General features: G+C 42.9%; 1 protein-coding gene across 1 annotated transcript; it reads right to left on the bottom strand.

Moving 5' to 3' along the window:
- Positions 1-5,011: 5,011 nt before the first annotated feature.
- On the bottom strand, positions 5,012-53,519 carry Stxbp3 (syntaxin binding protein 3). The gene is made up of 19 exons (XM_021157487.3): positions 53,394-53,519; positions 40,874-40,923; positions 39,252-39,333; positions 38,294-38,370; positions 34,641-34,719; positions 33,914-34,014; positions 28,256-28,410; positions 24,698-24,788; positions 21,725-21,849; positions 17,813-17,908; positions 17,633-17,690; positions 15,718-15,783; positions 14,309-14,389; positions 12,958-13,096; positions 12,093-12,199; positions 11,241-11,333; positions 9,199-9,284; positions 6,598-6,749; positions 5,012-5,702 (listed from the first exon to the last, which is right to left on the bottom strand). Exons 1-19 carry the CDS (start codon positions 53,440-53,442, stop codon positions 5,611-5,613), a joined length of 1,779 nt encoding a protein of 592 aa, XP_021013146.1. The 5' UTR covers positions 53,443-53,519; the 3' UTR covers positions 5,012-5,610.
- Positions 53,520-60,498: the final 6,979 nt, after the last annotated feature.

The following is a 60,498-nucleotide window of genomic DNA, read 5'->3' as shown; positions in this document are numbered from 1 at the left end:
GGTGTACCTGTGCCCCCGAGGAACACACGTAAAGGTCAGAGGACAACGCTGTGGCTTTGCCTTTCTCCCTCCACCATTACATGGGTTCTGGGAATTGAACTCAGGTCACCAGGCTTGCAAGGCAAGTGTCTCTTGCTGTCAGTCTCTTGCCATCTTGCTGGCCCCTGAGCTCCTTCCTTATAATCACAGAGTGGCAGGTTATTGACCTCTCCCCCTCCTGCAGCCTCCAGCTCCATCATCTAAACACCCAACTAGAATTCTCCTGACCCCTAGTTTGGCTCAGCATCTCTGAGACGGCACAAACACCTCACTTGAGGTTTTCAGACCAACCAAGGCAGCTGCTATTTGTCTAACTCAGAGCAGTTATTTCTAGCTTTTGGAGTTGGGAATTGGTTCAGGGTACTTAGAGATAACGCAGAGGCTGGCCTGAAGATAAGTCTGTTTGTGGCTAAGCTTCGTTCAGGCTGAGGCACTGCAAGAAGAGAGCAAAGACCCATGGTGGTAGCCCGAGAGAGGAAAGCGAGCATAAACTGTGTGCTGTCAGAACTGATGGGAAGTAAGTAGGTGTGACCAGGTCACACCAGTCATCCCAGCACTCAGGAGGCAGGGGCAGGCAGAGTGAACTGCTGCATGTTCGAGGCCAGCCTGGTGCACATAGTAAGCTTCAGGCTAGCCTGGACTCTATAATGAGACTTGCTGAAAACAGCAATGCGAGGGTGGGGGAGGGGGTCATTTATTTTCCCAAGCTCCTATATTGGGCTTCAACAGAGCAAACCAGAACAAAGCCACTCATGCTAGGGGCTAAGCACTCACCTGGGTGTAAAACTGGGCCACTAAGTTCATTTTTAAACCAGGAGATTCAGTCACCACTCAGACAAGGGCTAGCCAATCTGCGGTAGCATGCTAAAGAAATCTCTGCTTTGCCCTACACCAGGGACAGGACTGACAGCACCAACTGGCTTTTTTGGTCCTGGCTTTCTGTCCGTAGGCTCTCTTGATGCACTCTATGCTTTTAATGCTCCCCAATTCACGACTGCGCCAAAAGCCAATCAGATCATCCAACTCAATGTACTGGAAGACTATTCTGATAAAATGTTTTGTGTTAGTTACGTTTTGCGGTGCTATGACCTGCCACTGATAACGTAGATATACATCTATGTTGTGCTAGAAACAACTCAAGGGAGGGAAGGTGTATTTTGGCTCATGGTTTTGGAGGCTTTCAGAGCATCCCAGCTGGTATGGCAGATCAGCTCATGATGACAGAGTGTGGCAGAGACTGTTCTCATCATGGTGGCCCAGGAAGCAGAAGAGCATGGCAGGGACCTCTCAGGCCATGGCTCACCTTCCAAGGCTCACTGCTCTCAGTAGCAGGTTGGTCGTCTTCTGTCAGGTTGGCTATACCTCTTACAGGTTCTTCAGTTTCCCAAAATGGCACCAGCAACTAGGGAGTGACTATCAATGAAGACATGGCCTATGGGAGCACTTCATGGTGAGACTGTAACACAGGCAATGGCCTGTAAAAGCCCTGGGACTTACAAGGGTACCTGTAGACTCTGTAACCTGGGCTGTCTCTCCTCAGAGCATGACTGCATTAACTAGGACTTGACAATACCTGACAAGTGTCATTACCCCACCCTCAAATTTAGAATCGCACACTGCTGGGCTGCTGAAATGGCTAAGAAAAGGCACCTTCGGCCAAGCCTGACAACCCCAGCTGCAATCCATATGGCACAGACAGCTGATTCCCACAAGCGGTACTCTGACCTTTCCCAACACCAGCCCCCCAGCCCCAATAAAAAATAATTAGCTGAAAATGTAAAACTGTACACTTTGTGCTGTGCTGGAAAGATGGCTCAGCAGTTAAAGACTGCTTTTCCAGAGGACCTGGGTTCAATTTCCAACACACACATGGGAGCCCACAACTGTCTGTAAGTCCTGTTCCAGGGAAGCCAACTCTCGCTGGCCTCTGTGGGCATAAGGCATGCATGTGATAAGCAACCATACACGCACACAAAAGCTAAATGGCTGTAATGAAATGCTTTAACGCACACTTCTCTGGCTCGGTTTAAACTTTCTTGTGTAACTCATCCGTCCCTAATGTGTTTGGCGTTCTGCCTCTGAGACCCTGGTAAAGCTACCAAGCCTTTCTTCCCTTAGGGATAACTGCATTTACACAATTTTGCACATTTTTCGATAAGCGTTCAGGGATATGGGCTGGAGAGATGGCTCAGCAGTTAAGAGAGCTGACTGCTTCTCCAGACGGTTCAGGTTTGATTGCTAGGACCCACATGGAGGCTCACAGAAGCTTGTTATTCCTGTTCCGGGGGATCTGACACCCTCTTCTGGTCTCCACAGGCACTGCACTCACGTGGTACACAGGCACCCATATAGGCAAAATAACTAAAATATAAATCAATCAATCATGGATTCCTCGAGACAAGTCCAGGCAATCCTAGATCCTGCAAACTCATTTTCTTTTTTTGATCATTATGCTGACTTACTGAAACGTACTTAACTCAAGAAATAAAGGAATGGGGCAATGCCATGAAAGACAGTCAAGGCTACAGAGTAAGATCTGGGTCTTTTTTTCTGGGAGAACACCCACCAAGTTCTGACTTGCTCAATCTGTAACCTGTGCTCTCCTGTCTTCCAGCTCAGGGCTGTCCTTTCTTGTAGTTCTGTCCCATTAGCAAACCAGAAAAACCAGCTAGTTATGTAAAACTGTATCGCTGATACTGAGTCCAGGGGCTCATCCCTGCCTGAGGTCAGGGCTCCTGTGAACAGTCAGTTTCCTTACAAGAGGGAAGCCACACCATGGAATTCTTTAGGAAACAAAGTTCTGTAGGCATCTTTTTTTTTTTTTTTTCTTTAAAGATTTTCTGATTAACTTTGAGTGTTCTGCACCCTTGTATATACATGTGACGGCCACTTACGTGGTTGCTGCGAATTGAACCCAAGTCCTCTGGAAGAGCAGTCCATGCTCTTAAGCTCTGAGCCACCTCTCCAGCCCCATCCTCTATGTTAAAGGCATTTCAGAGAAAGTACTATACAGGCTAACCAGGTTATATTTAGGATCATGTATTTATATACATTTATATACATATAAGCATGCAGTAACAGAAAATAGAAACTAGGTCACTGTCACCATCTATGAGCAAGAGGACAGGGAGTGAGCGCTGTGTCACAGGTAGGAGGCAGGTAGCAGGGCTTTAGCATTGGGTGGAGCTGCTACAACTGGCTTCACTAGTGCAGCTGGAGAGGTGCTCCACCTCCCTCCTGCCTTCCAAACACCGACAAAAGAAATGCCTATGAATGGCAGACCTCTGCTTCAGAGTCTATAAAGCTTCCCTTCCAAGCTTTTCCTCTCAGTGCTATGGTGGGAAGGAAGCAAGGCACAACAACGCCAACTGCCGGGAGACAATATTAAACATACACATTCCTACAGCAACATCAATTCCAGATGGTTGAAAGGAACTGCAAAAAGTCAAAACCGTATCAAAGGAACTGTGTGAATTTATAATCTTAAGAGTGCAATTCTGAAGCCCAAAATGGAAAAGCTATGTTTGCATAACCACCGTGATGGCTATTCCTGGCTGTCAACTTGACAACATCTGGAATCAGCTAAAACCCAGAAATGGCTGGACACACCTGCAAGGGATTTGTGCTTACTTAAGTCATTTGAATGGAAAGACCCACTGCTAAGCTGGACCTCTGAGTCCAGAGGACACACTTTCAATCCAGACCATTTGACCTGGGAAGGCCCACCCTTGATCTGGGCCCGACCTTCTGCTGGAGGCCTATATAAAGATCATGAAAGAAGGACACCTTGCTTTTTGCCTGCTTGCTTTTGCCCTTCCTAGCAAGTCAATTCCTTTACTGGCATTAGAGCCTACTTCTTCAGGACTCTGGCACATACTGAAGACCAGCTGAACAACTACTGGATAGTTAGACTTCTGTGTACAGCCAGTCATTGTTGGGTTTGCTGGACCACAGCCTATAAGCCATTCCAATAAATCTCTCTGATCTCTCTCTTCCTCTAATACTTCACTCAATCTATCTATCTATCTATCTATTGAGAGCTAACACAGTCTGTAAGTTGTGTTCGCTAGAGAACCCTGACTAATACAGTTGTGAAGCAGTGCTGGGACATGGCTCAGTGGTAGAGCACTTGAACACTGTGAGGCCCTGTGTTCAATCCCTAGCATTGGAAGAAACAACAACAGTGATGCCATCCACTAACAGTGCAAGCACACACATGCTGTGCCACTGGTAGCAATTTGCATTATGGAATATTTATGTAAGTTGGCAGACGTTCACAACCACAGAGTGCAGCATTCCCTGTAAAAATAAAAGTCTGCAGGAGCAATTCAAAGTTAGAATGCTCTGAGGTCAGGCAGAGATCTGAAATAAAGACCCCCTGTGGTGGTCTGAATAGGTATGGCCCTCATAGAGCCATGTGTTTGAATGCTTGGCCCACAGGGAATGGCACTCACTATTAAGAGACATGGCCTTGTTGGAGTAGGTGTGGCCTTGATGGAGGAAGTGTGTCACTGTAGGGGTGAACTTTAGGGTCTCCTATGCTTAAGCATCATCCAGTGTGGAATTACAGTCTATTGCTGGCTGCCTTCAGGTCAAGATGTAGAACTCTCAGCTCCTCCAGCACCATGCCTGCTTGCATGATGCCATGCTTCCTGCTGTGACAATAATGGATTGAACCTCTGAACTGTAAGCCAGCCCCAATTAAATGTCCTTTGTAAGAGTTACCTGGTCATGGGGTCTGTTCACAGCAATAGAAACCCTAACTAGAACACTCTCTTCTGTAATGCACATACCTATGGGCCTATGTATATTACCCAACCTCACAGATAATACATTGTTTTTGAAAACCATCAGGTATTGTATTCATGGGAATATTGCAGGATCTTCTTTTGCTTCTTTCTAGCTCCAATTCAGAGTCAAAAAAAAAAAAAAAAAAAAAAGAAAGAAAGAAAAACTCAGAAAAATTTGACAATAATGTAATAATGTATTTATTTTCTCTTAGAATGTTCATGATTATTTTTGGTGTCTAACTTAAGCAGACATGATCTCAAACATATAAAATTGTGTTCTTTAGAATTATTTTGCAGATAATATACACAGTGTAATCATATTAAACACTGGAATTATTTTACACATAAAAAATTATGAATCTCAGTTTTAAGAAACTGCACTTATAAGAAATAATTCTATCATACATACATTTACAGTTTTTACTTTTATAATCTCTTCATTCAAAATCATTTTGCCCCCAACACTGTATTTCAGCGTAAGTATACAGTGAGTAACTAGTATGTATACAGCTGGCTGTAAAAACTACCCATCCCTCCTAACAGATCTGTCCCTAGGGTGAAAACATCCTGATTAGAAAGCCCTGTAGTGTCAGATCTTGTACAAAGCAGCAACAGTATTTAAATTATTAGAAATGGCAAATCCTTAACACATAAACTTCTGTAAGATGTGCACTTGAAAACCACATCACTCCATACACTATTTACACCGCTTAAGTTACAACAGCAACATTTGCTTTAGCCGATCGTATTAACAAAACCTCTAAACGACAACCATAAAAAGTTACTCATCCTTAAAGGAAACTTTATCCTTTGATTTATTCAGCATTTTTATATCATCCAGGAGCTTTCTGGGCGTTAAAATATGTGTGGAACCTGGTGGAAGAGATTGCAAATTGTCAGAATAAAATCATTTTCTTTGGCTTAAGATCTCGTCCCTTTCATATACAAATGTTTGGTACATTTGAACAATACTTCCAACAGCAGGTCTCCAAAATTCACATCAACCCTTGTCACTGAGCGTGCTCAGTAACTCTTCAGAAATTTTGCCCATCACAAGTGTTTTGTCTGATTTGTACTTTATTGGTGTCTAGTAAAGAGAAAAATGGATTTTTCTAGCCTCGTAACAGAACTGCAGTAGTTGTCATTTTCACACAGAGACTGTAAGCAGGCCATACAACTCCTGCAGCTGTCTGGGCTAGGAGGCTATCTATCTGCAGCGGCTTCACTGGAAAACATTCTAATTTACTTTACTAGGACCGTGTGTGCACATGCATGTACACGTGTGTGCACGTGCACGTCGTGGCTCTCGCGTGGAGGCCAGAGGCTGCCTTTCAGGAGCAGGCTTTCTCCCGCCACCGTGAGCTCTGGTAGTGAAGGTTCTTAGACTTGTCAGAAATTTTTTTTTTACCCACTGAGCCCTCTTGCTGGTCCAGACTGATATTTTAAAGCTCCTCACCAATGTCAGATCCATATACACAAAACCCAATGCTTCTGAAGTAAAAATGTATTAATATGTCACAAAAGCTTTTTAATGATCCAAGCAAATAAAATCAGAAGACACAGTTTTAAAGGAGCAAGCTCAAGCTCCTAAAATTGGAATATTTAAATATAAGACTATTAAAATACCAACCAGGGAAAAAAAAAACCTTCAGGCAATTTTACAAATGTTTTATAATTAATTCTTTTTCTGCATGTAATAATAGTCTTAAATTTTCCCATGCATAATCTTGTCTTAAACATTAACAAACAAAAAAGATGAAAATCTTACCAATAATAACCTCACAGGATTTATGTGCCTGGGAAACTTCATAAGCACACCGCATCTCAGAGTACGTAATTCCTCCAATTACAAAAATAATCAGCCTTGACCCATTTTTCCGGTCCAGCTCTAAGTAGTTAGTTCTGGGTTTCTGGCGAGCACTAGAAAGTAAAACACAAAGCAAACATGCTGTCAGCACTCCCAAAGCCACGCGGCGTGCATCTCAAACTCACCTTTGGAAGCAATAATGAAGCAATCTAACCGTGGTGCGGTTTCCCTACAGTAATTTAGGCAAAGATTGCACACCCCCCTTTCAGATTTCAATTTGAATAAATCACATAGTTTTATTTGTGGTGAGACAGTAGGAAAAAGATCAAGGCTAGATCTAGGAGACATATATAAAACCTTATTTCCAAAAAGTATAATAAAAACCACAGTCTAGGCTTAGTATTTTTATTTATAAAGCTAACATTTTATTTTAACATTTAAGATTTAAAAAAAAAATTTATTTTGTGTATGGGTGTTTTGCCTACATGTAAGTCCACTGTGCACCATGTGCATGCAGGGCCTGTGGAGGCCAGAGAAGGGTGCTGGATCCTGTGGGACAGGAGTCACGGATGGTTGTGAGTCGCCGTGTGGGTGCTGGGATGAACCTGGGTCCTCTGGAAGATCAGTGTATCCCTAAATCCTCAGTGATCAGTGGAGGATGGAAGGGGCATGCCTCAAGTGTCTGACAATGTCTGCCCAGACAACTGGCTGACTGCAACTACACAGACACAAACAACCACCAAGCCAAGCTGAAAAACAAAACTCAAAAGACCGAAGTGGCCATACACAGCAAGAGAGAAAGCCAACAGGTTACGTCTACACAAATTGCTACCACCATGGGCTGGAGATGGCTTAGAGCGTCAGTATTGCTCTCACAGAGGATATGGTCCACACCTGTGACTCCAACCCCAGGGGACCCAGACATCTCTGGGTTCTGTGGACACCTGCACACACATGCACATACTTCCCCCAACCTACATATATCCAGCACTAGGGAGACAGAGGCAGGCAGATCTCTGAGTTCAAAGCTAGCCTGATCTACAGAGTAAGTTCTAGGACAGCCAGGGTTACACAGAGAAACTGTCTCAAAAATTGAAAACGAAACAGACTTAAGCATGAAAACTCACCACAGAAAGCACCTCAGAGTTGCTGAAGGGTCTGTTTCAATCAAAGGTTGTAGATATAGAAAGAAACAGTGTGGTAGAAACTTAGTTTTGTAAAAGTAGAGATTGGATTGAGCAAAGACTTTAAAGCAGATTATATCTACATCATATCTATGTATCGATATCTATCTGAATGTAAGATTGTGGTTCAGCAGAAACGATAGGAAAGTTGGTGAGGAAGCAGCAGTCAGTGCTTGCCTAGGTTTCGCCTTCAGCACCACAAACCACAAAAACAAAAGCAGAAATGGAAACCACAAGAACCAATCTGCCACACAATGAAACATGGAGTCAGAGATGAGCTCGAGTGGCTGTGCTATTTGAAGGAACTACGATAAACAGGTACGGGAAAGGGGAGGGGAGGGGGGGGAGGAGAGAGGAGAGGCAGAACCCCAATGACTCCAGAAACAACAAAATACCTCAGAAATACAATACCCCAAACCCTGTTTATCTGATGAAGATGCAGGCAACACAGCAAACCCCAGGAAGAGTAAACAGGAGAGACCTGTGTGTCCACATAGCACAGTCCATGTGATAGAAGCCAAATCTCAAGAAAAAGCCCCACATGGGTCATGAGTGGCTGCACACCTGACGCCTGGGTTCAATGTTCAGGGCCCGCTTGGGGGAGGGAGAGAACTGTTCCCTGTAAGTTGTCTTCTGACCTCGGGCCATGCTCTGTCATGTGTGCATCCACACACAGGAACAATTCAATACATTACGCAGGGCAGGCAGAAAAGGTAGGGACATGCAGATAATGATCAAACTACGACAGATCTGATAAAAAGGGAGAGTAACCTCAGAGCTTGAAACCCAGGAAGCCTGGATTATATTTAATTTGTTAAGCCGGGCTCTGACTGCAGGGGCATGCACGAGAACATTGTGTCTCTGAAGTTGAAAATAATTAACACAATTATCAAAAGGGTTAAATCAAGTTGGGTGTGGTTACTCAGAGAAGGATTAGCTGTCAGACTACAGAGTGAGATCCTGCCTCCAAAAAGAAAGGAAGAAAGAAACAAAGAAAGAAAGAGAAAGAAAGAAGAAGAAAAGGAGAGAGAAGGAAAGAAAAGAAAAGAAAAGAAAAGGAAAGGAAAGCAAAGAAAAGAAAAGAAAAGAGGAAAAGAAAAACAAGAAGAAACCAGAACAAACCAGAGGGAGATAAGGAAGCAGCTATGCTGTAAAGAAGCTGTGGGAGGTGATGCAGTTTTATGAAAGTATCCTGCATTATAAAGTATGCTTTCCTGAACTTATTTAACTAGGTTACAATTGAAGAAAAACTACCTTTTATGTTACTCTATGTTTCACACAGGAAGGACCCTTGTTCAAGGAGAGCGCTGTGCAGCATTAACCATTGATCTATATCGTCCCAGCAAACCACCACGGTGGCTTCCGCTTACAGGCTTACCTCACAGCTCCAGAGCCATTCCACACTGCTGGGCACCGGGAACAATACGGCCACTCTTTGGAATCTAATCTATTATCAATGGCATCCTAGGGAAGAAAATTATTAACACCATCAAGAAAATTTCAGGAATTTGTTTTACACACAGCTTGATGAACATTAAAGGTGCATAAATATTAAGATTATCCCTTCTTTATACCTATGAATACTGACTGCAATAGAAATCAATACACTAGGACTAGTGACGGCTCAGTGGTTAAGCGAATCACTGTCCCTCTGGAGGACTGAAATTCAGGTCCCAGTACCCACACAGCGACACTCACAACTGCCTCAACTCCAGCTCCAGGGCATCAATGCCTCTGGCTTCCGTGAGCACCTGCACTCGTGTGCACATGCCCACACATATACACGCCTAGTTAAAATAATAAAAACAAATTAAAAACTAATGTACTAGTTTACATACTACATATTAAATGTGCATTTGAGATCTGCCTTTCTTTACTGGAAGGTTCTGCAATGCTGAGGACTGTCCAGCTCTAGGGAAGCGAGAGGTTTCTCAACGGCACCACAGGCCACGGTCCTTCATAGCACTTCCTCAAAACAGAATGCACATACCTAACCTCGAGACACTGAAGGCAGTCCACTGATTATGGAATGTTTTCCTGTTTGCTACGTTTTAAAAAAAACAACAAAAACCCTTCTTTTCTCAGGGCTATGTTTTATGATATACCTTTGTATATGTTTATGATGAATAAACAGATTATGAATGCTTTATTAATACAGTAATATATGTTTGGTCAATCGATGGGTTATGTTCACAATTTACTATAGTTACACTTTTTATTAGTCAATCAACTTGCTTTCTAGATGATGCACAAAGGTAGTGAAAAGTGGACACAAGAAGGAAAAGCAACTCAGGAGGGTTTAGTGCGACTGCCAGGGGAAGAAGCACTGTTTTAAGTTAGGAGAAAACCTAACAGCCCAGGTCAGCCACAGCTCCAAGCGCAGTCTCTGGGCTTCACATGCAAGCCTTGCCAGAGGGTTTAAACAGGTTGGTTTTCATTTTGAAAACAATCATAAGAAAAACTATTTTGGGGGGCTGGAGAGGTGGCTCAATGGTTAAGAGAACTGACTGCTCTTCCAGACGTCCTGAGTTCAAATCTCAGCAACCACATGGTGGCTCACATCTGTAATGGGATCTGTTGCCCTCTTCTGGTATTTCTGAAGAAAGCGACAGTGTACTCGCATACATAAAGTAAATCTTACAAAAGAAAAGAAATAACCACTTCTGTAGTCATTGCCGGGGTGGGAGGTGACTTACAGTGCAGCGGACAAAGTCTAAGTTCTTTGGACTTTTCCAATATGCTCATGCATTTGCAGATGACATAAAATTTTGAAAATTGGGAAACTAGTAAAACTATTAGCACACAAAGGAAAGTAGAAATTACAACTATAATTAGTCAGAGGAAAGCTAGAAAAAATGTTTTATATTTAGCGCCTAAGGCAATTTTAAAATTAGTTCAGTTTATAATTCCTACAAATTAATATTATTTTCTTAAGATCCCGCAGCACTAAAAGCATATTCACTCAGCGACTCTTTTCATGAAGCAGGCATGTGCTTATTTATTTATTTATTTATTTATTCATTCATAGGCAGTGGAGAACTGCTCTGAGGTCCTTAAGACGTCAAGAAGCTTCTCTGCCAGCCGGGCGTGGTGGTGCACGCCTTTAATCCCAGCAGAGGCAGGCGGATTTCTGAGTTCGAGGCCAGCCTGGTCTACAGAGTGAGTTCCAGGACAGCCAGGGCTACACAGAGAAACCCTGTCTCGAAAAACCAAAAAAAAAAAAAAAAAAAAAAAAGAAGCTTTTCTGCCTATAAAGTCCCAGCAGACCCAGACGTCGTGTGACCTCCCCAGCACTGCAGAGCTGAGAGCCTGGCCACAGCACCTGAGAGCCAGGCCACAGCAGCAGGTAAACGAAGTGGAAGTGGAAGGAATGACCCGCAGGAGGCGCTCAGGGGTCAGCAGGCAGGTTGGGACGTTTACCTCCATGATATCTTTGATAAAAGGTGTCCATCGAGAAAGCTGAAAAGTCTCTTCCGCAGACCGATCCTTCCTCAGTGGCTTGGCTTGTTGGGACTGATATAATTGAAGGGACAAATAATTTCATTCAATAATATAATTATATTTTCTAACAAAGCTTTAATTACAGCAAAACTGCCTACTTTAAAAAAGAAAAAGAAAAAAGCACCACATTAGGTTGGGACATGCTGGTCACAGGACAGCAGCACGGTGTACCGCAGCAGTGTGTAGAAAAGGCTGCATGTAAGATGCAGCCATTGGCACACATGACTCATAAAGAGACAAGTGTAAGGAGCAAATTACAGTAGACGCCAGAAAATACAAACTCACTAGAAAACTTTATGCACTCAGGTTACATATGAAAACAAAACTCTGGGCTGGGCACACAGCTCGGGTAAGAGTGCTCGCTCGCCTGCCCAGTAGTTCTCAGCAACACAGACACTGGGCGTGGTAGCACACAACTGTAGCCATCACTGAAAGGTAAAGACAGAGTTCAAGGTTATCCTTGGTTCCCATAGTAAGTTTGAGGCCAGCCTAGACTACATGAAACCTTGTCTCAGAAAATGTAAACAAGAACAAAACAAAAAAACCATAGTTGCTTACTTAATAATCAAATTCTGTAAGATGAAGTCAAGATTCTCATATACAAAAGTAGTTTACAGAGACCTCATGGAGGAATGGCAGTGTGTCTGACTTCAAAAGTAGTTAATATATGCCCACCCACACAAAGACAGACAGACAGATACACATACAGACAAACATACAGACACACAGACAGAGGCAGACAGACAGACAGAGACACACAGACTTCCTTACTGGGGGAACAATGGGAACACCAAGGTGGCTCCAGTTACGAATCATATCACTATCATCTTCTATCTTTACATTGTGGATCAGTCTGTCCAGATTTTCTTCAGTGGTTCCTTAGGGAAGCGAGACAGGCGTGCAGTCAGATCCCTGCTATGGACACCAACTCTACAACCGAAGGACTCACACAGGGACTAAAGCTTAAAGGAATGCTATCCCTCCAGGCTTCTCTCAGCTTTCTAAGACAGTTCTGTTATCTCCACCTTACTAAACATTACTTTTGAGGTCTCCACAACTCCCTTATGTTGAGTAGTAACAAGCTACTTATGAAAATGTGACTTAGCCGGGCGTGGTGGCCCACGCCTTTAAATCCCAGCACTCGGGAGGCAGAGGCAGGTGGATTTCTGAGTTCGAGATTAACCTGGTCTACAAAGTGAGTTCCAGGTCAGCCAGGGCTACACAGAGAAACCCTGTCTTGAAAAAAACCAAAAAAAAAAAAAAAAAAAAAAAGAAAATGTGACTTGTGGGGCAGGGAGATGGCTCAGAGGCTAACAGTGCTTTCTTCCAAGACCAACAGCCTGGGTTTGATCCCTGAAACCCACATGGTGAAGGAGAAAATGGAAACTGAAAATGTAACCAGAACTGCAAGATCACAGAGTAGATACCACGTGGGGACTGGCCATGCCTGCGGGTGCTGTAATCTGGAAATAAAATCACCTCCAGTCACAGGCTGTGACACGTACCGTACCATTCCCACACACACAAAAATAATTTATACCAACTGAATGTAAAGTGTGACTACGCTGAGTGATTTTAGAGCTAGGACTTTAATGCAGTCTTGGGACCGAGTAGGTGCGCACTCCATTCCCATTACCATTAATCCCAAAGATGTAGAGCAGGACTGCCCGTATTTTGTCGCAGTTGTCATGGTTTTTGTTGAGCAGCACTGGGAGGAGCACCAGCATGGAGTCCTTCACCCGCTGGCCTTCAGCATCTGTTCCAAGTGCCAGGTCCTAACGACAGTAAAATGCAGACAGTGCTCTACCATCCATGCTTGCTTTGCTGATAAAAGTAGCTATTATTAAACTGTCAGATTTTGGTGGAACAGATGGTATTTCACAGGAGATGGCAACGTTAGATGCAAAGTATTCATTTCACAAAACATAAAAGGTCATAAAGCCATCAGCGGGAGAGAGTCATGTGGACCCGAGCTAGACTCTGAGGTTGCCACCAAGAATGAGAGTCTGCGCACTTCTGGTTTGCTCCATCGGAGTCAGGATGGGCTCTGGGTGCAAAACAATGGACTTCTGAATATTTGTGAAAGAACAGAAAGTACCTCATCAACAGCTTTAATATTAAGCACATGTTCAAACAATAGTGTGAACACATTGGGTTAAGTTAAATTTACCACCACAACTACTTGCGCTTCTTTTTAACTTTGTAGCATGGCTACCAGAATAGTTAGTACTGCGTGCAACATGCATTCTATATCTCCTAGTGTCATATTCTGAACAGGTTAGGAATATTTAAAAAAACAACAAAAACCAAGAGAATCAAAACAGAAACGTGGGGTGCAGAGTTCTGTGGGACATCTCACATGCACCGCAGCCCCGGAGAAAGCCCTGCAGCGCTCCACTAGCGTAGCACTCCAGAGCTCAAGCTGCAGATCACAGGGGAGGGACTCCTGCCAGTGTTGGAGCGCCCCAGTGTGATCTGAGTGACCCCCGGGCCCCATGATAAGGCTGACTCTGGTGTCTCTGAGAGGTGGAGGACCTGAGAGCAGGACCTAGAGGGAGCTCTTCAGGTCTTTTTGTGCCTTTGAACTGTCCTCGCCTCTGTCTACCTCCTGGTGTCCTTACCATGCGGTGAGCTCCTGTGCTCTGTCAGACATCCCTGCTATGATGTGCCACATGCCTAAAAGCAGTGAAGCCAATTGTTTATAATACCCTATGTCTCAAGTATTCTCAACCAAGTGTGCCCCAGCACCAAACCCAACCAGCAAACCTTGAGACAAAATAAGCCTTTTCTCAGTAGACTATCATTTCAGTGTTTGTTATAGGAACACAGAGCCATCAGGCACCAAACACTGCCTAGGCAAGTCCCTTCTAAGAGTCTATGATTTTGTGGAACTCAACCGCTGTATTGAGCAAAACCTTTATGTGATAGCTTACAAAGTCACTGTGGGAATCTATTACTGATGTGGGTGTTTCTGGGTCTGTACATACCTGCTCAGTTTTGCAGAGCTTCTCAATATTCAGCTTAAACTTATTCATGCAGTCTTCAGCTAAGTTTAGATGGACTACTTGCTGAAAACCAGAAGACACTGATTATTTACAACACTCTAATGACTGTGTGGATAATTGATAATATTAAACTTTAAAAATAAACAGGTGTTTTCTCTGCATGGGTGGCAGTTATGTGTGTGCCTATTGCCCAGAGGCCAGAAGAGGGCATCAGATCCTGTGGAACTGGAGTTACAAATGACTGTGAGCCATCATGTGGGTACTGGGAACTGAATTGGGACCTTCTGAAGAGCAGCCAGTGCCCTTAACTGCTGAGCCTTCTCATCAGCCCCAATTTAAGATAATATGGGTTTCAGTGTAAAAACGAAACATTAAATAAAGAGAAACAGCTCAAGAAAGGAAGTGAGGGGCTGGAGAGATGGCTCAGTGGTTAAAGCACTGACTGCTCTTCCAGAGGTCCTGAGTTCAGTTCCCAGCAACCACATGGTGGCTCACAACCATCTGTAATGGGATCTGACGCCCTCTTCTACTGTGTCTGAAGACAGCTACAGTGTACTTATATATAATAAATAAATAAATCTTTAAAATTAAAAAAATAAGAAAGAACAGAAAGGACGTGAGAGTCAACATGCTAGCCGTAATCAACAGAAGCAAACCCAGAGCACAGTGCTGAGTCTGCGTGGGGTCTGAAGAATAATGAAGGCACAGGGAAGAGAAAAGAAAAGCCAAATCCTAAAGAGGCACAACAAAGGTCTGGAATACAACATCATAAAAGTATGAAAAGGTAGTGATTTCTAGAAAAGGCTGGGCTAGGCATGGTGGCTCACACCTACAGTACCCGAAATCTCAAGGATGAGGTGGGAGGATCTGCCACAAGTCTGACCACAGCCTTGGGTAGAGTGAGCTCCAGTTCAGTCAGAACTAGAATGAGAGCCACCTCCCCCAGACCAAAGATGAACGGATAGATGGCTAACTGGATGGAAGGATGGAAGGAGAGAGGGAGGGACACAGGAAGGGAAAAGAATGGAAAGGAAGTGAGGGAACTTATCTGGATAGCTGTACCTTAAGCATTTTAAACCTAATTTGTAACTATTCATTTAAGGAAATATATGGGTTGACAAAATGCCACTAGTTAATCTCACGCTGAATTTTTCTATGAGTTTGAAAAAACACTAAAATTGGTCTGTTCAGCTGTTCAAGACAAGTCTCTTTTTAAAAAACATTTAAAAAAATCCAAACGATGTAGATGGGAACGTCAGTGGCTGCTTTGGTCACTCTGGGCATTTCTCAGAACTACAGTAAAGGGAGGAAGCTGGTATCAGCGACTGTTCCAGGGACCCTGCTAAGCTGGCCCACGGCGTCACACAGACAAGGCAGAGCAGCCTGCTTACCTTTGAGATCTGCTTTCGGAAGTGTGGCATCTTTTTCATCAGCTGGGTAAGAGCGCTAAGTGATGTCTGGAACCAAACAAAAGGAACAGACCCGTGCTTCAGAAAGTCCACATTACAGCTGTTCAACCCACACTCTTAAGTCTTAAGAAACTTAGCTAGTTTAATAAACATGCTAGGTTTTAAAAGAACTTTGAGGGCTTCTGACTGCCACGGTAAAGCAGCTGCCATTGAGTTCTTCTTCCCTATGGACAGATGGACAAAACAGAACCTTCTGGACAGCTGACAGCCCCGCAGCTGATCCTGTGCGCAGCCTGCCGGTCTCTAGGGACGCTTCCCTCAGGGGTGCCTAGGCAGGTTTCACAGGCTCAGAGTTACAGGGAGAAAGGAGCCAGCCAGAACCTAAGAGCACTGCAGTGGCTGTCCTTACACCCCTATCCTGTACAACTACGGGTGCAGTACTCCAAGGCCCGGTGGACAACAACTAGGGAGCTAGGCATTGACAGGGATTTCAGAAGAGTCTCAATGCTAAGGACATGGCCGCATTCTGAGTCAGACAAAACAAAAAGCCTTAAGCAAACACTCCAGGCATTCAGATCACATCTCAAATAACTAACACCAGAAATGAAAGAAAGAGAAAGAACACTTTTCCCGGCTCTGAGACTTGGCTACAGTGACCAGGAAATAACTGGAATAGACGCTGAGGGCGAGAAGTTACACATCAGTACTGAGTGCCCAGCTCAGGGAGCTGGAAAAATCAAATCAAACAAGGAGAAGGGCATGAAAACTGTGAGCAAGTAAACTACATCTAAAACTGGCCTAAACAGAGCTGCGATGGGATGGGTCAACAGGTCAAAGTGCTGGCCATGACCCCAGAACCCACACAAGGATGGAAGGGCAGAACGGACTTCACTAAGCTGTCTTCTGATTCTATACACGCACTCAGGAGCAGACAGAGCTCTGCGAGTTCACAGCCAGCCTTGAACACATAGGGCATCCAGGGCAACATAGTGAGAGCCCCGTTTTACAAAACAAAAACAAACTCAGTTTCTATGCACTGATGAAACTGACTCAATGGCCTTTAACAACTACATTTTAATGGGAGTAACTAAGTTTTGAAAGTGAGGTAATGGTTGCATAGGACTTTATTTTCTCTACTTCATTTTCTCTACTTTAGTATTAGAATGTCCCCAGATAGACAGTTAATGGTGATCTTCATCTTCTGCACTGTCAACTGTGTTTATGATTCACCTTTGCGGGAACGGCAGAATGGCTGAGTGGACGAAGCACTTGCCTGACAGCTTTACATGAGAATACATGTGAGGATGAGAGAGAAACCAACTCCCCACCACACACACACACACACACACACACACAGACACACACAGACACACACACACACACACACACACACACACACAGAGACACACACATACACATACAGACACACACACACAGAGACACACACACACACACACACACACAGACACACACACACAGACACACACACACAGACACACACACAGACACACACACACAGACACACACACAGACACACACACACAGACACACACACACAGACACACACACACACACACACAGAGACACACACACAGACACACACACAGAGACACACACAGACACACACACAGAGACACACACACAGACACACACACACAGACACACAGACATACACATACAGACACACACACAGACACACACACAGACACACACACACACAGACACACACACACACAGACACACACATAAATAAAGCGTCCTGTGGTACTGGAGAGACTAAGGCAGGTGCTCCTATTCAGGGTACACAGTAAACTCACCTGAGGTCAGCTGCAAGAGGCTTTGTCTCTAAAAATAAATTTAAAAAATGTAGCCTTGCATCGCCTTGAAAGACTCTTACCTTCCCCTCCGTAGCTTTCTTTGTTGATGAAATTTCCTTCATAAGCTTTGGAATCTCCCTGCCAGATTTTCAGAAAAAGTCTAAGTTAGTTCTTTACAAAACTGTTTTAAGGCTATAAAATATACTTCAGTAATTTAGTACCTAAAAACTACAGAACAAAGTTAGAACAAGCTCACGTACTCCAACACAACCGCGATGTGCCGGTGCCGAACCCGCACCCACAGGTCGTCGTCTTCTTCAAGAACTGCCTCCTTCTCTTTCCCATCTGTTTTGTACCTATGATTAACCAAGGAGAGTATTTTTGGATTCTCTATCTCAGAAGGCAGAAGAAACATTTACAAACTGAAGTACAGGTTCAGCCTGCTACCTAAGGGGTCAAACCCCAAAGCAGAAAACCCCAAAGCATAACATCGTTTTCCTCTCAAATGTTAGGTTTTAGTCTTGACAGAACATCACCTTGCAAGGCAAAACTTCAGCACCCGACACTCAGCTTTAAGAATAAGTATAGTGCACTGGGAAGGCAGAGGTTAGAAGGACTGGAGTCAAGGCCAACCTGATAACAGTGTTCAGCCAGGGCAGCCTGAGTTACACCCTGGCACTCATCCCAAATAGCAAAGACTATGAAGACCACCTAACCATCACCAGCAGCACTGAATGCACGAGGTGATGCCTGTGATCGCTTAAGATGACTGATATGCTAACAACTCAGCTCAACCATCACATATCTGCTAAGCAAAGAGCTGCCACTACAGCTAGGCACAAAATTCACAAACACCACACACCACCTGCTGCTTTACTCCACCCGCCCTAGAGTCACACCTCTTTTAAAGAACAGGAAGAGATGAGAAAAGCTAATTCGTTTGTAGAAAATATCATGACAGCTTTAACAAGTTCTGCTGGAGTCCACGGCAATGCAAGAGGTTGAGGAACCCATACAATGGGCCTTTTGACCAATTTCCTTAGTGAAATTACTTTCCTTTTAATGAATAGCCTCCTTCCATTTAGAGGTGGGGAAGACTCAGCTGTTCTTGGGAATGTTAATTTCTTGGGGCAATATCAGGACTACACAGCGTTTCCTCAGTTCTGAGCTATGGACAACACTGCAGTTTTTCTCTGCTGTACGAATGCAATAATTTCTGTAACTCCAAAACTACCAGCTTCATTTACAAAACAACCTTCCTGTGTGGTCTTAGCTAAGACAGCTAAGACAAAATGGCTGTGTTTACTTACAAGGCTCACCTGAGGATGGAAGCCCTTTGTCATGCGGAATACCAATGTATGCTTACAGAACACCTTTGCTGTTTAAGTGGCTTTATAAGCAAACCAGGAGCACAGGGGCAATGCTCTCAGACCTTGGGAGGCAGAGGAAGGTGGACCTCCATGTGAGTTCAAGGCCAGCCTGGTCTACAAGATAGAACCCACAGCAGCCAGGGCTATATAATGAGACCCTGGGAGGAAGTGTGTGATAGAGATGAGCAGGAACACAGGGTGAAGAGCAGGCAATGGACCTGACCTGCAGCTGGGGTGGGAGGGAGCAGAGGTGAGGTGAGGCTTAGGGACTACTGCATCCACTTTGCCTTTTTCTCTGAAGAAATGGAAAGCCATTTAAAGGCTCTGAGAGAAGTGATATGCACAGAGGGAGATCTTACTAAGATTCTTTCTCCTCTGCGTTGAGGAAAGACTTAAAGGGTGGTGGGAGAGACAGAAGCAGAGCATTGGAGGTCAGTTCTCTGGGTAACATCATGAGCTCAAGGCTGAGGCTGCTCTCCAGTTAAAAAGTTAGAACGGTCTTTAAAACGTAGTCATGAATATCTCCTACTCAGTGAGTGTTTTTGACCTTGACTGTCCGTGACTGAAATCTTGGCTTGAGTAACTAGGAGACAGGAGTGCGTTTACTGTGCACTTCGAAGGTACCAGCAACTCAGGGGTGGACACACAAGTTTAAGATGCTCACTACAGACTTGAGGCTGAGGTTCAGAAGCCAAGGTTCAGGAGCCAAGACAAACCTTGCAATTAAGTGTGACTCTGAAAGTATGTACACGGACTCCCCAAACTAAATACCAGAACATTCCAAGCCTAAGAAGCAGGGATTAAATAAGAAGGAGCATGAGATCAGACTTTTGGATTGGGTAAAACAGAGGTAGAAAAGGCATTTCTGGGCTGGCTCAGTGGATTAAAGCTCTCACAACAGAAGGCTGACAACCTGAGTGTTTAAGTCTCACCACTGGATCCCACGGGGAAGGAGAGAACTCACTCCACATGCAAGGAGGGGCACATGTGTACCTACACACAGACACACACACACACACCCCACATGCATGGAGGGGCACATGTGTACCCGTATACACACACACACACACACACACACACACACTCCACATGGATGGAGGGGGCACATGCGTACCTGCATTTACCCTTCCCTGCTTCTCTCTGTCTCTCTCTCTCTCTCTCTCTCTCACACACACACACACACACACACACACACACACACACACACACACACACACACATACACACGCACATGCACAGCAAACTACCACAGTACTTCTATTTTTAATAAGAAATCATTTCCTATGTAAAAACTGATAGAGCAGAGTTTATATTCCCATATCAGTCTTCTTTCAGAACCTGTGTGATTCAGCGAAAGAAGGTAAAACTGTCTTTTAAAACATTAACTCCCTTCCTTACTCTTAAGCAATTGTTTGCCAGCAAACCTGGAAAGAACACACTTCTATACTAGGTGAGTACTGTCCAAAACTTCTATCCAGTCTAATTATTGTCTGATACCAGATTCTTTCCAAGGCCTACTGAGCAATCCATCTTGGAGACCTAAAGGGTAGCAAGGGTGTGGAAAATACTTCTCAAAATTCCAAATGAACTGCGGGGAAACAGTTTTTATAATAGAAAAATGCCTCTGCTGATTTCCTAATGTAGATACAAACAGTACAAAAGAACTAAAAATGAATGAATGAATGAATGAATGAGTAAGCAAGCAGGATTTAGCTATAATGCAAGTAAAAACACAATGGAAAATACAAAAATTAAGAAAAATTGCAAAGTATAATTATCAAAGTACCTGTTTAATAAAACTACTATTAATTAACTAATTAATTAGGGTATTTTGTGGTACAATGGATTTACTGTAGGACCTCATACATGTCTTCTTTTTGTTCATTTATTTAAGTCTAATTTGTTGTTGCCGTTGTTGGGAGTCTTACTAAATTGCCCAGGCTGGCACATTTGAACACATGATCCTCCTGTCTAAGTCTCCAAGCAGCTGGAATTACAGGTCTGAGCCACAGGACCCGGCTCTACAGATGAACCTAAACAAGATTTCATCAAGCTAATGTTCATCTTTACTGCACGTTAAAGCAGTAAATCTGCCTGCCTTGAAAGCTGCTATGCAGCCCAGGCTAGCACAACCTCCTGAGTCTTCTGCTGAAGGCTCCTGAGTACCAAGGTTACAGATGCGGCCGGACTGTACGCCTGGCCTCAACAAGCAAAGCTTGGCCAGGAAAAGATTATGTGGACTTAGAGATCGTGACGTCAAAAAGCACAATGAGTGTGTGTGTGTGTGTGTGTGTGAGTGTATGTGTGAGTGTGTATGAGTGTGTGTGTGAGTGTATGTGTGAGTGTGTGTGTGTGTGTGTGTGTGTGTAAATCAGGCGACACCTAAGCAGCTTCTTAAGAAAAGTTGCTCACTTTGGTTATTTGCCCAAGTAATATCCCTATTTAAGAGTTACATCAATAATTTTGGGGTATATGATTTAGACTAAACACAGCTTAATCATCTTGAATATAACATATATGAAATATAATAATGGGCCTGGTATTTACTCTAAATGTAAGTAAAATGTCTGAATTCAATTTGTTTAAATGCACTGCTATCATAGGATAGTTAAGGAAACCAGTCCACTTAAAAGCTCTGAAGCAAGCTGCCTGTTAGCTTCTGTCAGGGTTACAGTTATGGGAGTGAGAGAGAGGGAAGGTCTCTGAATAAGCAGGTTCCAGATCTTCCAGATTCTGCCCCCATTGTCAGTCATTTCATAGTCTGTCTACACGCCCTCTATAAGCCCTTCAGTTTATACTTGCTTGTATGTATCATTCTCAATTGGTAGTAGATCATATGCCATTGCCTGAAAGGTCAGTTCATGCAGGACAGTGGACACAGGGTCAAAGCCACGGTCAATTATTAAGAGCTGGGACTGAGTTTTACCCTAGAATAACAAGATAAAATTATCTTAAGAAATTTTAGTATCTTTATGTGAACACATTTTTAATATCTTAGAAAGTTTAATCCTTTCCCTCAACAAAAACACAATAAAACAAAAACACACAATGAAACAAAACAAATAATAACTGCCTTAAGAAGATGAAACTTTACTAAAACAAACAAAAATTCGAGTGGCATAGTAGGGAAAACAAGACTACACAACTAACATTTTCATAATTAGGTTAAGAGGCTAAGTAAACAATATACAAATCCCAATTTTTCTTTAAAAAGGTAATATTTGGCTCTCCCTAAATTCTTTTTGTTTTTCTGGGATAGAGTGTTCACTATGTATGTAGACCAGGCTGGCTGTGCACTCACCCTGGCTCTTAGCCCTCCCACATGCTGGGCCTACAGACAAATACTATTATGCCTTGTCAAAGTTATCTTCTTGTACACTCAGTTCCACAAATAAGAAGGCTGATATAAATTATGAATAGTAGCTAGTACTTGAGTCCTTTGTATTAGGCATTTGCTAGCCAAGAAAGACATTTTATTTCAGAGAGGCACTACCTCACAGTTCTTACAGTTCCTCCTTGAGACAGATATTATATCCATGTGACAAAAGAGGCCATTAAAGCTTCGGAGTAAGTCATTCTCCAGGTCACACACAGCTGCGAACTGGCCGAATTGAGTTTGTAAACCCATGGCTTGTACTTTGAACTATTATGCTATCTTAAGAGTAGAGATCATATTATCAAAACTAGAATTATAAATAATAATAAAACCCTGTTAACATTAATTAAATACAACACGTACCACTCAACAGTGAGTGAGTGACTTTGCTGGGCAATTCTACTGTCAATGGCTAACTCATCTACAGCTCTTCTGAGGTGAAGAGGAGGTGGTGGGGACCACACAGGGTTCCTGCCAGGCAGATGCTGTACTACTAAGCTACGTCCCAGCCCCTTTTACTGTGATTTTGAGATAGGCCAGCTTTGAGCTCACGCTGTACCCAGGCAGTCCTTGAACTTGTGATCTTCCCTCCTCAGCCTCCACAGTAACTGGGATTACTCGCAGGTCTGTGCTGCCAACTCTGGTTCACACTTCACTCGGAAAAGTAACTCATGCTTTAGCTTCTTAGTCAAAGGAGTAAGGGGATTACAACTCAGACAACACTTCCTCCTCATGTACACATGGCAGACAGAGGCACGCTACACTAGACTTTCCAAATACATTTGAACGCATTACTGACTCTGCTAATAATAGTAAGGTACAGTGATAGATAAGGAGAATATTTTGGAGTCAAATCAGTTAAGTTCGGCCACATTTGGTTTCTTGCTATATGACCTTGGCCAAGATTCTCAACCTCTCATACATAACTATTCGCTTGGTAAAAATGACACAAAATGACAGAAGTTCTTCCTTGCAGGATTGTTGTGAAGTTAAATGCAGTCCCATGAAACACAACACACATGAGTGAGAGTCTGTGGAAACGTACTATGTGTATGCGATAAAAGCCTCCGGATAGGAAAGACCATGGTAGTAGCACTTGGCTTGGAAGGCTTCAAAGAGAGGCAAGCCTTTATTTACCAAGTGCTTGAATAAAGGGAAGGTGTTGAGCACTGAAGGCTGAATAATTTCCCAGGAGAAAGAATAAAAAGGAGAAAGAGGGAGAGAAAACTTTTGCCTTTTCCCACTGAAACTGTGCAGGACTAAAGAGATATTATCATTCCTTGACTTAACAAATATTTCCATTCACTGCCCACTATGTTTATTAAGCCATTCTATTTTCTAACAGAATAATAGCTTTTATTAGACCTCCAAGCCAAAAGTCACTAACTTTTCAAGTATCCAGCACTGCATCTACATTGACATCTTCCATCCACGTTGTTCAACACTGAATTTTACCTTTCTATGTCTCTACTCAGACTCCTGCTACTCTTGCAAAAACTGCCTTTATTACGCCCTCTCCATTCTTGACGCTCACGGGCCTCGTCCTGTGAGGCTTTCCAGGACTAGTTCAGGTAAGGTAATCCTAGCCTGTGCTGCCACTATATTCGGTATACTCCTTTCAAGCCACCTACTGCACAGAACTGCCAGTCGATGGTTCCCTGGCCACCTCCTCTTCTCAACTAGGATAGTTCTGCCCTTTACTCTGTAGCTATAGAGATGTGAGGTCTCAGCCCTGACATCATTTGTCCATCTCCCTCCTCAGGCTCTTCCTTCTCTGGCCACACTTATGTGCTGGCATTCCCCAGGTCCCAACCTTGGCCTCTGGCTACACTGCATTGTTTTTATAGGACAGTAAGAAAGGTCACTATTTACTACTCTTCCATAGTCGGATGTCCCTCACTGAGTTCTCCTACCACCCAAGCAAGGCACACACTACCCCATTCAGTTCAGAGATGAGAAGCAACTCAAGGCTGCAGATAGTAGGAATCCCAGCATTTATTAAATATTAACTAAGTAGAATGCATTGTTCTGAAGACTTCACAGACATTAGCTCATTTAATCCTTTCATTAGCTTAAAAATTGGCATTTTATTTCCACTTTCAGGAGACAAAAACTTAGTTCAAAGATCTGTAGTTTCCCTTAATTAACATAATTATTAATCAAAAAGCAGAGCCAAGATATGGACTCACTGCTGACTTCAACGCCTCCAGCCTCCCCCTAGGCCACACACTGTCAAACCACAATCTACTAAGCTCTCCACTTGAGGACTCTCGAATCAGAACTTCAGACCCACCTTAGTGGTCCCCAAATCAATTCTAGAAAATGAATGAACAGGTTGCTGTTGACTTATAAAAGAAACCCAAACTTTATGTAGTCATTATTTGCCGTTTAGAAATTACCTTTATTAGGCCTTTTTCATCAGTTTTGTAGTAGTCTTCAAGCTTTTTCTCAACCAGCTGTGCAAGCTTACTGGCATTATCTAGAGGTTTACTAAAAATGGAACAAATGGTTTAACAATTATCTGTCAGGACACACTTTACAATACTATCCAGTTAAATTCTAAAATAAGACTTAGCAACTTTAGGTTTAGAAAATAAAAATTATAAACATGGAAAACTTCAGTTATCAAACGTCACGTGATTGCTGCTGCCTCCGCACGAGCTTCAGACATTTTAGCACAAGGGAATAAAATAGTACAAAGTGCCATCCCCATATCCCTCCTTCCGTGGATACATTCAGTCCCCTGAAGGTGACCGAAGGACACTAAAACCATTCTCAATTCCATACATTATCAACAACATGGAAACCAGTATGCTTGACCCATCTCTCCATGTCCACTGCACATGAAGGTATGAATCCTGGGCCAAAGGGTATACGCATTTTCAACTTTTCTAAACACAATTTGCTTTCCATGTGAAGAAGTGACAGTGACAGCCCCACTGGCAGCGTGTTATTCCCTCCCATACTCTACTTGACTCAGTCTTACAATATGGTCATGCTCTGTCTTATAAAATGGAGGCCCAGGTGGAGAGCTGCTCAGTGCTTTAAAGGGCTCACTGCTCTTGCTGGGAACCTGGCTTTTGTTTCTAGAGTCCACATCAGACAGCTAACAACTGCCTGTAACTCCAGTCCTCTTCTGGCCTCTGGGGTAACTGCACACCTGTGGTGCATATGAATTCATACAGGCACAGACACAAACTTGAATAAAAGTAAACAAACACTTAACAGTAAAAAAATAAGATGGCAGCATCATACTTCAAATGGTAACTTTATGATCAGTGGTATTAGTATATTTTATAAAGCAACAAGAAAAATGCTGGAAAATGATTTTCGATTAGAACACTAACACGAGAAAAAGAGGAATGGGGGGGGGTCCCCATCTGAGGCTTCTTATTTTTTTAAAGATTTATTTATTTTGTGCACTGTCATAGTCTTCAAATACACCAGAAAAGGGCATCAGATCCCATTACAGATGGTTGTGAGCCACCATGTGGTTACTGGGAATTGAATTCAGGACCTCTGGAAGAGCAGTCAGTGCTCTTAACCTCTGAGTCATCTCTCCAGCCCCAAGGCTTTTTAAAATATTTAAGAATCTTTTGGTTTTATATTTTTAAAATATATGTTCACTAGCCAGGTGGTGGTGGTGCACGCCTTTAATTCCAGCATCTGAGAGGCCCAGGCAGGCAGATATCTGTAGTTTGAGGCCAGCCTGGTCTACACAGTGAGTTCTAGGACAGCCAGGGCTACACAGAGAATCCCTGTCTCAAAAAAACAAAAATAAAATAAAATAATAAAATAAAATAAAGGTACACTTACAAAGAGTGATTTATATATTTTTTTTGCAGAAAAATGTTTTTAAAAAGAAATAAAATTATTTTATTTATTTACCTTAAAAGTTAATACAGCATATTCTCAAAGAACAGGTAGAATTTGTGTATTGGTGTGTGTGTGTGTGTGTGTGAGAGAGAGAGAGAGAATTTGTGTGTTGGGGTGTGTGTGTGTGTGAGAGAGAGAGAGAGAGCTCATTAGTGTGCTTGTGGAAGCCAGGGGTTAACACTGGGCCTTTCTTCTGTTGTTCTTTATTTTATTTTATTTTATATTTTGAGACAGGGTCTCTCACTGAAATGTGGTGCTCACCCATTCAGCTCGACTGGCTGGCCACTCCCCGAGTGCAGGTGTCACAGGCTAAAGCCAGGTTTATGTGACCTCTGCTGATCTGAACTCTTATCCTCACGCTCGCCCAGCAAGTATTTTATCAATGGAGCCATCTCTCAGCACCAGAATTTTAAAATGTCACTTAAATTTAATAACCATAATAATTGGTATCAATAAAATATTAATAGTTTGAAGAATCAATAATAGAATACTTAAATTCATCAAAAATTTCAGTTTTTTAGTGATTCAAAATATGTCTACAGGTAAACTATTAGACTGTAAAAATGGTTTAGGCTTGCTCTCTTCCCTTAGCATAACCCACCATCAACAGTAGAAGCTTAAAGGACACTAAACTCCATCAAGAGGCAAACCATTTAACCCAGCTCCACTAAGTACTGATTGTAATTAGCATATTAGTTACAAGTTTTCTAATTCCCAAGGTAAAAAGTCGTCCTGGTATATCTGAGTTAAAGAGATTTATTATGTTGCTTTAATAATTAACAATAGATTTTACTCCTTTTTCATTTATTTATTTATTTATTTATTTATTTATTTATTTATTTATTTATTTATCTGTGGACACGAGCATGGAGTAGTGCCAAGTATAGAGGCCAGAGGATAGCTTATGACAACTGATTTTCTTTTTCTACCACATAGGTCCTGTAGCTTAAAATCAAGAGTATCCATCCAGCCCGTGGCAGTAAGCCCCTTCATCTGCTGCGCCATCTTGCTAGTCCCCAACAGCAGATTTTAAAATGTGTACATTAAGAGTGATGAAGTTTAGCCGGGCGTGGTGGCGCACTCCTTTAATCCCAGCACTTGGGAGGCAGAGGCAGGCGGATTTCTGAGTTTGAGGCCAGCCTGGTCTACAGAGTGAGTTCCAGGACAGCCAGGGCTATACAGAGAAACCCTGTCACGAAAAACCAAAAAAAAAAAAAAAAAAAAAAAGAGTGATGAAGTTTATAGTAGTACATAAATTTGTAGTTAAATGTTTCACCAATCAACTGGACAAATGCCGATATTCGGAAAAAGAACCTGCTGAAGGAAAAGTCAAAGACACACTCACTCCATGTAGCAGTAGAGTGCAGTTACTATCTTTCTTAGTCATTTACAGGCAAACTCCGTTCATTCTAACAACCCCATGAGAAAACTATTATCATCATTCCTATTTTAAAATTATAAATTCTGAGACTTATAACTCTAAGACTAGATTAAACACAGCCAGTTGCAGAGCTAGGATTAAATCCAAGTGACTGACAAAAACTATTGCACACGGTCCAATGATCCCAACTACACCAGCTCAACATTAGGCAATGCATGACAAAGGAGAGTGAGCAGCAGGTGGTTCTGGGGAGGGAGGAGGGGGGATGGAAGGAGGAGGAGAGAGGATGGAGGAGGGAGGAGGGAAGAGGGAGGAGGGAAGCGGCTGGAAGAGCAGGGGCCTCTGGGAAACTGCAGATGCTGTTTGTCACAGGAGGAGCAAACGCTGTTCACATGGAATAAACTAACAAACCTTCATAAAATGAATGCACTTTACTATAAGTTGATTTTTATAAAGAAACAGGTAAATAAAGGCATGTGGTATAAGAAAACTTTCTATAAATAAATGGAACCAAATTTAAGTTCTAAAATTCAGTAGCAGAGGCTATTAGCTACTGTATGATCTGGAGCCTACACCTTAAACCTCCTTTATGCAGGGCATGGCCACTATACAAGGAAAATCTATGTTGCAAAGAAACAAGCAGAGTCTCAGTGTGTGTGTCGGCCTCAGCATGAATGAGCAGGATGCACAGAAGCCTTACCTCTTGTACCTCACTCCAGGGTTTTCATCCAGAGTGGCACACACTGTCACAATCTGCTCAGCCATTGCCTCCATGACCACTTCTTTCCTGCTGGCATTACTAGGGTCTGGACTGTAACAGTAATAGAATGCGTCCGGTACATCAAGAGTATAAACCTAAGTTAGGCCAAAAAAGTTATACTGTCAATCTAGAGACTCGATTCTGAAAATATATTTTTAAAAACGCAGCTGCTGTTTGAGACACTACAGGACAAATGTTGCAGGTTGCCTCCTGAAGCCATTGTCTTTCTCTTCCTCAGATCTCCCGTGTCTCCCTTCATCTCTCCTCTGCCTCACCTGTCTCCCTTCATCTCTCCTCTGCCTCACCTGCCTCCCTTCATCTCTCCTCTGCCTCTCCTGTCTCCCTTCATCTTCTTCTCACCCTCCTCCCTTGTTTAGTCTGCCTCGCTCCTTCATGTTTTCTTTCAACTACAGATGGAGCTGACTGCTTTTTACCGCCTGTGCAGCAGAGGAAAGACTGAAGCAGGGAGGGGTCAGACTACAACTATCTAACGCTTGGCAGAAAGATGAAGAATCCTAACCCAGTGCAGACAATGCAGGCTTCCCAAGGTCCATACATATATGTTGAAGTCACACCCTAAAATTTCTTCCCCAAATCACAAGTCATCATAAAAGACATAAGACAACATAAATACAATGAAATCTCACAGATATAGTCACTTACTCAACTAACAAATGCACTTTCTTATGTGCAAAGAACTGGGCTAGCAGTCTAGTAGTACTGTGTTATCTGAGAGATAGACAGGCGAAGTTTAGAGTTCCTTGATAGTTCCTCAGTCAACTAAGTTTGGAGTTTTCAAACACAGTGAGAGTAAGCCGGGCGGATTTCTGGGTTTGAGGCCAGCCTGGTCTATAGAGTGAGTTCCAGGACAGCCAGGGCTACACAGAGAAACCCTGTCTCAAAGGAAAAAACTAGTAGGAGTAATCCCTTCTCAATTTAGCTAAGGCATTGGGTATAGGAATGGATAAGTAACAAACACTGGCTATGTAACAAGAGGTAAATATGCTTCCCTGCTTTTCCTTTCACTCAGAGTCATTTACTCCCAGAATATAACCAATAGCTGCAGCCCAAACATAGACTCATGTTCAGCTGTGCCAGCCCAGGGTCTCTGCTCTCAAAGGCTCAACTGCTGTGTTAATTACCAGATGACAAGCACTCTGTACATGGACTGTCACCTTGTAGTTACTACCCCAGTGCAACAGGAAATGTTATTTGTTCAGAAATGTTATTATCCTATACCTAAAAGAGCTCTCGGTATGGCAGCGGTTCTCAACCTGGAGGTCACAACCCCTTTGAGGGTCAAATGACCCTTTCACAGGGGTCACCTAAGACCATCAGATATTTACAATTCATAACAGTAGCAAAATTATAGTTATGAAGTGGCAGAGAGCAGCATTATGTGGCTGGAGATCTCCACAACATGAGAAATTGTATTAAAGGATCAGAGCATTAGGAAGGTTGAGAACTCCTGCCCTAAGGGAACTTATTCCCACCCACTGATACCTTGACGATGGAATCATGGTGGAAGAGATGGAGCATGCAAGAAGCCCTAAGAACCACTATGTGTCCATGTGTGCACATGTGCTCAGGAGTGTGCAGGACAGATGGTAAGAACTCAGTGGTGGAACGCTTGTTTGACTTATTCAAGGCTCTGAGTTTGAGTCCCAACATTTACCAAAGACAAACAAACAAATCCCCAAAACAAAAATGACTGAGCAAAAGAGCAACAAGAAACAACTGTGTGGTTCCAACATATTTTCTTCTCCTGGTTACACATCCATTAGGTCCCAGAATATAGAGGATATAAAATGAAACCGCAGCCAATCACAATGACTTCTCCTACGTGTTTTACCCCAGCTCCTCTGTAACGATTATCCTGTGGGACCAGGAACCCCTGTGGTATACAGGCTCAGTCAGCTTAGGAAAGCCTTGCCTGTTACACAGCTCTCCTTGTGACCCACATTCCACTGCTCCGACATCGTTCTGCTTCTCTGCCTTCAGATTATTCTTATCTCCTAGAATGTGCCTCTTAATTGCTACCATGTCAAAGTGTATTCATTTTTCAAATGCTTTCCCAGCCTCCTAGTAAACACTCGTTTGTGGCTGACTGTGACATATATTCTCAGCAAATAAACTCTGCTTACTTTATACAGTAATGACTCCAGCTCACGGAGAGTATAGCTCTACATGATGCTATATGACACTTTATACAGTAATGACTCCAGCTCACGGAGAGTATAGCTCTACATGATGCTATATGACACTTTATACAGTAATGACTCCAGCTCACGGAGAGTATAGCTCTACATGATGCTATATGACACTTTATACAGTAATGACTCCAGCTCACGGAGAGTATAGCTCTACATGATGCTATATGACACTTTATACAGTAATGACTCCAGCTCACGGAGAGTATAGCTCTACATGATGCTATATGACACTTTATACAGTAATGACTCCAGCTCACGGAGAGTATAGCTCTACATGATGCTATATGACACTTTATACAGTAATGACTCCAGCTCACGGAGAGTATAGCTCTACATGATGCTATATGACACTTTATACAGTAATGACTCCAGCTCACGGAGAGTATAGCTCTACATGATGCTATATGACACTTTATACAGTAATGACTCCAGCTCACGGAGAGTATAGCTCTACATGATGCTATATGACACTTTATACAGTAATGACTCCAGCTCACGGAGAGTATAGCTCTACATGATGCTATATGACACTTTATACAGTAATGACTCCAGCTCACGGAGAGTATAGCTCTACATGATGCTATATGACACTTTATACAGTAATGACTCCAGCTCACGGAGAGTATAGCTCTACATGATTCTATATGACACTTTGGGTTTCCCAGGTGCCTAGTGTAGTGTGACTAAATTTTAGCTGATACAGTATAAATGAAGATCCTTACTTCATTCTGTCTGTCTATTTATTCTATATCTTCCGCTGTCCTGCTATCTCATCTAGGAATTCTATAGTCATCTAGCTCACAGAGTGACTGCCTAAAAGAACAGGCTCCGACAATTCTGTACTTCTACTGTGTAAGGCTTATCAAGCCCATTAATGGACTTTCATAGGACAAGAAATACATTTTCACACTTTAGGCAACTGAAAGTTTAGATTTTCCTGTTGTACTCAGTGAACCTAATTCTAATTTACACAACTTTTGGCTATGGCTGTATCTTTTTCATAGTTCTGAAATGAGAAGACTGCCTTGATCTAGCAGATAGTCTCTAGTCACTATAGACTCTTCCTCTGCAGACCAGGCTGGCTTTACACTTCTGATGGCCTTGGCCTCCCCAGTGCTGGTACTTCAGGCATGTTCCATCATGCCTTGCTCTGAAAAGATGTTAGGATTACAGTTCAGATACGCCTCTGTTCCTAGCTTAAAGCACTTAGTAATCTTTCACATGATTTCTTGTTCTCACCAACATTATTCTGTATCAATTAAACTTATTAGGCAAAACCAGGTATGGTATTAGACATTACTTACACAGTACTTAGTAAGTAGAATCAGACACTATCTCAAAATAATTTTTAAAAGCAAATTCTCATAAGATGTAGATCAAATACCCAAGATATAAGATACAATTTGATAAACGCATGAAACTCAAGAAGAATGAAAACCAAAGTGTGGACACTGTGCACCTTCTTAGAATTGGGAACAAAACACCCAGGGAAGGAGTTACAGAGACAAAGTTCGTAGCTGTGATGAAAGGATGGACCATTTAGAGACTGCTGTATCCAGGGATCCGTCCCACAATCAGCTTCTAAACGCTGACACCATTGCATACACTAGCAAGATTTTGCTGAAAGGACCCAAATATAGCTGTCTCTTGTGAGACGATGCCGGGGCCTAGCAAACACAGGAGTGGATGTTCACAGTCAGCTATTGGATGGATCACAGGGCTCCCAATGGAGAAGCTAGAGAAAGTACCCAAGGAGCTAAAGGGATCTGCAACCCTATTGTTGGAACAACATGATGTACTAACCAGAACCCCGGAGCTCTTGTCTCTAGCTGCATATGTATCGAAAGATGGCCTAGTCGGCCATCAATGGAAAGAGAGGCCCATTGGACTTGCAAACTTTATATGCCCCAATATAGGGGAATGCCAGGGCCAAAAGAATGGGAATGGGTGGGTAGGGAAGTGGGGGGCGCTATGGGGGACTTTTGGGATAGTATTGGAAATGTAATTGAGGAAAATATGTAATAAAAATATATAAAAAAAAAAAAAGATGTAGATCAAGGAAGTGAATTAGAAGAAAAAAAAACTTAGAAAAAAAATACATGGAGAGGACCTTAAATAATCCTATTTCACAGAGTGGCAGTGAAACTTTCCCAAGGGACTTCTTCACATATTTTTTGCCAAAAGCCATCAACTCAAGTCATGTTGCTAAGAAATTCCTTTCCTGCAAACACAGCAACTATAGGATTTTAATGAGTTTTGGGACTAAAACTGTATTTGTTTGTTGATGAAGTAATGTTCTAGAAATGTTCATAGAATTTACTGCACAATTGCTTATATCACACATGATTTTAGGAGGCCTATTTCCACCTACACTAAACTTAAATATTTATTGTGCTGAAGGATGAATTTTAAGAAAATTTCAACAGATTGTTAAAATTTTATGATTTGGATTATAGTCTCTGTCACAGACAATAAAGCTTAAAAGAAGAACCCTTTCTCTAAGATCTTCCTATCCCCAAATACTGACCTGGTAGTTTGTAAATATCTCTAAATACTTCTCTATAAAATCTTATAGAGGAATAAGAGAGATCAAAGAATAACAAACCGATCTATTCACTGGCTGTTTCACTTCGGTAAGTTATTTAACCTCTTCAATTTCCAACCTTTAAAATGGGTACAGAAGCCAGGCACGGTGCTGTACACCTTTAGTCCCAACACTCAGAAGGCAGAGGTAAGTGACTCTCTATGAGTTCCAGGCCATCTTGGTCTACATAGTAAGTTCCAGGGTAGCCAGGGCTACATAGTGAGACCTTGTCTTAGAACAGAACAGAACAGAACAAAATAAAACAAAACAAACAAAACAGAAGAACAGAAGAAGCCACAGCACTACTGAAAAGATGCAATGACTAAATTTATGTAAAGCAACCAAGAAAACGATCTAACAGAGTCAATACTCTACTGGCGGTTACTACGACCATCATTAAATTACTATTAAGTGTGCCAAAGGCAAAACAAATGAACACCATTTATCCCACAGTTATGTTATATGATGTCAAGTATTTATTTTAAAGTTTGTCTAACTATCATAAAGGATTAGAAAAGCTAAAAGTCTCTGAACTTCATCATCTAATGGTGATGGAAGTTAACAGACACAACACAGGCTTTGGTGCTAAATGGAAATGTAAGTCCCTCCTGTCATTATTAATGTTCTATTCCGATTTTTGTCCATGTTTCTCCATTTATCATGAGAATGTTTGCTTGTAGAAGACTAACCACAAAATTTACCAAATATAACACCCTTAGACCATACTCTAGTAACAAGCTCATAAAACTAGTTCTGAAAATTCATTATGAACAAAAATTTTAAAGTAAAAATTACCAGTACCTGAGATTCATGTGGAATGAAGGAAATGTTTATTTCCTTACATCTTCTTATTGACTTGGAGCAAGATGCTTTAATCTTGTTAAAGAGACTGTCAGGACAAACTGAGGGAGGAAAAAGCATAAGCCCATCTAAGTGTCACTCATTTTAAACAGTCATCCCAACATGCAAGAACACTTTGTGTACAACAGCTGACTGGGCTCTGTAAAGCAGGCTACCCTGTGGGTGGAGATGCCCATGACAAGACATGAGCAGGTGAGGAAAAAGGTGGGCATCTTTTGTTGTTGTTTTTCTGGGACAGGGTTTCTCTGTGTAGCTCTGGCTGTCCTGGAACTCACTCTGTAGCACAGGCTGGCCTCAAACTCAGAAATCCACCTGTCACTGTCCCTTGAGTTCCAGGTTTAAAGGCATGCGCCACCACACCAGGTTTCATACTTATTAAAATATAATTACACAACACAACATAGAACATAGACGTCTGAAGTCTTTGTTCCTCACTTTTGCTATGAAAATGTGGACCATAGGAAAAATATGATGGATTTTCTCCCATAAACTATGCGAAATGAAAAGGCTATTTTCTTTGTACTTTCCCATAGGTTTCTTTCTCATAACATAATAATCCTCAGGTGGGATTCTGATTAAGACTGCAAAGTATTCAAACACATAAACTAAAAGGCAGACACTCTACAGTTAGCAGGCTGTCAGACAAGAACCTCAGAAAGGCACTTACAGTCAGTGAAGTATATATATGCTGCTTTGTATTTTTTCTCAGATTTACTTCCAAAATCTCGTAAGAAACAATCTACAGACTTAAAAAAAGTGAGATGTTAACATACATTTTATTAAATACTGATTTAAATATGCTGGCTTCAAAGTAACCAAGATTATTTTGTTTCAATAAAATAAGCCTTTACTAAGTTTAACTTATAACCTGAATTTTAAATAACCAGGTCTCCAGCCAGTGATAGCTATTAAGGCAACATGACAAGGTAACAAGCGGGAAGGTAATATGAATACCCAGATGCTATTATTGGCAATGAGGAGGTCTAGGACAAAGACAATAGATGACAAGATTATTGAAGGAACTGAGAAGCCAACGTACTGGCAGTATTATATGGAAATAAAATTACCAATATCATTGAAGAAATGTTAAAAAGAGTGTTAGTAAGCAAGGAGCTAAAACTGCTAAGACATTACAATGAGAGGCTTAGAGTCTGGTAGCAGCTGTCTCAAGGAAGAATATAGGATAATACAGTTAGTGGTGTGTGCCTTAATGTGCTAAGTTTACAAAGAAAGATAATGAGGGGCTGCAGAGACTGCTTAGTGGTTAAGAGCGGACCTGGGTTCAGCTCCTAGCATACACATGGCTACCCACAACTATCCTTAGCCCTAATGCCAGGGACTCTGATGACCTCTTCTGGTTGTGGAGACACCATGAACATGTGTGGTATTCATGCATACATGCAAGCAAAACACACATGCACAGAAAACAAAAATAAATTATTTTTCTAAGACTTGTTTCATCTACATTCCCATCTCTATAGATCATCAAGAGCTATGAAAATCACAAATTCTGTAAAGAAACTATCATTTTGAAGCATTAGATATTATACACTTATACACACACACACTCATTCATTTGATGGGAAAATGAAGACAGCCTTCACTCACTCAACTCTCCAGAGAACGCCTCCTCCCCTCTCTGTCCGAGCGAGCACTCGCACCCTGAGCTCTAGGAAGCATTTCAGGAGCTGCGTGAGTCTCTCCATGCTCTCCTATTTTTTTGTTCAGGGTGGCGAACTCTTCAAGCAGCTCTTTCCCTAACTGGATGTTTTCTTCCTTTCACCAGACTGCCTCTCCCTGGCAGCCTGACCTTAAGAGTGTGGCTGGATGCTTTATCAATCATGTGGGACTTAGATTTAACTTTGGGAAGATCCTAAATACAGCCACTTCTACAAGAGTAGGAAGGCAAAAAAATTTCTCTTCCCAAGGGCAAACCACAAAGCAAAGTACACACAGCACGAAGGCCCTTCTGACACCAGCTGACCTCCCTCAGCTGCCTATGCGTCTCACTGGGAGCCCTGGAGCTGCTCTAGGGAAGCCAATCTCACAATATGGTTCTTCACAGTGCTCCCAACGAGCAGGGCCTCACCTGCTCACAGAAGCTCCGAGGGCCAGCAGGCAACTAATTCAAGGTACGAGAAAACCCGAGGTTGGATGTAGGCAGACAAAGGGTCCCAGTCAGGAACTGCTTTCTCTAACCTTCCGCGACTTAGTGAGTACGGAGCTGTGCATCCTTTAGTCACAGAGCATTAGGAAGGAATTCCCGAGCCACGAGATCCACGTTAGCCTTATTGTTAATGGCCACATGGTCTTTTACACCACTTTTTATCAATTCTCAGCACTTAATTGATTTATTCCTATCGTCTTAATTTAACCACTTATTCCTTACTCCAAACAACATTTTGAAAAGCTTCTTGAAAATGGCAAATCCATTTTCGTATACTGATAGTCCCATTATCAGTATAGGAGAATATGGCAAATTTTGCTTCATTAACCATGGATAGCTAAAGTAACTGAGAGAGTTAGAGAAAGAATGTGTATGAGTACGCAAACACACACACACACACACACATGCAAACACACACACAATCCTTTTAACAATTTGCAAGATGAAAAGTAGTTTGGTTTGGTTTGGTTTAGTTTTCTTTTCCTTCTTTTCTAGGACAGTCTTACTATATAGGCCTGGCTTGCCTAGAGCTTGCTACATAGACCAGGTAGGCCCCAGACTCGCAGAGATCCATCTCCTCCTGCCTCCCAGGAGCTGCAATTGAAGGCTTGCCTGACTCACATGCTCAGCTTTTAGGCTGCAATTTTTTTTCCCAGTCATGAATTTTTTTCTTGACTGATAAACTATGAAATATCATTAAAAAAATTCTGTTCCTAGGAGTCTATATGCAGATATATTTTTATGCATTGTTTTCTGTTTGCTTGCTTCCTCAATATCTAATAGAGTTAACAGTGGGAGTCAAAAACAGCGTCAAGAATGCATTCTCAGAGCTCAGGCCTGTAATCCTAGTATTTTGGAGGCTTAACCAGGAGGAGTTGGTGAGTTCAAGCCCAGCCTGGACTATAAACAGTCATTTCCAGGCTGGTTTAGGACATATAATGAAAACCTGTCTCAAAAAACAAACAAGAAGATATATTACACAGGAAAAAATGAATTCAATACTATATTTGAAATTTAGCTCAAGAAGCAAGCCATACTGTCAAGAAAAAAACTGAAAAAAAATCTTTAACATAAAAAAAGCATATATATATATACACACACACACATACACACATGTAAATCTATATATACACATGTATACTATAGAAAAATCACTAAAATAAATAAAATACTTATTAAGCCTGGAGAAGGCGGCTCAGAGGTCAAGAGTGCTTACAGTTTATCCAGAGGACCCAGCACCACAATGAGGATGAGAGACCCTTACTAAGGCCTGTGGCTCTAGTTCCAGAGGATATGTTGTCCTCATCTGGCTTTCATGGGCACCAAGCACATATACAATGCACATAGGTACATGTAGGCAGAAGACTAATACACATAAAATATAAATAAATACCCCCTTTAAAAAAGTTTTTTTAAGCCGGGCGTGGTGGCGCACGCCTTTAATCCCAGCACTCGGGAGGCAGAGGCAGGCGGATTTCTGAGTTCGAGGCCAGCCTGGTCTACAGAGTGAGTTCCAGGACAGCCAAGGCTATACAGAGAAACCCTGTCTCAAAAAACCAAAAGTTTTTTAAAACATCTTTTTAAAAGACTTATTTATCTACATTTCTGTCTCTTCCAAAATTAAGGGCCAACAGGAGCTTTGTGAATCTCAAATGCTGCAAAGAAACCATCATTTTTATATCATTAAATTCTGCTTTCACATGCTAAAAGAAAAGAAATCTTTCCTTATATACTCTTACTGGGAGCAGTACAAATAAAATAGTAGAACACAGGAAAACTTTTATTAATAAGCAGCTAATAGAAAGCCTTCTAATAAGGCAGACTTAATTCTCTGTGTAAGAAACGGGTTCTTGTTTGTTTTATAACAAGGGCGGAGGGGCTGTAGAGATGGTCAGCAGTTACAACCGTGCTGCTCATGCACAGGACCTGTTCAGTTCCCAGGCACCCACATGGCAGCTCACGCTCGCCTCTAACTCCAGTGGCAGGGGATCCAATACCCTCTTCTGAGAGCCTCCGTGGGCACCTGCACACGCATGTGCACATACGGAAAAAAAAAGAGCAGGAAAATTACAAGAGTTCCATGAGTCTTGCACATGAGAAGCACGCACTCTACCACAGCTTAAAAACTCACACTCAAGCCTGGGAATACTCACTTTTGGTGTTGGAGAGATAAAATAAAGAGCTTTCATTTGTCTGACAGGTTCACGATTCCTATAAATATTCTCTATAACTGAGAACAACAACAAAAAGTCATTTCATGGAACCAAAGTTTAAAATATTTTTAAATAAACTTCATCGTATATTCCATTTATAATAATAATAAAAAGCACATTTATATACATTGGGCTTATTTTTTTTCTCATTTGCTAAATTAATAAGTCCTAAAAAATGTATCTCCTGAGACTTTATGTAGAATTATGAGAAAAAAAGACAATGGAGTCATTACATAGGTAGCCCTGCCAGAATACAGCATAAGCAATCGAAATGTGAGGAAGAAACAAAGAACTATGTTAAAAAGTACAAACGTTCTTGGGTCAGCAGGTAAAGGAACCTACTACTAAGCCTGATGCCCTAAACCTGCTGCTCAGGACCCCCACAGTAGACGAACTAACTCAAGCAAATACAAACACAGGGACACACAGGGACACACACACACACACACACAGCAAGTCTAGGTGACTACATGAGACATCAAGAACATCGCAGAGTCGTGTGCTCTTTAAAATGCTTCTCAACATCTTATCTGTTGTCAAGTAAGCTTGAAAAATGATTCCTCATGGCTTAATTAGTGATTCTTGGGGCCAGTGAAATGACTCAGCCAGTAAAGACTAGCCACACCTGGTGACCTAAGTTCAGTCCACAGCAGACAGACAGGTCTGACTTCTGAAGGTCGTTCTGTGACTTTCACATGTGCAGTGCACGAGTTCTCTCTCTAATAAAATGTGATAAAACTTAAAAATAAATGATAGCAAATACAAATCGAATATGCAATAGGTAACAAATAAATCATTTTATTCATAAAGATCAAAGCCTCAGTCCTACGTGATGAGGGTTTCTGGAGAATGCTGGGCTTACTTCCACACCTCACACCTGCAGGGCAGCAGTACTCACCAGTTATGCCCTCCTCTAGAAGGTCTGTCATTTTGCAGCATGACGACAAAAGTTTGGTGGTAAACTCATCTAACAGCATTATCTTAAAACAAAGGAAATTAGGAAAGAGCATAAAGATGACTGTCAAGATTTAACAAAAACCCAGAGTTTTAGAAATTCCTCTTTTAGATTGATTTGGTGGAGTACTTTCTCAATACACATACATGGAGATATTTCATACAGGTAATAAAATAGAAATATTTCTATTCTGAAGCAGAGCTTGCTCATTGTAAGTATATCAATGTTTAACATCAAATTTTCTGAAAATGTATTGTCCTTTACAGAATCATTGCTATAGAGCTCTGTGCAAACGCTTAGCATCTGCAGCTACGATGTGCTCGCATCCCGTCCTCTAGACAAGGAAGCAAGGGACATATCATTTGAGTTCTTTTGTGATTGTGTTACCTCACTCAGGATGATGCCCTCCAGGTCCAACCATTTGCCTAGGAATTTCATAAATTCATTCTTTTTAATAGCTGAGTAGTACTCCATTGTGTAAATGTACCACATTTTTTTGTATCCATTCCTCTGTTGAGGGGCATCTGGGTTCTTTCCAGCTTCTGGCTATTATAAATAAGGCTGCTATGAACATAGTGGAGCATGTGTCCTTCTTACCGGTTGGGACATCTTCTGGATATATGCCCAGGAGAGGTATTGCAGGATCCTCCAGTAATCACAAAAGAACTCAAATGATATGTACTCACTGATAAGTGGATATTAGCCCAGAAACTTAGTATACCAAGATATAAGATACAATTTGCAAAACACATGAAACTGAAGAACGAAGACCAAAGTGTGGACACTTTGCCCCTTCTTAGAATTGGGAACAAAACACCCATGGAAGGAGTTACAGACACAAAGTTTGGGACTGAGACAAAAGGATGGGCCATCTAAGAGACTGCCATATCCAGGGATCCATCCCATAATTAGCCTCCAAACGATGACACCATTGCATACACTAGCAAGATTTTGCTGAAAGGACCCAGATATAGCTCTCTCTTGTGAGACTCTGCTGGGGCCTAGCAAACACAGAAGTGGATGCTCACAGTCAGCTATTGGATGGATCACAGGGCCCCCAATGGAGGAGCTAGAGAAAGTACCCAAGGAGCTAAAGGGATCTGCAACCCTATAGGTGGAACAACATTATGAACTAACCAGTACCCCAGAGCTCTTGACTCTAGCTGCATATGTATCAAAAGATGGCCTAGTCGGCCATCACTGGAAAGAGAGGCCCATTGGACACACAAACTGTATATGCCCCAGTACAGGGGAACGCCAGGGCCAAAAAAAATGGGAATGGGTGGGTAGGGAAGTGGGGGGGAGGGTATGGGGGATTTTTGGGATAGCATTGGAAATGTAATTGAGGAAAATACGTAATAAAAAAATAAAAAACAAAACTAAAACAAAAAACAAAAACAAACAAATAAACAAAAAAAGGAAGCAAGGGACTGCTATGCGCCCTGCTTAAGGTGTCACAGCTCGTGGCAAAGCTCGGTCTGAGGAGAAGCTCCAGGCCTCTGGCCTATGGAAGCACAACGTTCTGACGCCCACCCTCCCCGGAGGAGCAATCACACAACTTCTACCTTCCATTCGCCTTCTTTCCGGCAGTCATCGAACACTGCTGTTTTTATCTCTGTTCAGAAAAGAAAAAGAAAAAAAGGTTTAGTAATCTAAAGCAACAATTGAAAATGTAAGTCTATGCAAAAGGGTCAAAATGAGGAAAAAATTGCAACTTGGAATGTGTTAAACGATATAAATACTATATATTAAGCTGTAGGTAAAAATGCAGCTATATTATCTAACCTATACATTGAAACTGTAATGGATTCTCAGACATAAGTGTATGAATACGTCAGAAACTATTTCTGAACTATTATCCGATTTAGCTTTTCCTTCTTCCTTAAATCTTAAGAAACAAACAATTCTCAGGAAGATCCTTAACTGGCTCATGGCTAAATTACATCTTACAATCTAATCTGCATACACAGTTTCATCTTCATTTACTTTCTTGTTAAAGAATACATGTAGGCTGGGGCTGGGGAGATGGCTTGGTGGTTAAGAACACTCGATGTTCTTGCAAAGGACCTGGGTTCAGTTGTGAGCATCCATACCAGGCATCTCCGAATCGCCTGTAAACTTCAATTTCAAGGCATCTGACATCCTTTACAGATGATCTTGAAGCAATCCCCCTCCCGCCTCTACCTTCCAAATTATAGCATGCACCACCATGCCCAACTCTAATCTGTTTACACGTTTCTATTCTTAAATGTATATGTTTTCAGCAAATGCTTTTGGGAGATTACCATCACATTTTGACACCTGTTAAAAAAGATACAATTGTAACGATCTAATCAATAGGCGTTATTGTAACATAATGAAAAATATCTGGGGGGAGGCTGGAGAGATGGCTCAGTGGTTGTGAGCAAGTAGGGTGGCTCACATTCGCCTGCATCTTGAGCCCTCCACAGACAACTATGGCTTTGTATACATATCCACACAAGCATATACATGATTAAAAGTAAAAATACATCTTTAAAAAAAAATCTGGTCTGGGTTTCTAGCTCCTGGAAAAAAAATCTAAAATCCTTGAAATTTCTTATGTGACAGATCTATGGTATGCTGGTGACATGACCCTTGACTAGCTTCAGCAAGCAGTCACCAGAACCAAACTATGACTTCTAAGGAGGCATCAGGGACTAGAGATTGTGTTCAATTACCAGTGGCCAAAGATTTCATCAGAAAAGTCTACATAATGAAACGCCCATAACCCACCCAGTTTCTGGGTCATTGAATGCACCCATGAGTGGCAATGGTGATATACCCAGTCCCACCGGCAGGGAAGTGCCAATGTCTCAAACCCTTCTAGACCTCAGCCTATGTCTGTCACCTGGCTGTTTATTTGCGTACTTTAGAAAAACAACAAAAAGAAAAAAACACCCAACAACAAGAACCCTGATAATAGGAAGTAGTTTCTAGAGCTTGTAAGGTACGAATTACTGCGCGGAAAGGGAAGGCAGGGAGTGTGGTGCTACCAGCATCTGAACTGAGTTACGGCTCTGAATCCTTAAGCCTGCCAAGGCTGGCACAGCAGTCAGAATTCTACAGAATTGCAGGACTGGAGAACTGGCTAGTAAGAAGGAAAAAAAAATCAACATCTTTGCTGTTCGAAGTGTTCTGGGGAAAGTAGTTAACACCCATCACAGAAGCTGCGCTCTGGGGCTAGAGGGATGGGCTTAGTGGCTTGAGTGATTGTCCACCAAGCCTGACAATCTGAGCTCGATCCCCAAATCCCCTGATGGAATGAGAAAACCGACTCCCTGAAGTTGTCCTCTGACCTCCACAGGCACACTGTGGCCTATGTGCTCCTGCTCTAACACACACACTCAACAAATGGAATGTTAGAACTTCCTGAGTTCAGGAAGATTCTGAAGTGTTAGGAAATGACAGTTAAAAGTTGAGTGTGTGGGGGCTGGAGAGATGGCTCAGTGATTAAGAGCACTGACTGCTCTTCCAAAGGTCCTGAGTTCAAATCCCAGCCATCACATGGTGGCTCACAACTATCTGTAATGAGACTACAGTGTACTTAGATATAATGATAAATAAATAAATAAATCTTTGGGCAGGAGCAAGTGGGACCGACCGGAGCGAGCAGGGGTTCTGAATTCAATTCCCAGCAACCACATGATGGGTCACAACCATCTGTACAGCTATAGTGTACTCATATACATAAAATAAATAAATCTTAAAAAAAAAAAAAGTTGAGTGCGGTGGAGTGGTACCTGAATGCCCAGTAGTAACTAGATGACAAGGCAGAAAGATCAGGAGTTCAAAATTATCATCAGAGTTGGCTAGCCTGGGCTACAAGAAATCCTATCTCAATCCAAACCTAAACAAAGCAAAACAAAACAGTCAGTAGAGTGTGTGTTGAACAAGCACAGGAAACTGATTCTAATTCTGAGTCTAAACTCAGCTGTGGGGGAAGGAAGAGTCTGGAGGATCCCGGAGCCCCCCCCCACCAGCCAGCCTAGATGGGCTGCAGGGCCAGTGAGAAAACCTGTCTCAAAAACTAAGGTGGAAGGAAGGCCAGGCAGTGGTGGCGCACGCCTTTAATCCCAGCACTTGGGAGGCAGAAGCAGGCGGATTTCTGAGTTCGAGGCCAGCCTGGTCTACAGAGTGAGTTCCAGGACTACCCTGTCTCGAAAAAACAAAACAAAACAAAACAAAACAAAGAAACAAACAAACAAAAACCTAAGGTGGAGAACTAGGGATGAAGGCATCTGATGCCAACCTCTGGCTCTACATGCCTACGGGTACATACACACCCAGTCACCTCCAGAAAAAGAGAGAGAGAAGTCAGTAAAGACAGTTATATATTGCTTACTAGGTAATTATGTTATAGGGGAAATAACAATTTTTTTTTTTTTTTGATTTTTTCGAGACAGGGTTTCTCTGTGTAGCCTTGGCTGTCCTGGAACTCACTTTGTAGACCAGGCTGGCCTTGAACTCAGAAATCCGCCTGCCTCTGCCTCCCGAGTGCTGGGATTAAAGGCGTGCGCCACCACGCCCGGCCAAAATAACAATTTTTTAAAACCCTAAAGTATTTTACTGTAATTAGTCCAGAAAGCAAAGGTTTCTGAGGCCCGACGGAGGAGCATGTCGGCTATTTGAAGGCCAAGCTCAGACCCCGACAGGCAACTTTCCTGCGAGCCAGCCTCACTGCATGTGCCACAGCTGAAAACTGAAGACACTGCATGTTGTGACAGCTCTTCCCTAAGGAACGAATGCTGCAGGAGCACAAGTCACAGCGTTAGACTTTGAAACCTTACGCCTGCACTGCCTGGATGACAGGAACTAGGCACACGTGACCTCGGAGCCCTTGAAATAGAGCTGCAGAAGGCAGGTGCGGCGGTCACACTGTGAGATTCTAGCCCATGGGAGGCTGGGCAGACGCTTTGCATTCCAGGCCTGCCCGGGCCAGAGTGAAACTTGGCTTAAAAAAACCAAAATCAATTGAAATGTACAAAGTTCCATGAGAAAGACAGTAACACGAGAGAAGGCTGTGCTGTGACTCAGAGGCAGGGCCCACATGTAGCTTAGCATGCGTGCGGCCCGATTTGATCCCTAGCATAACAAAATGAGAAACAGAAAGACTATGGAGTTTAAAAAAGGGGGAAATATAAAATATCCTATGAATTCTCTTCCCTTTACTTTATAAATTCTCATATCACATTAAATATTTTAAATGTCAGGTTAAATAAAATATATTAGTTAATTTTGTTTACTTCTATACTTTTAATACAATTAACTACAAAATGTTAAGTTACCTCACCCAGTTCATATTACAGTTTTACTGTGTGAACAGTACAGCCTGCATGCTAACCATGTTAACATCTTAAAAATAACTACTGAATAACCAGTAGCATGGGAAGACCAGGAGCATTCAACAACAGTGACAGGACTGCAGGTGATCTATGCTGAGAGTGGGGTGGGGGACCTCATCAGCTATGGCAGAGTATAAAGGTCCTTTATACACTGATACAATGAAAATCCCTTAACCTCTTCTTCAGCAACTGAAACTGGACCCCAAACTCAATTCCTTCACCTTTGCTCTGGCTCCTCCACGCTTCTCCTCGGAGCCTCTACTCACTACTCACGTCTCATTTAACAGTCTTACAGAGCTTGCTCCTGGACTTTAGTCAACCACACGATAGAGGTGTAAGCACTTGCACACCTCATGGAGACACAGTTCCATAGAACTGCTCTAGGCTGCATTTCGGTAGTTTGTCATGCTTAGCCACAGCCTGCGGCTCTTTTCGCCTTGCCCCACATTCAATCATTAGGCATTACTGATTGTTCTTCGGCTTCTGGCCATTATTTTTGGGACCACTGACATCGACAATACCCCGATTCCTAACATCTTTCACTGAGCAACACTCTCCTATCCGGCTTTGCTGTTTTCTACCTCCAATCTCAATTCTTCATACCCATTAGTCACCTTCCTGAAACATAACCCATGGTTTATAACCATACCCACCTCAAAAGGCACTCAAACACTCACTGAGGGAAGCCTAAACACTACCATTCAAGGCACTGCCGCTGACTGGCTTCTACCTACTCATCTCTCACCCAGCCTACATGCTAGCCCAACAGCAACCCACTAGTACTGCTACCCACCTGTTCTCACTGGCTTCTCTGAGGCACAAAAGGAAATACGCATACTGTGATGAAAAAGACGGAACCAGGGAAGGGAGAAACGTAGGACCATGTACTCCAGCAGTGCCAGCAGAACTCACATGTGACCTTAAGTCACAGAGGAAAAGTGGAGAACATGATAGCAATGCATTAGAAAGCAAAATAATTTTTGAATAACTAGAGTTTAAAAAGAAAAACTAAATGATGTGGGAACCGCAATTAAGGGAATAAGAGGGGGAAAAATCTGCTAGTTCTAAGAGACCTCTACATTGGTTGGAGAAGGTAACTATTTTCTAATTGCTCTGCTTCATCTGAATCCACGGCGTCACGACTACATACGAAATGACCTAAAGCCTGATCTTTAACTCAGCGCCTTTCTCTACTTTGTAAACCTTTACATCTCCAATGTCTCTGAGATGCCCAAACTGCCACTCACGATCACCATAGTTTAACTCAGAACTGCTTTTCCCTCAGATTCATCTTTCCTTCCTCTTCATTAATAAACAGCAACATCACTACTTAGTCTCCTGGACCAGATGTCAGTTTAGGATGACTGTAGCTCCTATCTTAGTCAGGGTTTCCATTCCTGTACAAACATCATGACCAAGAAGCAAGTTGGGGAGGAAAGGGTTTATTCCGCTTACACTTCCATACTGCTGTTCATCACCAAAGGAAGTCAGGACTGGAACTCAAGCAGGTCAGGAAGCAGGAGCTGATGCAGAGGCCATGAAAGGATGTTTCTTATTGGTTTGTTTCCCCTGGCTTGCTCACTTGCTTTATTATAGAACCCAGGACTCCCAGCCCAGGGATGGCACCACCCACAATGGGCCCTTCACCCTTGATCACTAATTGAAAAAATGCCTTACAGCTGGATCTCATGGAGGCATTTCCTCAACTGAAGCTCCTTTCTCTGTGATAACTCCAGCCTGTGTCAAGTTGACACAAAACTACCCAGTACAATTGACCCCTTGTCAACTTGACACACAAACACGTTACTACTAAGCCTCAACCCTTACTTTCTTATTCATCCCCAAGATCTAAGTAACTTTAAACGTCCCACAGTCTTTGAAAATTCTTATTAAAATTTCAATCCCTTTAATACATCCAGTCTTTTTTAAAATTCAGTCTTTTTACAATTAAAAGTCTCTTAACTGTGGGCTCCACTAACATACTTTCTTCCTTCAAGAGGGAAAAATATCAGGGCACAGTCACAATCAAAAGCAAAAATCAACCTCCAATCATCCAATGTCTGGGATCCACTCACGACCTTCTGGAATCCTCCAAAGGCTTGGGTCTCGTCTCCTGCCATGCCCTTTGTAACACACACCTTGTCGTCTAGGCTCCAGCTGCCTGTACTCTCCTGGAACTCACTTTGTAGACCAGGCTGGCCTCGAACTCAGAAATCCGCCTGCCTCTGCCTCCCAAGTGCTGGGATTAAAGGCGTGCGCCACAACGCCCGGCGCTGCTGCTGTTCTTGGTGGTCATCTCATGGTACTGGCATCTCCAAAACTCTCCTGTCTTCCATTGCAACTAGGCTTCACCAATAACCTTTCCTAGGCTCTCTTTGTGATGCCAAGTCTCAACTCCTTTGTATGACCCCTTCAGTCCTGGGCCATCAATTGCAACTGAGGCTGCACCTTCACCAATGGCCTTCCATGGCCTCTCACAGTGCTGAGCCTCAGCTGTTCTTCATGACCCCTTCATGCCTCCAAAACCAGTACTACCTGGGTGACTGACTCTTACACATTACAAAATCCAGCTGCAACACAAGGTACAACCTTGGCTCTCTCTGGAACACACTGTGCTCTTTGTGCTCTCAGAAAACATTTCCCAGAAGATTTCACCTCAATGATACTGGTCTCTTCTTAACCACCACTAATTTCTTACCTCCAGCTAACCAGCATCAATAGTCCCAGTAATACAAAGGTTCCGCTTTAGTACTTATGGTATCTTGTTAATCACAGCTGATTCTTCAGCCCTAGCTAACCAAAACCACAGAATTTTCACAATCAAAACAGCAACAGCCCTGATAAGAGTCTTTAATCTTCCCTCTGAAATTTCACAAGTCAGGCCTCCATCTTCTGCACTGTTCTCAACATTATCTTCCAAGCTCCTACAGAACATTCCACTACGATCTGTCTTCTCTTTATCTCCCTTTACATTCTAACCTTCTCCCAAGTGCTGGGATTAAAGGCATGAGCCACCACCTCCAACCATAACCCAAGAGTAGGGTCAGGGTCCGGCCAAGACCCATGTTCTTGATGACACTATTCCACACTGACTCCATGTCAAAATTGGATGAAAACATGTTTCTTTGCAGAATTGCTTCTAACAGTTTTCCAACTATGTTGTGCTAACTCCCAGCACTCAGGAAGCAGAGGCAGGAGGATTTCTAGCCTTGTCTACAGAGTCAGTCAAGGCTCTACAGAGAAAACAAACGGTTCAGAATCTTTATGGGTGGGTAAGATGGCCCAGTGGGTAAAGGTGCCTGCTGTCATACCTAATGATCTGAATTCTATCCCTGTGACCCCCCCAAAACTGCAGGTTGTCTTCTGACTTCCACAAAGTGCCAATGTATGCACTGGTATATGTGCATGCACACAAAATACATTTTTTTTGGTTTTTCGAGACAGGGTTTCTCTGTGTAGTCTTGGCTGTCCTGGAACTCACTCTGTAGACCAGGCTGGCCTCGAACTCAGAAATCCACCTGCCTCTGCCTCCCAAGTGCTGGGATTCAAGGTGTGCGACACCACACCCGGCCAAAATACATTTTTAAAAGTATAATTTAAAGATCTTTTGAGAAAAGAATTTTTAAGTATGTATGTATACTTATCACTTTTACTTACAGAAAGGCCCACAGTGGGATTGCTGAGATCACACAGTACTGCTTCCTGTTTCATTACCTATCACCAGCAGCTTTCCCAACATGCTGTAAATATTCCCACCAGCAAGCTTTCCAACTGCTACATGACATCAATCACCGATTCTGCTGATGTGATAGGTTAAAGGAAGAAACTGGTCTTAACTTGCATTTTTCCAAGTCAAAAACCAGACTACTCTATCTGTAGGCTGCCTCTTAATTTCCTCTGCTCATTTTTCTAATGGGACATTAACTTTTATTAATCAATTTTAGGTATCTTCCATACATGATGTCTGGCTGATATTTTCTTCAATCATCCATGTTTAGTTTAAAAGTATATAAAAGCAAAACCTATGAAAACTGAGGAGTGCTTCAAGAACTAAATACAAAAGCAGGGCGTCTATGACAATGTCCCAGTGACAGAGGCCTTCTTGCCTAGCACATGGGAGGCCCTGGGTTTAGTTTCCATTCAGCCCACAACACACACACACACACACACACACACACACACACACACACACACACACCACAGTACCAACCCACACACACCAACAGCAAATACAAATACCAAAGCAAAAACAGTACATGTCCACATATGAAAATCTAATGAACAGTTTCAAGGATGCTCTCTGAAACATGAGTGTACAGGTAAAAACACAAATCACTGGATGATAATATAAGTCAGAAGTGTTCATTTGTGGGGGAAGAGTGGGTCTGTGCTGGGAAACCAAAGAGTGCTTAGAAACATTCTATAGATCGATTGGGTGGTAGTTATGTGAACAAAATTACTATCTAAGTGCACACTTAACATTAGTATAACTGACCATTACACCTAATTAAATTTCTCCTAAAAATAGGACCAAGAAATGGTTTCCTTTTAGTTAAGAGACTGCAAACATGCCTGTGTTGCTATTTGAGAAGGGGGGAAAGTCATCTTGAATGATTCTCTATTGCACAGGGAATATCTAAACCATTTAACAACTGGTTCCAACCTACCTTTTGGTCCAGTACCCTGTATCCTTTGTAACAAATGCCTTGCACTACATGTGGTGTATGTAAGAATTCCTGTGGGTGTGTGCACATGTGCAAGGAGGTTAGAGGTCAACCTTGAGTGTCTTCCTCCATCATTCTCAGCCTTAGTTTCTGACACAGGACTGAACAAACTGACCTTGCTGAACAAGTTCATCTACTTGACTAGACCACACTGCCATGCCTGACTTTTAGGTACTCACGCTTGAGACAGGCCCCTTATCTACTGAGCCATCACTTCATCCCCTCAGGTTTTTTGTTGCGAGGGGTTAAGGTAGTTCCCAATAGTGGATCCCCTCTTGTGTTTCAGGTCTGAGATGTGTCAGCTAATCCGATAAACGTTTCCTGATCCGCCTGTTTAGGGCGGCCTCTCTTCCTGTGTAGCACAAGCTGGGATGATGGTGCTTAGTCTTTGTTTCCTTCTTGTTCTATTAGATCCCACTTGAATGCTTGAAGGGCACTGGGAACTCTCCTATAGGAATTCAGTGCTGCACAAATGGGGTCTTTTATGGAATGGAGAAAATGAATGTATGGATGAAACGAATTGTAAAATAATTTAAAATTAAAAAAAAATCACTACCTATCACTAGGGCCTGTAAGAACTTACAGTCCTAGGAGGCTAATGAGAGGGCTCAGCTAACATTGCCTACCAAGAGCGTGAGGAGCCGGGTTTGGATCCACCACACACACATAAAAGTCAGGTCTGGTGGCGCACATCTGAAGACTCAGAGCTCACCAGCCAGCCTAGCCACGGGGATTCCAGGTTCAGTGAGAGACTCCATCTCCGACACCGACCTCTGGCCTTTGCAAGCGTGCATCCGGGTATGCACACATACATTTAAAAGCTTGTAAGACAAAACAGTGGACCTACCATCTCAAAGCTTCTCAAGAAACTCCCGACTGTAAATGGAGGCTCATGCCTATAACCTCAGCATCCAGAGGGCAGGTTGGGCTACTGCAAATTCTAGGCCAGCCTGGGCTAAAAAAGGAAGACTTTCCTGAAAACAGAACAAAAGGAAACAAACAAAAAAGCAAAGCAAAAGGGACTGCTCTTAGGCAGTAAGAAAGGCAAATTAAACGCTAAAACAGAGGAGGGTGCGTGAAAGAAAGCCAGCCTGTCTAAACTAAAATTTGAGTAGGGAAAAAGTCAGGGAAAAGGGACCAAAAGACAGAGGAATGGGCCATCAAGATAAGATGGGAAGATAAGATACTGCAGAGGGAATAGTCAGTTGTGGCTGGAGGAAATCAATATTATACAATGGAAACTAGAGCTAGGTAACAGTCAATAGTGCAGTGGGTGCCTCTGCAGGTCTTCAAGACAGTTATTAAAAGAGATTATCCTGGCAGCTATCTGCTGGATGGACTGGAAGGAAAGAGAAGGAGAGAGCTCTGAGGTTTGTTACGAGGCTGATGCAATATGCTGTGTATAAAATAAGATCCTAAACGAAGGTTTACATTTTAAGCCACAGACAGGTCAAACATTAACTCTTTCTATGCTAGGTGTACATCTTTGGTATAGATTTTATTTATTTGAGACAAGGTCTCCAAGTTCAGACTGGCTTTAAACTCACAGTGAAGCTGAACTGATAGTTGTACCTCTACCTCCAAGTGCTGGGATTATGGGCACATGCCACCAGGCCTGACCCTTAGGTCTAGATTTAATAGCTCTTGTCAGGTTTCATTTTAATAGCATTATCAAAATAAAAATGTCAAACTACAGAACTCTCTCACTCAAAAGTATATACTCTAATGGTTTCCAGTATGTTCTGTCACGCACCCATTACTACAACACCACAACTGTTTTGAGAACATTAACACTACTTTAAAAAGAAGCCTCATTCCTTGGAGCTGGGGGTGTTCACAGCTCAGCTGGCAGACTGTTCACTTAGCATGCAAAAGGCTCTGAGTACAATTGTATAAAACCAGATATGGTGGGATTTACCCAGGATTGTATCATTCAGGAGGTGAAGACTGAGAAATCAGAAGTTTAAGGTCATCCTTGGCTACAAAGTTGAGTGTGAGGCCAGCCTAAGGTACACAAGACCCTGTTTCAAACACAAAACAAAGTTCTGTGTGGTGGTACATGCCTTTTATTCCAGGACTCAGGAGGCAGAGGCAGGTGCTCTATGAGTTCAAGGCCAACCCAGACTACATAGCTCAAAGACAACCTGGGATACCCAGCAAGAATGTGTCTCAAAACACCCAAAACCAAAGCAAAACAACAGTAACAAAAACCAAGAGAGAAACCCCATCCCTTTAATCCCATCTCTCCAGGCTGGGACACAGGAAGGAGTTCCTGTTTCTCTAGATTTGCTTGTCCTGGATGTTTTTCTCATGAATGGTGTCATACCAAGCCCTTTGTGACTGGCTTTTTCTTTAGCGTGTTTCCAAGATGCAGTAGCATAAAATATATCAGCATTGTACTTACATCTACTGAAAAAAAAAAAAAGACATGTATCCCTTTGTACATGCACTGTTATGCCATGCATCAGTCTGTGGAAAGGTGACCTATTCTCATTTTTTCAGCTAAGCCATTTCTTCAGCCCCTTAATGTGTATATGTTTTGTGCAGTAAACACTGGGCTTTTGGTTGTGTGTTTCTAGTTACAGGCGGTCCTAAGAATATTTTACAGCCTTACATCTTTTTCCTTTCATCCAGCCTGCCTATATTCTACTCTCCATGTGGTGAGCCTGGTGTTACCCTAAGTTAACAAGAACAGGGAAAGTCTGTTATCTTCCTGCTATTGATACTGGCGTTACTAGCATTACGGTATCTTTTTCTCATAAGCCCTGATATAAAGTGCCATTATAACTCAGAAGTAATTTCTTCAGCACAATTTGTCACCCACTTTCGTATGAGAGTCAATATAGACAATCAGCCTAAGTCAGTTCTTTCCTTACACCACATGGGTCCCTGGGGATCCAATTAGGGTCTTTGGGCTTGACAGCAAGCACCTTTACCCACTCAGCCACCTTGCAGGTCCCCAGACTAAATTATGAAAGGATAATTTTGTATTTCACAAAGTCTACATATCTATTTAGTACCTTCTATATGGTAAACACCATGCCCTGTACTGTTTTGGATTTTAATTTTATACAAAGAATTCTTGAAGGCAGAATTCTGTTGGCTAATTTCTATTCGGTTCCTTGTTCCCCAAGTCGGAGTAAGAAACACTAATAAGACGTTACTCCTTTTCTACTACTAGACTATAATTACTTAGAACCCAGAGATGCCAAACAAGGAAGGTCCTTCTGGTTTGCTGCTTTCATTGCTCTTCTAACCTGGCAGACCTAGGTTTGGTGTCATTTTAATAAAAGTCATTAAAGTTGGTCGAACCAACAAGTAGACCAATTGTAACACAAGGAGCAGACTATGTAGGGACCGGATACTAGATAAGACTTTTAACAGTCCGCTGTTGCTTTCTCAAGAACTTTTTTTTTTAAAGCAAGTCATATTCTCTTGGAACAGTGGCAGAAGGCGCTCTTGAAAAGCTACGCCTGCTACTTTTTAAAGCTACTTTTTAAAGGACAAGACACTTAAAAGGATGGTAGTAAAAACTCTCGGTGCTAACATGAATACGGGACACCAAGCGGCTTCTGAAAACACGGGGACGAGGGCGGGACAGAGTAACACAGAGCTCAGACTGTGTCGGATGGAGAGACATCCGTGCCTGGTGTGGCGAGGGGGGTACAATGGGAAGAGCTGTCCCCGGACAGCACGGGGACTTGGGAGGGAAAGTCGGCCCGAGTCAGGTCGCCCGAGGGTGGGGCTTTGCGGAAGAACCTCACCGGGGTGAGAGTTGGCCAAAGCCGCGGAGAAGGCCGCGTCTGGCCACCCCGCCCATCCCTGGTGCTGGCACGAAACCCGTCTCTGGGCAAGCCGGAAGGAGTCAAGCCAGGGACTTGGTCCCAAAGCAACAAGTGCTCATGCAGCTCCCAGAGAGGCTGCAGAGCTGCAGCGGGAAACAAGACCCCCGTACGGCCGAGCCTTCCCGGCCTCAGCCCTGACCCCTCCGCACTCACTCCGCCACACGACGCTCTTCAGTCCCCGCTCCGACACCGGCGGCGCCATCTTCCCCCAGCGGTGGAGCAGCAGCCACCGCCTCCCACTCGCAACCTACTTTGGCCCTGAAAGCTGCGCTCGGGGGCGGGCCCTTCCCCTCGCGGTGGGGAGGCTCCGCCCCCTCCGCGGGCCGCGCCCTCCGGTGACGTCACGCGCATCAACTAGGGCGTGTCCCGCCTGTGCCTGGACTGCGGCTGCGTAGTGTGGTCAGACTTCTGTACACTGTCTGGCGCCCCCTAGAGGAAGCCTACTATAACCCATTTCTCAGTGTCTAATTTGGCATCAGAAAGCAAATATGTGAACTAACACAATTTATACAATTATGAATTTATACAATTATGAATTTATACACACCGAGTCTTTTTTATTCTACATTTATCTGTGTGTATGTGTGCATGTGTGCATACCAAGGCTCGCAGGTGAAGGTCAGAAGACCTCATCTTCCACAGTGTGGGTCTTGGGATGAAACCTAAGTTGTCAAGACGCATCCTGCCATCCCCAATACGGAGACTTTCTGCTTTACAAAATAATGTTTCATTCAGCAAAGCAATTCAAACTATACTGTTCAGAAGCCAGTTCAACCGCCATATGGGAAGTCTATCCCCCCCAACTTCATTTTAATAATTTTTGAAGATCATTGATTATTTAAGTTGTAAGGTAACCACCAGTGTGCCCAGAACTGTGATAGAGTTTCAGAAAAGTCCAAGAAATGAGAGACCCTCTTATTCCTATGAAGAATTTTATATTTTAAGTTATAGAGCATGCTTTCTAGAATTGTTAATTCCACAAGGCATGAGTAAGACCACTACCATAATTTTAGAGCTAAAACTGAAGCAAGCTTTATTATATCCAGGAGCACCAGAGACCTGGCCAGTTAGGGGTTAGAGAGAGAAGTGCTGAGAGTCCCTTTTAAGGAGCAAAATAACAAATAGTTGCAAAACAGTGTTACAGAAGCAAGACAACGGGGCAGTTGGGAAGTATAGAAAAATTCCAAAAGGACAATAACCAGTCATCATCAAGTACTTAGTGATAAAGGAGGGTCAAAGTGTTCTCAAAAACAAGTCAAGGTCACAGGGTGGTGCAGGGCAGGTTCCAAGCAACAGAAACTTAAAAACAGAAACTCAACTCTTACAGTAAATGAAAATTTGTGTTTAACAATGCAACAAAATGTCTCCTACCTTAAAAACGGAGCCAGGCAGGTTCCTCATTCTCCCCTTGACTTATGTGCCCTTCTCAAATCCTTGATAGGGGACTGTCTTTAATAATGTTGTCAAATGGCAATGATTCTAGCACTGTTTGCTGGGTGCAGGGCCCAATTATGGTAGCCAGTAGAAACATTAGCAGGCCAATGAAGGGGAGAGCCATCTTAGCCATGTTGTCAGTCAACATTTGTTTGAAAGATTTTGTTTATTTATTTCTCCATCAATACTTGTCAATAGTATGAGAAGAATCAGAGATACTAAAACAGCACATTTCGGTAAATTGCTGACAACCAAGATTACGTTTAAGGAACAGGTAAGAGGGATCTTTTCTGACACAGAAAGAGTTTCCTTGTTGACTATTTGGTGGTAGATGGAGCCAGAGGTTATACCCCAAACTATCAGTTACACACAGGGTTCCTCTGGGTATGCTAGGTTCAATCAAGGTGATTGATGAGTCTTCCTTTCTGCTTCTTATTTTAGCACACCTGTGATTTCCACTATTAGAACACTTTAGAGAATATTTGATTATGCTAAAGTCTGTATTATTACTTTGGGGTTGGTTGACAAAGACCAGCAGATATTTGTAAACATAGAATCCTGGCTTGACTTCAGTCAAGTCCAATTCCCAAAATTCACCTGGTACATTTTCTTGACTCCATTGTTCTGGGAGAAGCATGTCCTTCTTTGCATTTGCCTGGACGCAGGTCGGGCATGGATCTGGAATGCTCTGAAGTTTTTCTCAGTGTCCAAGTATCCAGACGCGAGGGGAGATGAGTTCTGAAATCTTAGGAGACAAGTGCATGGGGTGATGCAAAGCTTTAGCCAGTTTTGACCCAGTCCCTTTGGCATGCAGAATCTTTCATCTTTCGAGGTCCACCATCTTTTGTGGATCCCCTGAGCCTCCAAGTTAGGATATGGCTTGATCTCTTCTGAACATCTTTCTGGACACAGAGTCGGGGTCCCGGGACAGCAGATAGTTCCAGGATGGTCTGGAGTTTGGTCTTTGATCTGCATAGCTGTTACCTTGAGTTTGGGAGCTTTTGTCTTTTTGGAGTCCTGGCCCGTGTATTACATCAAGCTCAGTTGGCAGCCAGATAGCCTCCAGCAACTGGACAATTTCATGTTTATTTTGAGTAGTCTTTTTCTCTGAGGTGAGTAAACTCCTCTGTTTGTATATCCGTTCATGAACATGAGCCACGACAAAAGCATGTTGATTGTCTGTGTAGATATTCACCTTTTTTTTTCCCTTCAGCCCATCTTAAAGCCTAGTTTAGAGTGATTACATCTGCTTTCTTCGTGGATGTGACCCTGGGCAAGGCTTGTGCTCAAATGACTTACCTCCTTCCAGCCTGTGACCACCACTATCCCCAGATACCTTCTTGAAGGAAGCTGTGTAGAGATTCAAATCTCTGGTGGTGAGTAGAATATCTGCCAGGTCAGGTCTGGGATCTTACATGACATCCAGCATCTCCAGGGAGTCATGGATGGACTCCTCAGGTTCGTCTGTCTTCGGGCAGTGGGATGCTGGAATTGATGGCCACAGATATATCAAAGGTCAGTCTTTCCTTGTGTAAAAGACAAGGGCCTGGTGCTGAGTCAAGCCAGCACTTGACATCCACTGGTTGATGGCATCTGTCTTAGGCAGAGTTTCTATTCCTACCCAAACATCATGACCAAGAAGCAAGTTGGGAAGAAGAGGATTTATTCAGCTTACACTTCCACATTGCTGTTCATCATCAAAAGAAGTCAGGACAGGAACTCACACAGGGGAGGAACTTGGAGGCAGGAGTGGATGCAGAAGCTTGCTTCCCCTGGCTTTCTCAGCTTACTTTCTTATAGAATCCAGGACTACCAGCCCAGAGATGGTACCACCCACAATGGGCCCTCCCACCCTTGATCACTAATTGAGAAAATGCCTTACAGCTGGATTTCATGGAGGCATTTCCTTAAGGGAGTCTCCTTTCTCTGTGATAACTCCAGCTTGTGTCAAGTTGACACACAAAACCAGCCAGTACAGTATCCCTCCACAAGGTTTCCACAATGTGCAAAGCTGTTACAGTTAGAGTCTGTCCCACTGTGAGCTGGTCAGCTTCTTTTGCAAGAATTTCAGTAGCTGTGATGGCTCTTAAACAAGGGCACCATCACAAGGCTACAGGATCCAGTCTTTTTGAGACATAAGCCATTGGCCTTTCCCAGGGACCCAGGGTCTAACTCAGGAGTCCCTTGGCAGTGCCTTTTCTTTCATGGATGTAAAGATGAAAGAGCTTAGAGACACCAGGAGAGTTATAGTAGTAGTCTGTACAAGGGTCTCTTTTAAGTTCTTAAAGGCCTGTTCATGTTCCTCAGACCATTCTAAAGGGGTGTCGCCCCAGCTGTAGCAGAACACAAGGGTTTGGCAATATCAGCAAACCCACATATCCTAAGACAGCAATATCTAACAGTTCCCAGGAACTCCCTAACTTGTTACTTGGTGGGTGGAACTGGGGGTTGGCATTATGACTGCTATTTGGGCTTGAGACAGCAGTCTTCTCCCTTCTCCCAGTTCATATCTCAAGTAGATAACCTGGAGCAGGCAAATTTGGACTTCCTATTTAGAAACACTATAGTCTAACAGGACTGGAGTTTCTAAAAGGCCTTGAGTGGCTCTCAACAGTCCTTCTCATCTTTAACAGCCAATAATAAATCATCCACATATTGAAGCAAGGTTAGCTGAGAGTACTTACTACAGAAGAGACTTAAATCCTGGCTGAGTGCTTCATCAAAGATGGTAGGAGAGTTTTTGACCCCTTGAGACCATCTGGTCCAGATTAATTGTTCTGATATCCCCAGTTCAGGGTTGGCTCATGTCTTAGTCAGGGTTTCTATTCCTGGACAAAACATCATGGCCAAGAACCAAGTTGGGGAGGAAAGAGTTTATTCAGCTTTCACCTCCACATTGCTGTTCATCACTAAGGGAAGTCAGGACTGGAACTCAAGCAGGTCAAGAAGCAGGAGCTGATGCAGAAGCCATGGAGGGATGTTTCTTACTGGCTTCCCCTGGCTTGCTCAGCCTGCTTTTTTATAGAACCAAAGGTCAGGAATCCAAAAGAAGCAGATGTCACAGAAATTGCTATAACTTACCAGGGGAGGTCTCCCTACATGCTTGCTGCTTTTCTCAGCTTTGTCGTTCATTCTGATAGACTGAGAAACCAAAAGCATGCCTTGGAGCCTCGGAGCCTCGGAGCCTCGGAGCCTCGGAGCCTTGGAATGTCTCAAGGTGGATATTTCCTGAGGTGGCCCTTCAACCCTAGATTTCAGAATGAAGATCTAGGTTTAGGATTTGGGTGGTTGGTCTTATCTCACTGAGTCATCCAGATAAAGTTAATCCCAGTGATCAAGAATAAGAATACTACCACAATTTTTGAGCCAGATTTGAAGGAAACTTTACTTATTTGGGTACACCAGAGAGCTGGCCAGCCACTGGCTCCTAAATTTGGTTAGAGACAGAGAAGTACTGAGCCCATTTCCCAGTACCCTTTTTAGGAGTAAATAATGAACAAGGCACATTTATAGAATCCAGACAATGGGACAGTTGGGGAGTACAGAAAAATCTCCAAACAAAAGAAAGCAGCCATTATCATGTGGTCACTGACTTAGGAGAGTCAGGTGCTTTCAAAAAGAAGTCAAGGTCATGGGTTGGGGCAGGTCAGGTTCCAGGAAACAGAAACTTAAAAACAGAAACTCAACTCAAAGTAAATGAAAATGTATGTTTAGCAATACAACAAAATGGCTTCTGCCTTCACCTTCAAAATGGAGTCAGTGAGGTTCCTCAGTATCCTGTGGTAGTCAAAAGAGGGCTGAAAAGTGAGTGCTCTAAGGCCAAATGTGGTGACCCAAACCTGCCATCCCAGTACATAAAGGATGAAGCAGGAAGGTCAGGGGTTCAAGGTCATCCTTGGCTACATACCAGTTCCATGCCAACCTGGACCACAGAAACCTTGCCCCCGCCTCCATCCCAAAAAAGTGAATACCTTGGGGATATAATATATATAAATGACCCAAGAAAACAATAATCCATTACTCAACAAGTTGTGCAAAAAAATGCATGGAGGAGATTATCAATGTTTTAAGACTCCAAATTATTGTTGGAAGCTGATGAACAGGAAATGATTTGAGCTCAGAAGGCAGCAGCCTACCAGAGGGGGTTGTCTCGGGACCTGAAAGCAAAGCAGACAACCAGCCCAGCTGCTGGCTGAGTGCCCTGACAACCATTAGTTACTCTGTCAGACTGGGGCTTTCCTACAGGGTTCTGCAAAGAGTCAGTAGTTTCAGAGATTCAAACTGGTCACCCGGTGGAAATGGTTAGTAAGTACTTTTCCCAACAATGTCTAGTACTGACTGAGTGCTTGGTGTGCCCTATGCACCAGAAAGTGAATTATCTCTTTTATCCTCAAGCAATCCACAGAAATGAGGAAGTCGGACTTGATGCTGTTAATTGCCAGGGGTTCCTGGCATGTGCTGCAGTGGGGGAAATGGTCAGCTTGCTCAACACAGAAAACAAAGGCAAACGGGCTGGAAAAGTCTGACAGCAGGTGCTTTCTGATTGTGTTTTTTTGTGGCAATGCAAGTTGGAGCCCTAGCTCCTTTCAAACTTCCTTTAAATTGGTTCAGTGGCTCACAGTTTTAAACACAGGCCATCTTTCCCACTCCCTTTTCCAATTTAAATCAAGTTCTGCTTAGTGTGTAGTCAGTGGAACCTGACCCATCAGAGAAATCCTAATGAAGTAAACCTTACTGGAGTTTCTTATCCGTGGGTGTCAAACTAAGAGGAAGAAGCGAGGTAGGTGAGATACCTCCACACCGTACTCTTCAAAAGGCTCGGTGTCAGGGAGTGACACAAAATGCCCTTCATAATGGCAAGTATGGTCATAGGAGCTGTGATGATGTGTCCCTAAAGCCTCGGGGACATTGTGAAGTAGTGGATCAATACTTAGCTGCACACATACACAAGTCTACATTGTGCAAATTCAGGTCTGATTCTTTCTGACAGTGTGGATTCAAACCAGTTGCACTGCACCTGCGTGTGATATTATCTTTGTGTGTCGGGAGGAGCCTGTGTGTGGGAGCAAGTGTGTGCAGAAGCCAGAGGCCAATGGCAGGTGCTTTTCTCAGTTACTTCTCCATCTTTATTTTTGAGGGGGGGGGGTGTCTCTTGTTAAACCTGGAACTCACTTATTTGGAATAGACAGACTGGTCAGAAAGGCACAGCAATCCTCCTGTCCCCATTACCTCAGGACTCAGATAAGAGGTACACACCACCATTCCCAATGTTTACCCAGATTTTCATCCAAACTCAGGTCCTTCTGCTAACTCAGCGAAGGCTTTACCCACGGAGTTATCTCTGAAGCCTTTGAATGCATATCTAAAACCGTGTAAAACCCAGCAAGATGACAATCTTTATTGCTGGTTTACAAGTGAGGAAAAAAAGAGGCCAAGGGAAGTTAAGTACATCACGTAAGATCTCAGGATGAACTAGGACCTGGAGCTATCTGGCTCCAAGACTATAATTCTTCCTTCTCTTGTAGGATTCATAATCTCCCTGAGCTGTTCCTTCAGGTCTCCTCTAGTTGGCTCTCCTACACACATTAAGAAGAGTGTTTGGATTGATTCCTTGAACATGACACATCGCAATGAAGGCAAAACCACACAACCCTGGCCAGAGATGAAGCGCAGCACTGGCATAACATAGTTAAGCAGACAAGAGAGCTTCAACCGGGGGCCCTGGAATTAGAGCAGGTGTGAGAGGAAGCCTGGCAAGGCTGAGCTAAAGCTTGAAGCCCCCGGGGGACCCTGAAGGGAACCAGGCCCCTGTCATGTAGCCACA

Source organism: Mus caroli, unplaced genomic scaffold (assembly GCF_978045245.1).
Source record: "Mus caroli unplaced genomic scaffold, Mus_caroli_1 scaffold_3, whole genome shotgun sequence".
NCBI lineage: Eukaryota > Metazoa > Chordata > Mammalia > Rodentia > Muridae > Mus > Mus caroli.
Note: the sequence above shows the minus strand (reverse complement) of the source record. Positions and strands in the feature narration are given on the sequence as shown.

Excerpts from the sequence above, each read along its gene's own strand:
- Stxbp3 (XM_021157487.3), bottom strand. The coding sequence starts at position 53,442 with ATGGCGCCGCCGGTGTCGGAGCGGGGACTGAAGAGCGTCGTGTGGCGG. Across the intron at positions 9,285-11,240 it reads TTATCAAAGATATCATGGAG|GATGCCATTGATAATAGATT; the intron begins GTAAACGTCCCA and ends TTTCTTCCCTAG. Across the intron at positions 5,703-6,597 it reads ATCCTGTGAGGTTATTATTG|GTTCCACACATATTTTAACG; the intron begins GTAAGATTTTCA and ends CTCTTCCACCAG.